The sequence below is a fragment of the Lycium barbarum genome, chromosome 5, assembly GCF_019175385.1.
Source record: "Lycium barbarum isolate Lr01 chromosome 5, ASM1917538v2, whole genome shotgun sequence".
In the NCBI taxonomy this organism is placed as follows: Eukaryota; Viridiplantae; Streptophyta; class Magnoliopsida; order Solanales; family Solanaceae; genus Lycium; species Lycium barbarum.
The window spans coordinates 6,197,410-6,269,498 of NC_083341.1; the positions used below are offsets into that span (position 1 = coordinate 6,197,410).

Sequence of the window (72,089 nt, forward strand, 5' to 3'; positions counted from 1 at the left end):
CCTTTGAACTAAAAAAATCCAAGTCTAAAACACATGTTTTGGGCAGAATCTCAATCAAACACAGAAATTTAAGAAATAAGCTGCCAAACTCACAACTTCAAAACAAACACCACCCAGATCTGGATGCAAAACTTCGAAGCAGCATTTTGGATTCCTCCCACTTCCAGATGGCCTAACTGTGCCACCAGGTAAAGTTTTTCAGCTTCTCTATCGTGGATTTAAGAATGGACCAAAAGGCGTTAAGATTAGAATAGTCTTATGAATTAGGGCTTTGGGCTAAAATAAACTTAAAAAAAAAATAAACGGCGTAGGCTCATTTGGCCGAATTGGTTGGTCTTTTCCCCTTCAAATTGATTTCCGATGAGCTTCTTTGTATTAATAAAATACTACACATCTGTAATAATAATAATAATAACTTTTTAGTAGTTAAGTATTAATAAGGTGTAATTTAATACAATAATCTTGTTATTAGTAGATAAAATATAAGTTAGGGATTCTAAATTATGGCTTTTGGCTTATTTTTGTTATTTTGGCTTAAAATAACTTTTTTCTTTTTTTATCTTACCCAAATAATACAAAAATGCGTAAAAACCTTTTTTCTTAAAAGCACCTAAAATAAGTCATTCCAAACAGACTCTTAGAGCCCGTTTGGATTGGCTTATAAGTTGCTGAAAATAATTTTTTTGAGTATTTGACTGGCCAGCTTATAAGTCATTTGGTGCTTAAAATAAGCCCCAAAAAATAATTGGGGACCTTTGGCATAGCTTATCTAAAGCAGCTTATAAGCTGAAAACAACTTATAAGCTGCTTTTTTAAGCCCATCCAAACAGGCTCTTAATCTATTAAGAAATATAAAAACTAGTCATGTGTTGGATGAACACAAAAAGAAAGAGAAATAATTAATGCAGGGGCGACTTAAAGGGGAGGCTACTAAAACCTTTATTTTAGGTTCGGAAAGACAAAATAGTCACTCAACTTATACTAATTGAAAAATCATGCTGCTTGTCTTTCTACTATATGAAAGTGTAGAAATATGTCTCATTTTAGAAAGGTCTAAATCTAGAGGTATGAAGTGTTTGTTGACGGAAGAAAAGAAAGCAGAGACCTATCCCAGCTATGCAATACTTCCTCCGTCTCAACTTAAGTGTCTTAGTTTGACTGCACACGGAGTTTAAGAAATAACGAGAGACTTTTAAAAATCTTATGGTCTTAAATTAAAGATGTGTGTAGTGCTTTAAATCTTATGGTCTTAAACTTGTTGTCACGACCCAAATTTCAAAGCCGTGAAGGCACCTACACCCGGCAGGGGAACCATCCACAACCGATTAAGTCAGTTTTAACAAGTACGTTATGCAGAAAGAAACAACTAAAGCGATTTAAGAGTCATAAACTAGGTCTGATATTCATAATTATGCGGAATAATTCTAACAACCAAAACCTGATTTCACAAGTATAAGAACTACTAGGATAACAATACTCTAGAATATCATCTGAATACACTGCCTGAATAAAAGATAAGACAAAATAATGTAAAAGAGAGCTAGAGAGAATCCGATGCCACGGATCAGCTAGCAGCTCACCCTAATCCTCCAAGATAGGTTCCTCAACGATCGACGAAGCCTCAAGCCCCATTAGTGACAGGATCAGACTTTGCACAACAAAAAAATGTGCAACAAGTGTTGAGTGAGTACGGGAAATCAACGTGTACTCAGCAGCATCGTCGACCGGGCCTAAACTAAAACGGAGACGAGGGTGTTGGTGTCACGACCCAGCCCCGTGGGCCGCAACTGGCACCCTACTTGGGTACCCAGACCAAATTACGTATTCATTGCCAAATCCAAACTTATTTCAGAATTTCATAAAAATCATATCAAACATAGTTTATATCAAAATATGTCTTAAGCGGTCGCACAAATCAAAATGTCATATCGGATCCAAACTGCGCGGCGGAATGGACATCGCCGGTCAAAAATGCAAACATAAGCATAAGGGCCATTCAGGGCCATCAAAACAAACGGACCGCTTTAAGACCAGAAAATAAAATCAAACGAACATATATAGGACCCTCGCCCCACATATATGACTACAGGCCTCTACGAACTCAAAACAAAGACATATGGCGAGACAGGGCCCCGCCGTACCCAAATAGTCAAATGTACAGAATATACATAGCAAAAGAGAGTCTGTACCAAAAGTGGACTCCGAGTCAAGGAGGAGTACTCCGAAGTAGCAAAGAGTGTAGCCTACAGTGGAGGATCACCAATATCTGCACCTGCGGGCATGAAACGCAGCCCCCGAAGAAAGGGGGTCAGTACGAAATATGTACTGAGTATGTAAAGCACGGAGTACAGAAATATGGATCAAAACTGAAAGCAAATCAGATAACAAAGTGGAGTACAAATCGGGACGTCAAAATCCGTATCAAAATCATATACGTATACATAATGCAAACGAAATCATGCAACGCTTAAGAACGTGGTCGCCACTCCGACGCTGGCGCCACACACAGCATAACACCAGAAGGTTTCAAATCTCCGTATCCCCGAACACAAACACAAACATAGGTGAGCGTATCGCATCACGAGCCATATCACAGCATAACTCCAAACGAAACCCGGCCCTATGGCGAAGCCTCGGGAACCGTAACACAGCATACGACCGAATTATCGTAAGTCGCACGAATCATAACCGGCCCGGGAACCGGTGAACGAAGTCATAATAAGGCACGAGCGGAGTCGTGAGCAAACAAATGCAAATCATACTTCAAAATAGTCTTTCAAAACATAATAGTTTTACAAATCGTTCCATAGCACAAAATAAGCGAATACTTAGTCGATACAAAGATCCGTTTCACAAAAGTTTCCAAAATGGTACGTATGGCTCAAAACGTAACTTAGCATATCATAATATTCCAAATATATCTCATAGGAGGGAGTTCCAAAATCGAAAGTATCATATCAAACTTTATTCACAAAGATAGCCCAATAAGACAAATAGGGCGTCTCGGGGTTAGCGGGCCCACCTCGAGTCAAATTGAGGTGGCGAACATAATTTACGAACATTTAGGGGCCAAAAGGTCATACATAATCATTTCTAAGTTACCTGACCACATTTCGATAGGTTTCGGACGATTGGTGGCATCCTAGCCAAAATAGAGCCCTTAGGCTTCAATTGAATTGAATGAATAGTAACTTTTCTGTGGATCGGGTTTCGAGGAGCAGAAATGCTCCGGAAGTTCCAATATTCGCCTATCACACTAAGACATGCCAAATGAAGAAGTGGGAAGCTTTACATACCTTACAGACGGCGTATGCTCTCCCAAAAGTCAAGTCTCGTTTCGTCTGAAATCTGCAAATGGTCAAAGTTACCAATTGAGATTCTTAGGCTTAAAAATGCCATTAACTTCATTTTTTTGTCTACCGAAATTTCGGCAGCATTTCCCCTATAAATCTAACACCCCCGAGACTTAGCTCGGCTCAAAATACATCAACAACAACAACCCAAACATCATCAAACAATATAAACCATATTCAAACTTCAAAAGTCTACCTTACTACGCAAGTTGGAAATCTTTCATTCAAACTTCAAAATTCCAAATCTATATCCATATTATTGTATTCATTTACTCATTCAAGATTATGCCATCACATTCCAAATACATTCCAAGCCATACACGAAATTGCCCAAAATCCATTACTTTCCATAATTCTTTCAAAACACCAAAAGTCACGACGAACATTCTAACTTGCGTCGTTTCATTCCGAATTCATTAACATCAACCATAAATCATATTTAAAGTCTTTAGCACCTTAGACATACAATGATATACACCACTATACCAAAGGTATACACTTTCCGATAACGTTCCGAAATCCTTTTCCAACACCAATTCAATTCATTAATCATTCATTTACGTCATAAAGGTCACAACGACGCAACTAACGAACTAACAAATCAATTCCACCTAGCCTTACACACTATATAGCTCACGGCTAGCATACCAAACACACACACACACGACTTTCTACACACACATCAAAGTTACGGGATTCTCGTCTATTCTCAATCCTCAACACATTCATATCAATTCCATAACATTAGAGGGGCAAAATTCATACCTTTTCTTGAATTTCCGACTTGTCGCAAACGCGCTCCTTTCACCAAACTAATTGTACCCCGTTGAAGAGCGTCTTGAGTACTCTACAAATATGGAAAAACCAAGATTTTTGGATCAAACACAAGGGCTAGAAATTTTCTTTCTCTCTTTCTCTAGTTCGGCCGAGAGGTGTTGTTGAGGTGCTTTCTTATTTTTTTTGCGTTTTGATTCAATCCTCTTGAAAGTTCTAAGGCAAATGGATATATATCTCAATTAAGGGTCATGTGATAATCACATGACCACTTAAAATGGGCTTGGACCTAGCCATATGGCCGGCCACCCCATAGACTTTGGGCCTAAATTTTTGTTCAAGTTTTTCTTGGCCCACTTCGTTAGAAATCCCGTTTTGTAATTCCCGAAACTAATTTCCGAAATTCCAAATTTACCCTCGGCCTTCCCCGATGTCTTAACATTAATGATTTCATAACCAACATAGTCATGTCAACTAGAATCAAAATATTTCCTCATAACACACAAGTCTTAATTATTTCTCGATTTCCAATTATATGAAAACACGGAACATAACATTCTCCCCCCCTTAAAAACATTCGTCCCCGAATGTTAAATTAATCTTATAAGGTCTTATGATCAAGACAGGAGTGTCCCTTTTTTAATAATGACATACATAATTCATTTTATCAATCAACACAACAAACTGAAAAAATTTAGATTACCTGTGGACGTCGGGAACAAGTGAGGGTATTTCCTTTTCATCTCGTCCTCCGCCTCCCAAGTCATCTCCTCCCGATTATTGTTGCGCCACAGGACTTTGACGGAGGGCACTTCTTTAGTGCGTAGTCTCCGCACCTGCCGATCCAGAATAGATACAGGATGCTCGTCATAAGATAACTGCTCCGTCACCTGAATGTCATCAACTGGGAATATCCTGGAAGGATCACCAATACATTTCCGCAACATAGACACATGAAACACCGGGTGTACGGCCTCCAAGTCGGATGGTAAGTCTAGCTCGTAGGTGACCTCGCCTATCTTTCGAACGATCTGATACGGCCCAATGTACCGGGGGCTCAACTTACCCTTTCTACCGAATCTCATGACACCCTTCATGGGCGACACCTTCAGGAACACCCAGTCGCCAATCTGGAACTCTAACGGTCGACGTCGTCTATCTGCATAAGCTTTCTGTCGAGGAGCATCCAATAATCGTTCTCGAATAAGCTTTACCTTATCTACAGCTTCCTGGATCACATCTGGCCCAATCAGCTTAGTCTCGCCCACGTCAAACCAACCAATAGGAGATCTGCATTTCCTGCCATACAGGGCTTCATACGGTGCCATCTGAATGCTGGAGTGATAACTATTATTATAGGCAAACTCAATAAGCGGCAAATGATCATCCCAGCTGCCCCTGAAATCAATAACGCAGGCCCGCAACATATCTTCGAGCGTCTGAATAGTGCGCTCGGCCTGCCCGTCGGACTGAGGGTGAAAAGCTGTACTAAGGCTCACATGAGTCCCTAATCCCTCCTGAAATGACCTCCAGAAATTAGCTGTAAACTGGGCACCTCGGTCAGTAATAATAGACATAGGGACTCCGTGAAGTCTGACTATCTCTCTAATATACAATCTGGCGTAGTCCTCAGCCGAATAAGTAGTCCGAACCGGAAGGAAATGGGCTGATTTCGTCAGCCTGTCAACGATAACCCAAATAGAGTCGTACCTGCGTGGAGTGCGCGGTAACCCAACAACGAAATCCATATTAATCATCTCCCATTTCCAGGCTGGAATTTCCATCTCCTGTAATAATCCACCGGGCTTCTGATGCTCGATCTTAACTTGCTGGCAGTTCGGGCACTGACTAACAAACTCAGCAATATCTTTCTTCATGCCGTCCCACCAATACAAACACCTGAGATCCCGATACATTTTAGTGGAACCAGGATGAACAGAATACCGTGCATTATGGGCCTCGCCCATAATCTTCCACCGTAAGCCCGCAACGTCCGGTACACAGAATCTGCCGCCATATAATAATACTCCTTCAGGCGAGATCTCAAACTGAGTCTTTGCTTTATTAAGGGCCACATCTCTGTACTGAATCAAAAGAGGATCCTCAAACTGGCGCTGCTTTACCTCCTGAATAATAGATGACTCAGCAACTGAACGAACAGAAATCCCAGAATCTCCAGAATCTATCAAACGAACTCCGAGGCTAGCCAGCTGATGAATATCACGAACCAAATCTCTCTTATCAAAGGGAACATCAGCCAGACTGCCCACGGACTTGCAGCTAAGCGCATCAGCTACCACATTGGCTTTCCCCGGATGGTACAGAATATCAACGTCGTAATCCTTTAGTAGCTCAAGCCATCTCCGCTGCCGCAGATTTAGTTCCTTCTGCCTAAAAATATACTGGAGACTCTTATGGTCCGTATAGATATCAACATGGACCCCATATAAATAATGCCGCCAAATCTTCAAAGCATGAATCACCGCGGCCAACTCAAGATCATGAGTGGGATAGTTCTTCTCGTGCGGTCTGAGCTGCCGGGAAGCATAGGCTATGACTCGACCGTGCTGCATTAATACACATCCTATCCCAATACCAGAGGCGTCACAATAAACAACATACCCGTCAGATCCCTCTGGAAGAGCCAAAACTGGTGCTGTAATCAATTTCTCTTTCAGCATCTGAAAGCTGCGCTTGCAGGCGTCTGTCCACTGGAATTTTGCTGCTTTCTGAGTAAGCCTCGTCAGTGGTGCTGCAATAGAAGAAAAATCCTCCACGAACCTGCGATAATACCCAGCCAATCCCAGAAAACTGCGCACCTCTGTCGGAGTAGTAGGCCTGGGCCAATTCTGCACAGCCTCAATCTTCTGCGTATCGACCCGAATACCGTCTGCGCCGACAATATGGCCCAAGAATGCCACAGAAGTTAACCAGAATTCACATTTAGAGAATTTAGCATATAACTTCTGCTGACGGAGAACGCCAAGTACCGTCCTCAAATGATCTGAATGCTCCTCGGCTGATCGCGAGTAAATCAAGATATCATCAATAAACACAATAACAAACATATCCAGAAAAGGCCGAAATACCCGATTCATCAGATCCATAAATACCGCTAGAGCATTAGTCAGCCCGAAAGACATAACTCTGAACTCATAGTGCCCGTACCGGGTCCTGAAAGCAGTCTTCGGGATATCTGACTCCCGCACTCGCACCTGATGATAACCTGAGCGCAGATCTACCTTCGAAAAATATTTAGCACCCTGCAGCTGATCAAACAAGTCATCAATCCGGGGGAGGGGATATTTATTCTTAACAGTCACCTTATTCAGCTGCCGGTAGTCGATACACATCCGCAATGACCCATCTTTCTTTCTAACAAACAATACCGGCGCTCCCCAGGGTGATGTGCTGGGTCTGATAAAGCCCTTATCCAACAAATCTTTCAGCTGCTCCTTCAACTCTTTCAACTCAGCCGGTGCCATCCTGTACGGAGGAATAGATATAGGCTGCGTATCCGGCATCAACTCTATAGTAAAATCAATCTCCCGCTCAGGCGGAAGGCCAGGAAGCTCGTCAGGAAATACATCTGGAAACTCATTGACGATCGGAACAGACTGAAGGGTAGGTATCTCCGCTGCAGCATCGTGCACACGAACCAAATGATAGATATAACCCTTCTGGATCATCTTCTTAGCCTTGAGGTATGAAATAAACTTACCCCTCGGCGATGCTGTGGATCCGAACCACTCTATAACTGGTTCCCCTGGAAACTGGAAACGGACTACCTTTTTCTGGCAGTCAACATTAGCATAACAAGAAGACAACCAGTCCATACCCATAATGACGTCAAACTCAAGCATGTCTAACTCTATCAAATCAGCCTTAGTGCTACGATCATAAATGGTCACAGAACAATCTCTATAGATCTGTCTCGCTATAACAAAATCCCCAACTGGCGTAGCTACCTCAAATGACTCTATAGGCTCAGACACTATCCTAATTTTACTAGCAACAAGCGGGGAGATATATGATAAAGTAGAGCCAGGGCCAATCAATTCATATACAGATCTGGAGAAAACCAGTAATGTACCTGTGACGACGTTTGGCGAAGCCTCCTGATCCTGGCGGCTGGCCAAAGCATATATGCGGTTCGAGGGACCGCTAGAACCTGAAGCGCCACCGCGGCCTCGACCGCGTCCTGCCGGTGCTGGCATACCTCGCCCTCCAGGGCGTGCAACAGATGGAGCAGAAGAAGAACCGGCGGCTGACCCTGTCGGCTGAGCCACACTACCAGAACCGCTGGCCAACGGACAATCTCTCATAAAATGGCCCTGACCACCGCACGAAAAACAAGCTCCAGTAGCTCGATAACACTCCCCAGGATGAGACTTCCCGCAATGAGCACAACGGGGCCTGGGTGGTCTGGCCTGGCTGGGGCCTCTGGATACTTGTGAACCTGCCGCTCTGGAGCTCTGACCGGCCCCAGACGGTCCCGCACTATCAAATCTCCGGCTGCCTGACTGAGTACTCCGGCCGGACGGAGGTAGCTGTCTGCCTGACTGCTGCTGCTAAGGCTGTCCGCCTCGAGAATCCCCGGAATAACCTGCGGACCTAGCCCTCTTGGGCGGTCTCCTGTCCCGATCTCTACCAGAATGATCAGACCTGTGACGATCCTCCATACCCATCGCATAGGCCTGAAGTCGGGCAATGTCCATATCTGTCTGCAATGACACTGCCATGCAGCCGTCGATCAAATACCGATCCAATCCCATGACATATCTGTGCATCCGATCGGACATGTCTGCTACCACGGCCGGTGCATATCGGGCCAGAGAATCAAACTCAAGATTATACTCGCGCACACTCCGACCCCTTTGCTGCAAATGTAAGAATCGGTCGGCCCGTGCCCGCCGCAACTCTGGGGGTAGAAAGTGGCGGGTGAAAGCAGTCACAAACTGGTCCCACGTAGCTAGGGGAGCACCCTCACCCCTGGATAACTCCCAAGTCTCATACCAGTGAGCGGCAACATCTCGAAGCCTGTGCGAAGCCAGCTCGACCGACTCGGTCTCTGAAGCCCTGACCAAGTCCAGTGAGCGCCGCATCCCCCGAATAAAGTCGTGGGGGTCCTCGTCGGGCTTAGACCCGAAAAACTCTGGAGGGCCACATAATAAGAACTCCCGAACTCTCAGGCTGTCCCGCCTGTCATCATCATCATCGTCCCTCCGCCCGCGTCTGCGAGCCTGTCCTGCTACCAGTGTAGTCAGCAACTGTACCGCCTCTCTCAGGGTCCTGTCCTCCGCCCCTGGCTGAGGAGCTGGAGTGTCAGGAGCGGGTACTCGGGCCTCTGGAGCTGCTGAAGGTCCTGCTCCAGGCTGTACTAGTGGGGGTGTAGCGGACCCCTCAGAACGAGGCACAACCTCAGGCAAATCATAGACACGAGCTCGGGTAGATCGTTGTGCCTGACTAGTCTCTCCCATCCTCGCTTTGCCCTTCTGGGCCGCCGTTGCCTTCTTCGGAGGCATCACTGCAAACACAATAGCGAGTCAGATCAAAATCACCCTAACAGCACAGCTCTATCGCACGATCTAAGATTCCAAAGAAAGTAACATCCTAAATGCCCTGTAGCTTCCTGTTTATAGAGGTGGTGCACAACACATCGATAAACAAGACTCTACGAGACACGGCCTGTAGACATTCCGAGGACAAACTGCTCTGATACCACTTTTGTCACGACCCAGCCCCGTGGGCCGCGACTGGCACCCTACTTGGGTACCCAGACCAAATTACGTATTCATTGCCAAATCCAAACTTATTTCAGAATTTCATAAAAATCATATCAAACATAGTTTATATCAAAATATGTCTTAAGCGGTCGCACAAATCAAAATGTCATATCGGATCCAAACTGCGCGGCGGAATGGACATCGCCGGTCAAAAATGCAAACATAAGCATAAGGGCCATTCAGGGCCATCAAAACAAACGGACCGCTTTAAGACCAGAAAACAAAATCAAACGAACATATATAGGACCCTCGCCCCACATATATGACTACAGGCCTCTACGAACTCAAAACAAAGACATATGGCGAGCCAGGGCCCCGCCGTACCCAAATAGTCAAATGTACAGAATATACATAGCAAAAGAGAGTCTGTACCAAAAGTGGACTCCGAGTCAAGGAGGAGTACTCCGAAGTAGCAAAGAGTGTAGCCTACAGTGGAGGATCACCAATATCTGCACCTGCGGGCATGAAACGCAGCCCCCGAAGAAAGGGGGTCAGTACGAAATATGTACTGAGTATGTAAAGCACGGAGTACAGAAATATGGATCAAAACTGAAAGCAAATCAGATAACAAAGTGGAGTACAAATCGGGATGTCAAAATCCGTATCAAAATCATATACGTATACATAATGCAAACGAAATCATGCAACGCTTAAGAACGTGGTCGCCACTCCGACGCTGGCGCCACACACAGCATAACACCAGAAGGTTTCAAATCTCCGTATCCCCGAACACAAACACAAACATAGGTGAGCGTATCGCATCACGAGCCATATCACAGCATAACTCCAAACGGAACCCGGCCCTATGGCGAAGCCTCGGGAACCGTAACACAGCATACGGCCGAATTATCGTAAGGCGCACGAATCATAACCGGCCCGGGAACCGGTGAACGAAGTCATAATAAGGCACGAGCGGAGTCGTGAGCAAACAAATGCAAATCATACTTCAAAATAGTCTTTCAAAACATAATAGTTTTACAAATCATTACATAGCACAAAATAAGCGAATACTTAGTCGATACAAAGATCCGTTTCACAAAAGTTTCCAAAATGGTACGTATGGCTCAAAACGTAACTTAGCATATCATAATATTCCAAATATATCTCATAGGAGGGAGTTCCAAAATCGAAAGTATCATATCAAACTTTATTCACAAAGATAGCCCAATAAGACAAATAGGGCGTCTCGGGGTTAGCGGGCCCACCTCGAGTCAAATTGAGGTGGCGAACATAATTTACGAACATTTAGGGGCCAAAAGGTCATACATAATCATTTCTAAGTTACCTGACCACATTTCGATAGGTTTCGGACGATTGGTGGCATCCTAGCCAAAATAGAGCCCTTAGGCTTCAATTGAATTGAATGAATAGTAACTTTTCTGTGGATCGGGTTTCGAGGAGCAGAAATGCTTCGGAAGTTCCAATATTCGCCTATCACACTAAGACATGCCAAATGAAGAAGTGGGAAGCTTTACATACCTTACAGACGGCGTATGCTCTCCCAAAAGTCAAGTCCCGTTTCGTCTGAAATCTGCAAATGGTCAAAGTTACCAATTGAGATTCTTAGGCTTAAAAATGCCATTAACTTCATTTTTTTGTCTACCGAAATTTCGGCAGCATTTCCCCTATAAATCTAACACCCCCGAGACTTAGCTCGGCTCAAAATACATCAACAACAACAACCCAAACATCATCAAACAATATAAACCATATTCAAACTTCAAAAGTCTACCTTACTACGCAAGTTGGAAATCTTTCATTCAAACTTCAAAATTCCAAATCTATATCCATATTATTGTATTCATTTACTCATTCAAGATTATGCCATCAAATTCCAAATACATTCCAAGCTATACACGAAATTGCCCAAAATCCATTACTTTCCATAATTCTTTCAAAACACCAAAAGTCACGACGAACATTCTAACTTGCGTCGTTTCATTCCGAATTCATTAACATCAACCATAAATCATATTTAAAGTCTTTAGCACCTTAGACATACAATGATATACACCACTATACCAAAGGTATACACTTTCCGATAACGTTCCGAAATCCTTTTCCAACACCAATTCAATTCATTAATCATTCATTTACGTCATAAAGGTCACAACGACGCAACTAACGAACTAACAAATCAATTCCACCTAGCCTTACACACTATATAGCTCACGGCTTGCATACCAAACACACACACACATGACTTTCTACACACACATCAAAGTTACGAGATTCTCGTCTATTCTCAATCCTCAACACATTCATATCAATTCGATAACATTAGAGGGGCAAAATTCATACCTTTTCTTGAATTTCCGACTTGTCGCAAACGCGCTCCTTTCACCAAACTAATTGTACCCCGTTGAAGAGCGTCTTGAGTACTCTACAAATATGGAAAAACCAAGATTTTTGGATCAAACACAAGGGCTAGAAAAATTTCTTTCTCTCTTTCTCTAGTTCGGCCGAGAGGTGTTGTTGAGGTGCTTTCTTATTTTTTTTTGAGTTTTGATTCAATCCTCTTGAAAGTTCTAAGGCAAATGGATATATATCTCAATTAAGGGTCATGTGATAATCACATGACCACTTAAAATGGGCTTGGACCTAGCCATATGGCCGGCCACCCCATAGACTTTGGGCCTAAATTTTTGTTCAAGTTTTTCTTGGCCCACTTCGTTAGAAATCCCGTGTTGTAATTTCCGAAACTAATTTCCGAAATTCCAAATTTACCCTCGGCCTTCCCCGATGTCTTAACATTAATGATTTCATAACCAACATAGTCATGTCAACTAGAATCAAAATATTTCCTCATAACACACAAGTCTTAATTATTTCTCGATTTCCAATTATACGAAAACACGGGACATAACAGTTGGTCTTCGAATACTACTTCCACACTTAACCGTTGTTAGTCCATCATCATAATAATCACAATAATCACCGGTTACAAGCCTAGGTAAGAAGCCTCTAAATCCTCAAGTGCGTCTAAGTAGCCAAATAATCAAGTGAATACAATTCAATCAACAGTTTAAGCAAGTCATTCAAACAAGGAACTAGTGAGATGATTTGATACGCAAATGCTATGCAATGCAAGGTCTTTCCATTACCGATACACGCTTGTTCAAACATTAATGAATCGTGACCCATGGGAGACTCGCGAGGTCTATATACCAACCCAGAATTCTTAGTCTTTCAGATGACATCGGGTCTAAGTCATTTTAGGCTTCCAATCACAATACTTAGCCTCGTAGGCTCCAAATCACAATAGTCATCCCTTAAGCTCATATTACTTTTCATCTAGCCAATTTGGCTCAAAATACTATCATCACTCCGTTCGGAATCATTTCCCCTCGGACCTTTTACGAGTATCCCCAAATGCACATGAGATACCATAATAAGCATGAATATGACATGCAACACAATAAGCAATCAAGCTAAGCAATAAAGACTCAATCTTTAGCTCTTATCCACTTTTAAACGAGTATTAAGAAGCGATGAGAACATATAATCACAAACAAGATAGATAATAAGCATACAAGTAATAAATAAGGGACCTCATATCCCAATCACAGACACAAACAATCTATGTTATTAGCTACTGCCCAAAGCATTCATACCGGACTATACAATTGAAATTACGCAAATACCATATCACGGCACCAGTACCCGAGACAAGTGCTCGTCACCTCACAAGTATCTGGACCCTCCTTTAGCTACCCCATTATCCCCTCTTATTAGTCAAATTAAACCAACCACGACGCTTTAATTAAGGTCAAAAGTCTCAACTTGCCTGATTTGAAGTCTGAAGCTCAAGTGAACACCACACGACCTTTCCCTTCTTCAAAGCCTCCAAACGATCCCAAACCGTTCAAATATGTAATCTACGTAAGTATACGAGTCCGTAGACACCCATATTGCTATGATAAAAATTCGGGTCCAAAACGTCACCTAAAAAGCCATTACCGAGGTCTAAACTGTAATTTTGTTGCAAAATCCGGTTTAATATAGTCAAAATAGTATTCTACAACTTTAAATGAGTCCAATGGTACCCATATTGGAATACTTTAATTCGAACCCCAAAACCGAACCCAAAAAGGTAACCCCGATTCCCCAAGGGCAAAACTGAAATTTTATCTGAAAATCGGTTTAATCATAACTTATATAGTCTAGATCCAGAAAATCACCTAATTCCATCCATGAATCGATCCTCATATCGAGACAAAAACGATAAAAACACCAACTTCTACAACCCAAATACGGATAAAAACGATAATCAATGGAAATAATAATGGGAAAACACCAAAATAAAGGTCAGATACTTACCCCCTCGTTGAGACGAGAACAACGCCGCAAAAATCACTTCAAACGGAGCACTAAAACTCAAAATATGCTCAAAATACTAAATATTTCGGATCTAACCAATTTATACTATGTTCAGGCTAAAAAAAAACCCAGAAACTAGCTACAACAATATTTATTAAATTGAACATATCTCCCTCATACGGTGACGAAATGTGACGATTATTGTTGCTATAGTTCCGAAATCTCGATACGGATCTAACGGTTCAATCGAAACACAAATCAAAGCTCATTTGCTCAATATGGTACCCTTTATGCTCAAAACCACGTCTAAGCCAAAAACAAACACCATACAACCAAAACTCATCCGAAACTCATCGGAATCTAAACAACATTTGTGGACAAGTCCAAAATCATCATACGAACCTTCACGAACTCTCAAAACATCCAAATGGGGCCAACTTGACCCGATGTTGACCATGGTCAACTCCAAATCATCCCAAAAGCTAGTTTCTCAACCAACCACCTAAATCACACCCGAACCTCTCGGGAACCGAACCAGCGACTCGACTAAGTCATAAATCACATTCCGAACATAATGGAATCAACGAAACTTCAAAAAAGACTCATTTACCCCTGGTGTTGACTTTGGTCAAACTTCTTTATTTCTTAACTTAAGGATTTCCAAAATATCCTTTTCCTTACCCAAAACTCATCCGAAAGTCTCGGGAATCGTGCCACCCATCCCCGCAGTCATCAACATCAATATAAAGCTGATGGAACCAACAAATTTTGAATCCGGATCTTATTTCTTCCGGTGACACACATTCACTCTCGAACTTGTAGGTAAGAGGGTTCAATATCCTTACAGATATAGGCTCCTTGTAATCAGTCACTAGCAGTATTGGCTGTTAGGCTTTCTTTCCTAGAGATAGAGAGAAATACATTACATTAACAAAGAGGCTAATACAAGCTTTAGCATACTAAGGCCTTGTGTTGACCAGAATCAAGGTGAAGCGACCAACAAACACCATAACCCCAAATAGACCTACTTTTGGATCGTAAGCAAAAACCAACTTTTACCATAAAAGATTCTTAAATGCGTTGATCCCAAACCATCAGGCTGTTAGGAGCTATGTTGCTCGGACCCTTCACTTTTGCTGCCGTACCCGTGTCCGACACGACACGACACTGACACCGGATTTGTGTCGGATCTGGTCAAACGACATTGGATACTTTGACCAAATCCATGGACCAATCTGAGAAAATATTTGAGGCTAAATTGAAAGAAACGGAGAGCTCTTGAAGAGTGGACACTTATTGTATCTAGAAGTGTTTCAAGTTAATTAAAAATTAAAATTTAATTATAAATGAAACATAACTATAAATTTTTTTTTTTTTAATTTATTTCTAGGCATAGATTTAGTTATTTTTCTTATAATTTTGAATTATTTTAGCCGAATCCCCGCACCCGTATCCGCACCTAGATCCGTACCCCCGAATCTTAAAATTTAGATTATGCCGAATCCGACCTCTAGATCCGTACCCGTATCCGACACTCGACACCGAGTCCGAGCAACATAGGTTAGGAGTTAGCAACCGAATAAGGTTTCTTCCCGTAACCAAACTATCAGAAGAAACTTCGATGACCAAACTATCACGAGACCAAATTTGAGCATAAGGGAAAGTCTCTTCAAAACTGACAAGCGCACTACGGATGTGGTCAGATGCACGGGAAAAGGGCCATGGAACATGACACGGAAGTGAAACAAAATACTGATTTAGAAGAAAAAAAAAAGAATGTCAGCTCATAAAATTACTGAGAATCTAGATTGAATTTTTATTTGACATCTTCCAAGCTCTTTCCTGCACCTCCTCTTTCTTCTCCTTTCTATAACTTAAGGATGAAAAAATCACTTTGCCAGACAGGGGAGGAAGGAAAGAAGGAAGTACCAAAGTAAACTCAATTCTACTGCAATTAGAAACAAACAAGAAAATCACTGAAGGGAAACTCATTCAATCACTATACAAGCATCTATGACCATCAGTCCACTAAGCATCATCCCATAAAAACCAGATCAATCATCAAAGGTGGTATACACTTCAAATCATTGGACCAATTGTTAAATTTTCATTAGTATGATAAAGTGTGATATCCCACCAGATGATATGAAAGAGTACGAGTTGGTCCTCTACATCAATTGATGGACCTAAAAAGGAACACTATAACGATTAGTACTACGACTGCATTCCCTGGAAACCAACCAAGCATCTTGACCAGAATCAATGTTAAACGCGGGGCATGTATTTCGTGATTCAGAAGCTTCCATCTCGAGTCACCTTGTTACAGAAATACTTGAATAGTAGAACAAAGAGTTAAAAGTGCTGTCTCGTTTCTCGGGAGATCAGTTAAATCAATTTACTATTTTGAGATAATCTCTTTGTCCCTTGACCTTGCCACCCAAGTCGTTCCAAGAATTCCTCTATTAACCTAAAAATGAACAATTAAAGGGCATCGGATTTCAGAGTAAGGACACTATTAAAATAGAAAAAGGCTACTAATTATACATACAAGCTGCAAATAGCCTTGTATGAGGAAGCTAGCTCTCGATCTGGAAAGCGCTCCTCCAAGCGATAACTCAACCAAACATACAGATCCAAAACCTTCCATTCACAAAACAAAAATACCAAATGAGGGTATATTCTATTTAAAATGTCATCCAGTGAACACCTAAACAAAATTCATAAGCAAATAACATGAACACATTTAGCAACCATCTTGACATGCCAAAAGTACACGATACGCTTATGCTTCTTTCTAAAGAGCAAAGAGCAAGGAACCAGAAACCAGCTACAACAATTTTTAGTAAATTGGCCATATCTCCCTCATACGATGACAAAATGCGACGATTCTTGTTGCTATAGTTCCGAAATCACGATACGGATTCCTCGGTTCAATCGAAACACAAATCAAAGCTCAGTTACTTAATATGGTACCCTTTGTGCTCAAAACCACATCAAAACCAAAAACAAACACCATACAACCCAAACTCATCCGAAGCTCATCGGAATCTAAACAACATCTGTGGACAAGTCTAAAATCATCATACGAACCTGCTCGAACTCTCAAAACATCCAAACAGGGCCGACTTGACCCGATGTTGACCCTGGTCAACTCCAAATCATCTCAAAAGCTAGTTTCTCTACCAACCACCTAAATAACACCCGAAACTCTCGGGAACCGAACGAACGACTCGACTAAGTCATAAATCACACTCCGAACCTAATGGAATCTATAAAACTTTGAAAAAGACTCATTTACTCCCGCTGTTGACTTTGGTCAAACTTCTTCATTTCTTAACTTAAGGATTTCCAAAATATCCTTTTCCTTACCCAAAACGCATCCAAAAGCCTCGGGAATCGTGCCCACCCATTCCCGCAAGTAATCAACATTAATACGAAGCTGATGGAACCAACAAATTTCGAATCTGTCTTATTTCTTCCCGTGACACATATTTTCACCCTACATAGGCATATCAAATACTAAAACCAACTTAATCGTCAAAAACAAACCAAACGAACTCTAAAATTAGTTCTGTCAATTTCTGCAGGTCATAAATAATATTTCAAATCTAACGAAATCTTCAGATCGCCAATCAGAGCACGTTTTCCCAAAATAAACATTTTATCCAAATAATTGAATTCCAGAATTTCCAAATAATGGACTTTAAATTTGGCAAGCAAGTCAAAATAAGTACTATGGAGCTTCTGCAATAGGCGAGACGCAAACTAGAGCATCGGTTCTCAAAACAACTGACCGGATCGTTACACTTGTCAAGTAGAATTTTGCAATTAGAAAACTTACTAAATATTTTGCACTTGACTGGGTGGACAGTTGACCGGAAGATAAAGGAGACACTCATTTTGGGATAGACTAAAAAGGAAAGTAAGACACTTACATTAGAACGGAGGAAGTATATATTTATATTATCTGTGAGTACGTAGAAATATTCAACACTGGGATGGAGGGAGTATATATTTATATTCAACATGAGTGTTTCCTGTTCAGAAATTCGAAGTTCGTTTAGTAATAACCCTGGTTTTGTACTACTAGATATGTATTCTAGCTTTATGATTAAGTAAATTATCTTCTAAGCTAATACTGTCTCATTACTATAATACTTTCATATATAGTATTCTACATTTTTTTGTGTTGTTTAGTGTTCTCGTCTATCTACGCGTTATGTAAAAACTATTTTCCCAGGAAGAAAAAGAACGGGTGTTTAGGGTCTACATTTTCACTTTCTGGTTTCCAAGAAAAAAGATCATTTTTGTGGTCTTCATCTGTAATCTGTACATATGCATAATGCTTTTGTCACGCCCCGAACCATGGCCTGGACGTAACACGGCACTCGGTGCCTGACTGCATGTGACCGAGCGAACCACATGGCTTGCTGAACTATCATGAGGCATACATGAGCGGAAATATAACGTGAATGCATGATGAGCCTTTATAAAACATGATAAGTCATAATACTTAATAAAATACTTGTTTAAACATGAGTGAGCCAAAATGGCTATACGACTCCAAATGTCTGACATGACATAACTGACTTGTCTAGTCTATGAAACCTCTATCATGAGTCTGACTGGAAAACATACTTACTGGGACAAGGCCCCCAGCATACCTTTAGCTGCATAATTAATATTAAAACAAAAGTTGACTAAACCCCGAATGAGATGGGGCTCACCAATTAGCTGATACGAATGTTGTCCTACTGAGCAGATGTGTCGTCCTGTATATCAGTACCTGCATCGTGAAATGCAGGTCCCCGGGCAATAAAAAGGGGACGTCAGCACATTGAATGTACTGTTATGTAAAACAACTGAATGAAATAACATGGGACATGAAATAACATGTTAAGAACTGAAACTGAAAACCTGGACATGAACATGAGCATGAGCATGAGTACATAAACATGAAATTGAAACTGAAACTGAGTATTGGAGCTGAACATAAACATGAGTACTGTAAGCATGAGATAATCTGTAATACTGACATGATCCACCACGGGGAGAAACGTGGAGTCTGATCTCTGCCCGATCAGCTAAGCTATCTCTTACCTTGCCGGGGCACGAGACATGAATCTGACATAAATGGATCCAAATCCCTCAATGGGGAAAATATGAAGGAATCGTCCTATCTGGGCGGAGCGATCCTTATCCTACGTTGGCATACGTAGTTTCAGGCTATCTGAGCCTTCTCGGTATTAATACAACTCCCGAACATGAAAATAATATAGTTGGCTAAGAAGCCCATGACTTTCGTGAATTAACTTGTACTTGTCTTGAAATCATGATTTCACGAAATAACTTGTAAACATGGTTTCATGAAATAGCTTGTAAACATGTTCTTGATTTATGAGTAATACAATAGTTCATAATCATATATTTGTAATGGACTTGAAAACATGCTTATAACTTGCAAAATAAAATCATACTGTTTCATATGATCATAATGAGAACGCATGAGGAAGAATTCATGATTCATGGATTAAGCTAGGATTCCTAATGTCCGTAATGGAATATTAGGAATACAATAACGAACATAGATACGAAATTCATGTACATACATACATAATTACGGGCTACCAATATGTTGGGTTTAATGCCCTAGGATTTGAACTTTATAGATTTTATGAAACGGATCATGGGGAAGAACGTAGAGATTCCCACATGTGGATGGAAGTTCTACATACCTTAACTTTCCGCTTTTGAGCGTATCACATGTCCTTCAATCCCTTCAACTTCAATCTATAGCAATACAAGTCATAGGGGTTCTATATTAGCAACAATATCCATGTTTTGTTCATCTAAGCATTTTATCAAACACTTGGTGGGCATGAAGCTCTATAACCCTCATTAATGGTGTTTTCTTCACCCAATACTCATTCTATTACTTCTAGTTATTTCTACAATCTCAATTAGATGCAATTAACATCATTCTTCATCACCCATATGAATACAACAATCTCAAGTCAACAATCCAACAATTCTAGCATAGTTCATATAATCCTCTTCAACAAACCCAATTATTATTCTCCCAAGAATTCATAAATTCACAACCATAAATGATTAGGGAATAGAAACATTACCTTTTTGGGTAGTCACCATGAAATCAACACCCCCAAGTCCGATCTTTAGCTTAAAATGACGGCAACAACTTGTACTACACTTTATCCTTCACGAGCTTCGGGATTCGGGGCCTTAAACTTGGTTGATTCTCTACTTTCTCTCTCTAGCTCTCCTCTCTCTCTCTAGCTCTCCTCTCTCTCACTTTCTCTCTCTAAAAATCTGAAATTTGTGGGAAATGGAGGCTGCTAGGGTTTTCATTTCCCTTAAATACTAAGGGGAATGGGTTTGACCCAACTTGAAAACGGGTTAGACTTTTCTGTCTTAAAATGTCCATATCTCCCTATCCCGATGTCACCTGTGAACTCACAACCTATGGTTGGAATGGTATTTCAATTATCTACAACTTTCATTCTTTGAGTTTTCCCAAATTCTCAAGTTACGATAGGGTTATGGCCTCCCGAAGTCAGGTGACCCGAAACGTAATTGCGGACCAAGATACGCCCATGTTACGGTCCCGTAACACAAAGGACGGACCGTAACTTGGTGTCGTACCTTGGTGAAAATTTCCAGTAAGTTTCTGGAAATTTTCCCTGTGTTACGGTCCACTGTTACGGTCCGTAACACGAAGTACGGCCCGTAACACGAAGGACGGACCGTATCTTGGAGGAAATTTCCAGTGAGGTTCTGGAAATCTTCTCTGTGTTACGGTTCACTGTTACGGCCCGTAACACGAGTTACGGTCCGTAACGTAACCGTAACGCAGACGAATTTTCCAGCGAACAGGCTTCAGTCAAATGAGCATAACTCTTTGCACAGATGTCCGTTTAATCCCCATAATATACCGTTGGAAAGATATTTAATAGGGATACAACTTTTATCAAGGAAGTTCTTCCAGATTCGCAACGGATCAAGGAGTTATCGCTGCCCAAAATAGGCCTATCAACCATTTTCGCAAACGCTCAAACCTTCAGTGTTTCCACTAGAACTCTAATGATATGAGCTTAAACTCAGTTCCAAGATGCGGGGTGTTACAACTTTTATTTTCACCATCTAGGCGTGTATTTCTACCCACAATAGTTGGCTAGTTACTCTCTGTTTTTCAAGAGAAAGTCTCTTGTCATTGGGTTTTTTCTTCCTGTTCTAAAGTTGAAACAAAATCTGTAAGTAGACAAGAAACCTCCTAACATACGCTCGCTCAAAAATCTGTAAGTAGACAAGAAACCTCCTAACATACGCTTGCTCAAGGTGACATAAGTTGAATATTCTTCTAATTATCTGACTCCTTTCTTTTCTTCCTTCTTCTCCTTAGCAGCAGGTACTGAAGTCACTATTCTCTGCCAACAACAATCAGCTCGGTGATATCTTTTCCTACTCTCTACAGTAATGGGTGGTATGGAAGATGAATTAAAAGATCTTCAGAATTTACGAGACACTTTAAATCTGTCACAACCAGCAAAGGGATTTATAGAATGGAATGTAGCATTAAGAGAAGGCAATTTGGTTGGCAGCCTCAATCTAACCGAATGGGGCCGAGTGCACGAACCTATCTCAGAAATGCATGACGTGCCTGGCACCGAATTAGAAGAATGTCGAGTCAAATCAGTAGCAAGACTTGTAATACGGTAAGTATGACTTCAATTGTTCTTAATAATTAATTTGCTTAAATATATTACAAAAAAAATATCTTCTTTAGTTCTCCATAGAATGTTAGAGATATGTTGGTTGAACAACACCCAATGTTTTTCATTTTCCCAATTGATGAGCACGGGATTAGTTAATGTGTTAGAGTTTCAAAGTCCATCTTCGGTATTTGTGAAACAATGAGTTTTTATTAAACAACTAGAGTGATTAATATTTCGTCTATTTTAAAACACGAATGGTTAAACTGAGATTTTGCTAAATTTTATGGCCTCTTGAAAAATATTATATGGATTAAAGTACAACCTACGGTAGTAGTATCCATGTATAAAGAGGAACTAAACAAGTATGGAACTGAATAATTTCAGGATGGTACATTACATAAAAGTGTTAAATACTGTTTTGTTCTTTCAAATCCTTTCACGGTACATGTTTTAGTCAATTTCTGTAATTTTCTTAAAAAATATTCTTGGCTCGACTTTATTATGGTAAGACTAATAGTATGTTGAATCATTGTAGCGGTGTTATCCAGTATTACTTCGACATGTTGGATCGTGATAAAGGTCCGAAAGAGGATATAAAGTCAGAAGACATAAACATCACGGTTGACATGAAGATTTGGGTGGCTAATGTAGTGCTGGTCCCGTTGTCGGACGGTTTGCGGTCTTCAACGTTATCCAATCTGGGAAAAATTGTTGGAGACTTTGTTGGAGAACCTACACCCAAGGATATCAAACATCTATTAAAGTGTATCTGCGAAGCTGAAAAAACCAAGTAAGTATAAAAAACCTACTGAAAACTGCTATTCTCTGTGGCAAATTTTGTAAGCCTAACTGGTAAGTTGAGCTCTGAAATTTCACACTGGTTTGAAATGATGAGGTAACGGAAACGATAGTGACTTTTTAGATCAGTTCGGTAACTTACAGCAATACTACGTGATACTTTCTCTGTTGAATTTATCCATGATTATACTTCTTTTGTCCAACTTGCTGTGTTTTCAAGTCAAATCTTCCATGTATTCTACCAAAAGAGAAGTTCAAAGCAGTGTGTATTATAAGCCTAATTAAAACAAATGGTACATTTTAGTTATAATTATTTTCTATAGCAATGACTTCTTTACATAACTTGCGACACATCTGCATAATACCTCTGGTGCACAAATCTCTTCATACTTGCAAGCGATTAGCATTGAGCTAATGCCAACTAACTAAAGTTCCCTCCTGGGAACCGTCTTCACCAAGAGGAAACGGTCCAGTCTGTTAAATGCAAGGTAAAAGCTTTCAGGCATTAGCTCAAACTTCCTATGAACTTCTATTAACCAATCCACAAGAATGGCTCTCATCTTATGATTCAGCTCTGGTTGAGTCATTTGCTCGACTCTCGTCCTGAATTAGACAATAAATGAGATTCTAAAAGTGAAACACAAACAAAACAGAACAAGAAAAAGAGAGTCACCAAATATATACCTCAGTGAGCTTGTAGAAGTTGTAGATATCCTCAACATACTCCACAGCAGCCAAATGATTATCAGCACCCACAACATCAGTATCGTCGATCTCAATCTAGGGTCTATCGGAAAGTCCACAAGCAGCCTGAGAGAGAACACATTTTTCAGAATCTTGATATCGCTTAGAACTAATATTCATCTAAAGAGGGAAAATTTAAATGTATATAACAACCTTGCTTCTTGCAATGAGGGTAGAAGTGAGAGTCTTTCCACATTTCTTTGTTTTTCTTCTGCTCCCTAGGGGTCTGCTGTCCTCAATAGTCTTCACTTCTGTATCAGGGCTTATGACAATAACAGTTTCATGTGCAGGCTTATCATCAACCTTCTTTTGGGCTGGTACCTTTGTGGGACCACCTTTATTGACAACTTCTGCAAGTGGTTTCTACAAAAAAAAAAAAAAAAAAAACAACAACAACAAATTATATACACCAATTCAAGAACCCTGAAAGTTTCATAAAAATAATATTTTTCATTGTTCAGAAAATTTTTCACCTTGTTCTTCTCTGCTTGTGCATTAGCTAGTAACTGTGCACAAAAGCTCCTAGTAGCAGGACTAGTAATCTGCGGTTTAGGCTTTCCTTCGGTTGCTAATGTCCCCGAGCACACGCCTATTTTTTCCAACGGCTTGTCCTATTTTCTGTTTCCCTCCCATTTTTCCTATAGAGAATCGTAGAAATAGATACTCATCAGCCATAATCATTCATAGTCTTTCTATTAAAAATGAAGATAGATGAAAAAAGATCGTACCAGTTAAATTTAAGTTGAATCATGTTCTTCCCTGAATGGTGATGTAATTTAAAGTGATATATTGGATTTTTGCGCTTGCACCTTATGCCAATTGATCTATCAATTTCCACGATTTATATACCAGGCTTTTAGATGGAATTCCATATGATAATTGATTTCTACCATGATACGTGAAATCTCTTTGACTCATTGGTATATTTGAATAAGTGTTTATTTTTGGGCCATGTAAGTATATGAAAATATATAGTGGAAACTCTGGAGGGTTATATATCAAGTTTCATAAATCATTGCTTCTGTATTTTCTCTAACAACTGAATGACCAATTTTATTTTTCTTTTGTAGTTACATGAAAGATGTCTTACTTATACATCCAAGTCTATACTCAAGTTGTACATTGAGTGCATATGTAGAGTATCTTTATTACTACCATGATATCCTCTTTAAACACAAGAACAAATTAAATGAGTTCCTGAGTATAGTTAAAAATATAGAAGATGGTAAGGAGTGGGAGAAAAATATTAGGTCTAAAGCACGGAATAGTCCATCCTGGATCGATTGCCTCGATAGGACCATTGGCAAGGTTAGAAATTATTATGGTAAAGACTATTTTGGTGGAGAGGTCGGGCTATTGATTTTTATGAGGTCTGTTGTTCGACACTACAACCAAAAAATGAATATGGAAGATATGGAGAATGAGCTCTATGTTATGTTTCCAGAATTCGTGTCAGACTTCGTCAAAAACTTGGTCAAGAGTGGCAAGTTTAAAGGTAAGACAGTATTAATATTTGTGCTATTATTAATTTAAAATTTAATGGTCCTTTTTAATATATTTTAAAATATTTTCATGCAGACCTTTGGTTATGGCAATAGATACTTGGGAAGGCACTTTACAATTACATATGTGCACTTAACGGTAGAACTTGGATACTATGAGATGATACTATTTGTGATGTTTTTCTCCTAGTATTTGATGCACAATTTATACATTGTAAGGTTACTAGTAGACATGCTGAAGTGGATTGTATCATGATAGTTGTGTATGCTTTCAAACTATGGAGCAGAGGAAGATCAGTGGCAACAATTACTGATAGTAGCACAACATAGTTCTAAAGCTTAACTACTTTGGGGTAATTTCAATGTTGTACTGTATTTTCAAGATAGAATATATGGTGCACCTATTGACCATATATGCTGAAGTGGATTGTATCATGATAGTTGTGTATGCTTTCAATCTACGTGACCTTAAGGATGATAAGGAATTCAAGTTATACCCAAATTGTTTCTAACCTATGCATTGCTCATTTGACGACCCACTGTTTTTAGCTAAATGTGACCATATTTCTGTTGCCATACATGATAAGTTTAAGAAATTCTCCAAAGCTTCTGGGCTGCAAAACAATTTAGCAAAAAGTTGTCTATTTTGGAGGGGCAGACCGTGATAAGAAGCAGATAATTATACAATAACCGGAAATTGTTCAAAGGACCTACTTTTTAAATATATGGGGATACCCTTAGACACAGAAATTAAGTAAGATGTAGTGACAACCTCTAATTGAGAAAGTTGTATCGAAGATTTTCTCACGGACTGCCAAAAAACTATCCTATGCAAACAGAGATCATTGGGTTAAAACTGTTATATTTGGTTTGCAATCTTATTGATGTTTGCATTACCTGCCAAAATGATTAAAGCAACTGAAGCCTACTATAAAAGTTTCATTTGGTCAGCGGTGAATACAATCACTAAAATAGCATGAGCGCATTGATTCTTGGGAAAAACTTTGCTTGTCTAAGTCAGCTGAGGGATTGAACTTATCCAATTTGAAGATATGGAATGAAGCTGCAATAGCAAAGAATTGTTTAGACTGAGCAAATAAGCAAGACAATTGTGAATTAAATGGATACACCTATTACATAAGAGGCCAACAGCTGGACCAAATGAAGATACCTTAACATGCTCGTTGGATGGTCAGAAAATAATTGGGGTATATCATATAGTCATAATAAAGAAAAAGAAATTATTAGGTGCTTTAACAAATTATTAAAAAAAAAAAAAAACAACTAAAACTTAATAGGAATTGTCTAAGTTGGGTTATGACCCATTTTAAAACATGTCGAAATTCAACGCAACCCGCTTATTTGACACCGCTAGCCATATTTATTAAGAGAATATTTACTATATCTCCAAATTGCCTCGCACCAGCTAAGATTACATCGCAGTAATAAGCATAGAGTATATGTCCTATTACTTCTTTGGGTTGTTTCCTGAAGTTGCATATGATATTCTCTCCCTTTATTTGCAAAATTAGATGTGATATATCTTGTTATGTTCCTGGACAGTTTGCTTTGTCTTTTCATCGAGAAAATGATCAAAATGGTCCTTAATGTATGAGGGTTGGATTGTTTTGGTCCTTGATATATTCACTTGATTGAAATAGTCCTTGATGTTTCGAGAAAATGATCAAAATGGTCCTTAATGTATGAAGGTTGGATTGTTTTGGTCCTTGATATATTCACTTGATTGAAATAGTCCTTGATGTATGCAAAATGTGGATGGTTTTGGTCCTAAATCCTAAATATAATGCCGTAACATTATTCAAATGTTTGACACAAAAAATCCATCAAATGTAAGTGAAAAAAAAATAACATGCAATGTGAAAGCAAATAACTTAAAATTGAAAATATAACCTAAATTCAAAATCCAAAAGAAAAAATTCAACATAATACTCATATGTCAAATTCTAACATTACATAAGTAAGTTTCAACGTAACTTAAGTAAATAATTCAAAAGAAAGGAAAAATATAAGTTTATAACCCATTCACAATGAAATTTTACTTTAATAACGTCACCCGTTATATGTCAAGTTTGTTAATAACTCATTCTTTTCAATATTAAGAGGTATAGTTTTAAATATTAGAATAATAACACGGTTATGCTAAATGAATAAAATAAAAAAATACGAGCAATTACATGGAATCACAAGAAGTAAAAGTTGGGAATGAAAAGAAAGAAAATGAAAAATAAATAATATAAAAAGAATAATACATTTTAAAAATAAAAATAATAAAAAAGTAAAAATAAAAAAAATAAAATTTTTTCACTTACATTTGATGGATTTTTTGTGTCAAACATTTGAATAATGTTACGGCATTATATTTAGGATTTAGGACCAAAACCATCCACATTTTGCATACATCAAGGACTATTTCAATCAAGTGAATATATCAAGGACCAAAACAATCCAACCCTCATACATTAAGGACCATTTTGATCATTTTCTCGAAACATCAAGGACTATTTCAATCAAGTGAATATATCAAGGACCAAAACAATCCAACCCTCATACATTAAGGACCATTTTGATCATTTTCTCTCTTTTCATCTATCAAACAAGATACAAGATCAATTTCAAAGAAAAATTAACAAATTCCATCCCTTTGCACCGTTTCTCAGTTGCCAATTCATTTGCAGCATCAAATTTCATTACTACATCTAGGAGCTTTTGCAGCATATGGCAACTAAGAGTATTAAGTTTTGTCAAGCAGAACTCACAAACCAGACACCTATCTCCATAACAACCTCTTAATTTTGAGCTGGTCCAACATGCTCCGATGCTCACGCTTATCTCCACCAAAATCGTTGAGGCCCCAGGAAGACAGCTCCAACAAGTCACAGTGCTTGGGGTTGGGGGAGGGGGGGGGGGGGGGTGTAGACAGCATTTTCAGCCAAGGAAGGATGTGAAGTATTTGTTGAAATAGAAGAATAGCATTCATGCTTTTTCAAGAAACTCAGGGATGTCAAAATGTTTTCTTCCAAATAAGTTAATAACCTTAATGATGCCAAAAGACCATTGAAATTATCATTTGGCAGTATAAAAGATGAGGAGCTATTGGTATTTGTACAATCGGATTATTTTCCATAAAGCTTCACACTATGATACAGTAGTATTATACGGTCATCGCAGAAAAGCCTACTGCATTTCTACAACACCAAAAGCTTAGCGGGCATCTCCATGCTGTCCCACTCTACAGAAAGCTCAAAGACCGAAAAACCACTGGCTACTGCATTTATACACTTCAGTTTTCGATCCATGTTAAGGTTCCCACAATTAGGTATTTGCTCGGAAGTTCCCAGCACATGGTGCAAGGTATGTTATCTTTTTCCTGAAAATGGAGATGATCAAAGATAAGATCATACTGGCATTAAGAATTGGAAACATAATTGTCTAATAAGAGGAGAATTCGAGTTCAAACCTGTTCATGCCTACATCGGTTACATAGATGAATCCAGCAACATTACTGACATTGGAACAAAAGAAGTATATGATAAAGACAAAATGTTATGATATGACAGTTGTTAAAAGAGCCATAAAAGAATAAAGAGAAAATATGCCAAATTTCCAGGCTACATCACTAATGCAACGCCATACTCTTGATTACACAAGAGTTCAATGGCCAGACTCTTGATTTCATACAATTTCACCCCGACACAGGAAGTTCAATGAGATTTGTGTTAAGAGTTCCACATGGTCTACTTATATGGACTTGGGCAATCCTCCCTTCATGAGCTAGCTTTTGGGTTGAGTAAGGCCCAAGATCCATTCTTGACATGGTATCGGAGTTGGCCCACCCAATTCAGTGTTTCCAATGTTGGGCCCTCAAATTAAAAGTTGCCCACACAGCAGATGTCCAACCCTAGGCGTGAGATTGGGTGTTAAGAGTTCCACATCGGTGGGTTAAGGGGTACATGGTATACTTATATGGACTTAGGCAATCCTATCCTCATGAGCTAGCTTTTGCGGACACATTTCCCGAACAGTAGAAACTAATTTCCTCTGGGAAACAACTTATGGCTAGATTCAGAAATAACAATCACTGGTATTAGGCTATTCCGAAAAGGTAACTATTTATTTACAACACAACTACGCCTCAGTTGTTGGGTTGTAAATAAATAGTACCTTTTTTCAGAATAGCGTAATACGAGTCTGATTATTTAGTTATTAGTTTTAATATTAGTCATGTATCACTACTATTGTTGTTTTAATAAAGTTAAGACAGTCATGTATCACATGCTGACTTATTTATCTTGTAATTTTAATTTTAACCATGGGTTTCTTTTACAGCTAGGACTCACAAATTGAGAATAGTAAATTAAAAATGAATTGTACCGAGGATATGGCAACATCATAGCTGGTTCTGTTAGTGAGACTGTGCCAAATCGGACGGACTTAAGCAAACGGTGAAAATCGAAAATACATGCACCCTCGCAAGGCTATTTATCTCTCATGCCTATTTGTGATGATAGCATTATTGAATATCTCACCATATAATTAATCACATACACTGGTTGTCGGAGTGGGAACAAAACAAACGGGTGATTAGTAAGTTGGTCATAGATGGTTGATAAATAGTTATGTTACATCAGGACTCTCATGTTCACAACCACAACCACCCCCTCAAATTTTCCAGTCAGCCACCCTCTTCCACGGGCTACTCTAGTGTCATTCCTTAAGACATCCCTCCTCCTCATTTTCCTCTCTCTCTATAAACATCATCTAAGAAAAGAACCGGCATGTAAAAGAGGAGAGTGGCCAGAAGATGCATGTGGAAGTTTGAAAAAAGGACAAGGAGAACGGCAATGGGTAATGCCGCACAAGTATAAGGGGAGCAGTAGAGATTTTTTGCTAATAGACAGGCAGGGCAAGCTTAGGGTTGAAGAATGCAGCTGAAATGTACAATTTTAAGTTTTGGCGGAATTTGTAACTTTTTTGTTGCATTACATATATATTTTTATTTTTTTCTTGATTGCACTTTCTTTTTTTTCACTAAAGTCCACCTTTAACTAAGCTGTGCTTAAAGCTCTAATAGACCTGGAGCACTTTTTAAAGCTTTTCGGCTTTGCCAATACTGGTTTAAGCCATTGCAGGGGTTATAATCCAGGACCACCCAAGTATTTGCTGCTACTCTCAATGCGTTAACAAGTTCTGCCTTTCGTTCCCTCCAAAATTGACCACGTTAATGTGTGTGGAACATTGATTATAAGAATTCTCTCCAATTTGTTATGAGAAATGAGAATGGGGAGTAAGCACATACCCAGGAATAAATGTAACTTTCCATTAATGCACTGTGACTGAGAAGTTTAACCATATTTCCATATGCACTGCTCTACAAAGTGAGTACATCATTATTCATTGACTTAAAGATTACCCAAAATTGTGGCTCTTAATTCCTGTTTAAGATGTGGCTTCCATGTGCAAGAGTGCAAGGAAAAATCTTCGCTCAATGTGTGAGACCAGATATATTAGTATTGAGCTTCATAATTGAGTTTCATTGATCCTTGAAACCCTAGCTACGTAAGCACCCAATCTGGTGGCATCCACTAAGGAGAAACATTTTTTATAGAAGAACCTACAATCCACCGAACATTAAGATGGGGATAGGAAAAGGAAGTCAGCCTTACCTGGAAATTATTTCATCTTGTTCTTTGGCATATGAGACGGCAAGAACCAAATGGAGCAAGTCGTGGATGACATTAACAGGAACCAATCTTGTAGGATCTGCTGCAGGCACTGCACCGATAGGTAAAGCTGAGCGTGGAGCCTGTGGTCCACCTCCAATTCGGTAAATGAACAAGTCACTGAAGCTCACCACATTAGAATGTGGTGAGAGGTCATTCGAAGGGCCATAAAAATACTCCTGGGGAAGAAGCAAAGACAAAAGAAAATATTTAGTTTTGCATAACAAGGGTAAGGTGAAAAGTAAGAGTACCGCACTCCCCAAGAGCAAGTGTTCATGTCCCAGTGCATGAACTGTGACCAACTCTCTTTTTTATTGATCTATACAAGAAATCTGTACCCGTATTCTGTAGCCCCTTGCTTTCTGCCGTACTTTTGCATTCCTTGATACAACACCACCGGATTTTTGAAGTTTCACCCCATCCACGTTAGGACGATTCTTCAATACATCTTTTAGAATGCTACAAAATTTTTCCTGCCCAGAGGACAACCACATAATAGAAATATGATCCAACTCTTGCAGTGTATAAAACAGCTCTACAAACAAGCAATATCTGGATACTAGTGCTCGAGGTCAATTATTTATCTGTTTCTATTTTCCTTTTTTTGTTCATTTTCTTTTGGCCCGTGGGTGGTGGGGTGGGGTAATGGCATTACCATCTGAATCTAATTATGACCAGGGAGAAAAATCCTACTGATAGGCAGGGGCGGAGCAAGGAAGGCAAGGGGGTCTAACCGAGCCCCCTTCGGCGAAAAATTACATTGCATATATAAGGTTAAAATTATTTGTTATGTATATATAGTAGATGTTGCATTTCCTTAGCTTCTTCGTGTGTTTACTTCTTCATATTTTGAACCTCCTTATTGGAAATCCTGACTCCGCCACCGCTGATAGGTAGAAGAATCAGAAGCCAAACAACACAAATAGAAGTGTGAAATTATCAAGATAGAATGTTTTATCAACTGCAAAGCTTCTTGTTCAAGTTTAGCACCCTTCATTTCTGTGACAGTTTCTATATGTTAGGGAGATTCTAAACTTGCAGAGGCTTGATTTAATCAAGTACTGATTGTCACAGAGAGGGTACATCACTTACTCCTAGTAACGACATTGATGCATGGTTAAAGATCAGAAGATAGATGAGATAAACGAAGGTCCAAAGTATGTGTATTTTTCGTCTTAAAAAAAAAATCCCCAATTCCAAATCCAGTTTCTTGGCACTATAAATCATTTTTTGTTAACCTTCTAAATGACTAAGAGATTCATTCTAGGAGAATGGAGATTAGTTGAAGTAACAAGACTCCAAGGTGAAGTACTTCACAGACAACTGCCCACTGGAGAGTAGAAATTTCAACCAATAAAGAGACCTTCAGGTGTTGACATCGCTCAATACTACAAATAATGGCAAACAGATATCAGCTCAAGGTAAGTTAGTGCTCTCTTCCACAGACTTTCCTGAATATTAGCTTCTGATCTGTTTATTTCCTTGCCTAGTTAGTAACTCTTTCTTCTTTTATGAAAAGTGAACAAGTGTCTTAGATAATTTTAATCCCCTGGTTCGCAGGACTTGGGTTTCCCTTGATATTAATCACACATCATACAAATCAAGTGTCTCCATTAGTCGTTTATCCCAAACACTTAAAAACTCCTCATTGACATTCTCCCTCTGTTGTCATTCAAGAACGTAGTATTGGACAAATCAATAGTACTGGGCGAGAATCACATGGACTTTATTATCTTATCCTCCCTAAATGACTCACAACTTGTCCTCCCTATATAGCTTGTCCTGTTATTGATTCACTTGATCTATTACATGGACGGTTAGGACATCCTACCCTATTTATCAAAGCTTCAAAAATGGGTACTTGGCTTGTCTCACTTGTCTACTTTAGAGTGCGAGTCGTGTCAACTCGGTAAGCATACTCGTTACCATTTTTTTTTTGGATAAAGTAATCAAATGCCATTAGTAAAGCATCAGCATACTCCTTACCTTTTCCCCCGACGTTATGATAATTGGGAAGACTCTGCTTTCACTTTGGTTCATTTAGATGTTTGGGCTCCTATTTAGGTCAATTCTACCTAGGGATTTCACTACTTTGTCAGTTTCGTTGATGATTATTCGAGATGCACTTGGATATTCTTGATGAAGAATCGATCTGAGTTCTCTATTTTTCATATTTTCGATGCAAAAATCCAAAATGAGTTTGGGGTTTCTATCCACAGATTTCGTCGTGATACTGCACCAGAAAATTTATCTTCGATTCTTCACCATTTTCGCGGTTCATGAACTCTCATGGGGTCATTCATTACATCTTGTCCTTATATATGTCAACAAAATGGCGTAGTTGAGAGGAAGAATACGCATCTCATTGAGACTACTCGTCACTGCGTATACAATCTCATGTTTTGTGTGTTTTTCGCAGATGTCATTCTCACATCAAGTATCTTATTAATGTATGTATTCCTTAGCTATCCAGAATCAAGTCCCACACTGTCTTGTTCCCCCACTCACCTTTGTTCTCCCCTCCACCTCGTTCATTTCTTCAGGAGCATATGTTTTGTCCATAATCTTACTTTGGGAACAGATAAGTTAACACCTCGTGATCTAAGTTGTGTACTTTACTCGAGGGTAGATATTGGTGCTACTCCATACTCTCCTTACCTCCAACGGCGCCTCACATCTGTTGACGTTACCTTCTTTGAAACTCAACCATATTTCACATGTCCAACCGACCACCAAGACATTTCATGGGCGGTCTCAGTTCCATCTTTTGAGAATTATGTCATTATCTCTCGTTTATCTTCTCCCACAACTGCAACATCTATAGCTCCACCACCAACAACTCCACATTTTATAGGGTCACTACTTTTTTTTTTTTGGTGAAGTAATTAAAATGTATTAGAATGGCATCAAGAACACTACAAAAAAAACGGGTTTTAGCGACGGACGAATTCCGTCGGTAAATAGCATATATCTGTTGCTAAACCAATATAGCTACAGAATAACTACAGAATTTAATCCGTCGGTAAAATCCTCGTAGCTAGCAATTTGCCGACAAAAAAAATGAATCCGTCGCTGGCGTAATGACGGATTGGCGACAGATTATATTTGTTGCCAATATGAGCGACGAATGAAATCCGTCACGATGTTAATAATTTCCGTTGCTAATTGTATGAGTTATTTCGTCGTTTCTTCTGATTGGTGACCAATAATTTCTGTCGCTAATTCCGTAGCCAATTCTTTTAATACACATTTCTGCATTCCTTTTGGCGACGAAAAATAATTTGTCGGAACATTTTAAATCCGTCGCAAATCTTTTTTTATTTTTTATTTTATATAATATTTTAAATACACCTGCCCAAGCATATATTAGATACTCATGTAATAACTTAATTAATAGAAACTAATATTCTACAAGGTCCAAAATACATAGCAAAATGCAAAATAAGTTTGGAGCATCCACAACGATAATATCCAAACCGAAAAATCCAAAATCATATGCAACATCCATAAAGTCCAAACAACAAAACTAACAACCATAAAGTCCAAACCAAAAAACTAACTAATGAGAGACTGGAGAGCCACGATCATCATCAGAAACCGATGCATGAACTTGATCAATGTTGGCAGTAGCTGGAGCTGAAACTATAGGTGCCATAGATGATGGATGGTCATTAGGAGTGTCCATCTGAGATGAGACTGAAGGATTCAATCCACGTACCCGCTCAACAATAATAGGAAGCAAGCGATCAGTCAGTGCAGGAATTATGCTATCAGTCAGTGCAGGAATTATGCTATCAGTCAATGCAGGAATTAATCGCGTCACTAACTCATCCAAAGTTCCCGTCGCTTCTGGTTGAGCATTCGGAGGTGGTACTGAGGACGTAGCATCAGATACAGAAGAAGGACGAAGATTCGGCCCATAATATAAATGTGCTTGAGATCCAAGACCATATATTCTTCTTTTCTTTACCCCTCCTACGTCTTCGTAATAGGCTTGACATTGATCAACTTCAGATTGAGTTTGTGACTGATTTTGCAATATTTCTTGATATTTTTCCTGTAAAAGAGTCTGATAATTAGTTAAACTCATTTCACTAACAGTAAGCACATGTAAGAGAACCATTAAATACAGCAAGAATAATGCCCTGAAAGCTTGAATATAATTCAAGATATCTCTGTCTCACTGAAGGAAGCAAACAGAGCTTCTTTTTTATTTTTTTATTTTAAAGTTTTGATAAGTTCAGACAACAATTCAAAAGCTTAACATCAACAATATAACCAGATTGGTGCTTTCTAAACTAACCACCCTGAATTAAACAAAACAGTTATTAAACTATTATAGTGAAAATACCTAAATGAAACATCAACAGTATTCACAAAACATACATCAATTAACTTATCTATAAAATAAATAATCTGGTCCTAGAAAAAACAATAAATGATGTTTCATCATAACACACACCCACACAATAAACTGGCATGTGCATCTGGCACAAGAAACTGGCTTTCAAAATTTCCATCTGTAGCTGTTGTACTACTAATCACTATGAGGAGACTAGTTACCATCTGTTTAGTTGTGGTTATATTGCTAATCAAGTTTGGACTTTCTTCTGCAATTCATGTGGAATTAATCTGATCCATGGACAGGTTAAGACAAAAAGCTATGAAGTGGCGGTTGGCAAAGCCTAAAAATGAGGTTCATAAAATCATTTTACAATGCTTACCAACTGTCATATGCTGGCAAATATGGAAAAGCAAGTGCATTGCCAGGTTTGATAACAAAACTGTCTCACTGGTTCATTATCCAGCAAGTGACCAAGATGATCACTATGATCATTCATTTACAAGCACTATGATCACTATAATCATTCATCTACAGCTCCTTGACCTGCAACTACTAAATTGCAAAGCAAGCTCGCGAGCTAGTAAAAAGAAAATCACTTTCTAAATAATAAGATATAAGTGTTCTCCAAGCAAGTCGTCTAGTTGCACCAGCAGCAAGCCTTGCTGGCCAAACGAGCTTGAAATCACCATTCCTAACACCAGTACTAAGAAACACCATTCCTAGTTGAAATTACAATATTTCCACTATCAAAAGAATTAGTACCTCCTAATAAATCATTAAGCTTAATCTTGTTAATAAGTTTTTGAAACAATGTAAACTGAACAATCTTAAAAGCTCTCAACTTTTCAACCCAATCACTAGCATTATTACTACTACCTTTACCATCACCAAGCTCTCTATCTTCCTAGTTTGGCTGAACCAAAAACCATCTCCAAATCCCAAATCCAAGAATTAAAGATCCTAAAGCACCAACACCACCAACAGCTATAATAATAAGGCTCTTATTACTCAAATTACTACATTTATTTCCAAGTGGGTTCCCACAAAGTCCATTATTCTCTTCAACAACTAACTATGCTCTCTAAAAGATGCAAATAAATCTGAGCAGAGATCAATGAAAGAATATGTGCAGAACTTAGTAATCACTAGTTACTACCAAACAAAAATTTCACACAAGCGGATGTGAAGAGTAGATGGTAAAGACTGGACCCAAGTCCCGAGTAGGAGAAGCTGCATTTTTTGGTGTACCAGAACTTCATATAGATAACAGGTGCATAGATAAAAACCCAACTCTTTATTCAACATTAAGGAGCCAAAGAATTACAGCGGCTTACACAAAAAAGTACTTAGTTCAAATAAATCAATTATAGATCTGTTAAGAAAACAAATTATCTCGAATCAACTAGCTTACATAGATGAAGATGAGTGAGCTTACATCATAGACCATTGCAAGCATTGATATAAAAAACCAACTTATGTACACTTAAGTTCTACAGCCAGAAGAAGATACTTAAAGTAATGAAACTAAAGTCAGCATACCAATAGGTGATTTACTTGCAGAAGTATACAAAATTGACCACAAGCATAAATTTACTACATTAACATGAAGGTGCCCAATTCCCAACTCAATGATAATAAAATCCAACAGTTCTCGGTTGGTATGATATACTAGGATAAAAGCATCCAAAAACACAGGCATTACTTAACTCACTAGAAGGACATGGATTTTAAGATAAATATTAAAAGTTTCCCAACTTACATTTGACACACCAGAAAGAACTTTATTTGACACACCAAACCGTTTCAACCGGTCCAACCTGCCAATCTCAAATGGTATTGATCCAGTAATTTTGTTGTCATTTAGCAAAAAGGTGTTCAAGAATTTGCAGTTAATAAACTCAGGTGGTACAGAACCAATAAAAGAGTTACCAGAAAGATCAAGATTAACTAAATAAGGTAACCAAGAACAAATTTGAATAGGTAGTGAACCTGAAAGTGACTTCCTAGAAAGATCAAGTGATTGAAGTGAACTACAAAACTAAAGATCAGGTGGTAGTGAACTAGATAAAGACATAAAAGTAAGTTGAAGTGAAATAAGCCTACTTTGAAAAAACAAAATCAGAATTATTGATTTACTCTGCTAAAGGAATATGAGTGTTCAGAAAACATATTTGTTAACATAAAAAAACTGAACTGAAATCAGACAGTACATGTCTGTAAATCTGCCACTTTATATAATGGTAGTGCTAATCTTGTATTAGATAGCTTTGCAAATGGTTGTGTAGTTGAGTTGATATTTAACCATTCCCTTTCCATCTAGTATGTTAAAAACTTACTCGTACCCAATGTTTAACAAAGCCCTATCAAGACTTGTTTGGTGTTTAAATTAAACTAGCGAATGCAGACGGGGGTTTTTTTTACACACTTTTGTTGTGATTAAGTATTTTACCCATCTAGTACTATGTCTTAATTTCTGGTACGCTCATTTGAACATGCACTGAAAGTTCTTGTAACAAAAGTAAATGTCTATGACAATCTCTTCAAGCTTTTCTTCACAACTAATCATGGACCCATATATATTAGCAACAGATCACACAAACTGCAAATCAGATTAAACTGCTTATAGACTCTCCAAATATAACAGAGCAACCTAACAATAGCTTGTCCAGGTATCAGGGAGCTAATGATTTGTGAAAGATTTTAGCACTTAACTACTGTTTATTGACAACCAGGATTTTGACTGGTATTGACTGGTGAGCAACCTAACCCATCTAGTACGCTTTTTTCTTGAATGTGATGGGACTAAACAAAGAAACTTCCTATAGAAGATTATAGAATGTTGGACTCACATGCACGATTCGGGCTCGCTCACCAACAAAAGATTTTCCATCATGACCGTGTGTATGGACGTGCAAATGTACCTCACTTGGTGTTGGATCTCGACCCTTTTTAATAGCCTATACAAGAAAAAAATATACATAGTTCAGTAACTTCCAAAACCAACAAAAACAGCGACCAATGTCACAGTAGAGAATATATTTTGACATATTCCTTTTATATATGCAGAGTCCATATTAGAATATGTTCATGAAAATTTAAAAACTAATTGAAGGCAGGAAATCAGTAAAAAGTTATGGTGAAAATGAGAGAAGATTTTTAAAAACTAATAATATTAATTAGTTTGTGGCGGTCCATGAACCCATACAGTCAATGGATAACCGATCCTGATCATTATCTTCAGAATTTGTTTGCAAATAGGCTATATCGCAAGTCCGAAATAATGAGTAAATCCTCAAATGTGCAATCAGTCCACAACTAGTAAACATAACAAATATAATTACGCCAAAATCCATTTATTACTGTTATAAGCTGCAAAATCCATAATGCTAGTTTAAAAAACCTATGGACTATTAAAGATAAGAAGCATCATAAGAACATGATTAAGCACTTTAGTCAACGAATCCTGACAGCATTTCTCACCTCAGATGATAAACTCCCCTGGATGTAATATATACAAAATAGTGGGCAGACAGTAGAAGGGTGGTACTGACCCCATCTTATGAAACAAGCACTTCAACTAAGTCTGTTCTTGATAGTACAATAGTTATACAAGGAAATTAATTTGCATTCCTTTAATTATCAGAAAAAGTTATGGAGCCACCATCAGTACTGCAAAGAAAGAGAGAACAAAAGCTGGCCTCAACTCAGATGAGTAAACCAATAATGCAGCAGGTGCCGTAAATGCATTTTGGTGCTACATTTAACATGGTTCCCTCATTAGCTTTTTGGGGTAATATACATATCCAACTTTAGTAATTCTGTCAAATGCAGAAATATTAATTTTGTGAGCATAGCAGGGTGGGTAGCGAGAACCAACATGCATGATGGTTCACTATACCCGAAATAATGAGTAAATAACTCAATTAATGAGTGAAAATATGCTATTTTTATTGCTCAGCAAATTTTTTTAGTGAGAAAATTAGAGATAAAGGCCAATTCTTTTATATAATTATATAGATTTTCAGCATTTTCAACCTGCAACTGATGAAGCAGTCTAAATTTTCGAAAATAACAAATAACATACAAGTCCAAACTTGCCAACATAAACATATATACTGCAGCAACTAATGAGGCATTCACCTTCATGATGGCAATTTAGTTAGGCAAACGCCAAAGCCACAAAATTAACTTACAAGTCTCTTGTGATGCTCTCCGATAGAAATAGAGCCACCCGTGTGAGTCCCACTAGCAGCTGCATCCTCACCGCCACGACGATTCTTTGAAGCTATTTTTGATTTTTCAATAACCTTAGGATCTGCCCAATATTTCTTCCAACTTTCCCATGTTTCTTTCGGAACATAAACTGGCCGAATTCCCTCACCTTTTATTGAGCTAACGAAATCACAGTACCTTCTCGCTGCCTTTCTACGCCATTGCTTCCTCACTTCACTATCAATCGAAGAATCCCAATAGAATGCCTTCTGAGATAATTTTACAGAGTAAAGTATAACAATAAACTCATCATCTTAGCAGGAAAAATTATAAGACATGAGTTATAAGAAAAGCACCATCAGTCACCCAATAAACTGGAAAGTAAAAGAACTGCAGCTTTCTCTAACAGGTGAAAAGAATGAGATTTTGCCCGTGTTGCAAGGAATTGAGACAGGGATTATTAGACATGTTCTTGGTTACTTACTATGACAGCTACGATTAAGAATACAGCTCTACATCTCATAGTCAAAGTTAAATAAAAAAATCTATTTTTCGTTCTGAACACTAACAGTAATTAGTGACAAACATTTCAGTTATTATACCTCGAATTCTCCGAGATAAAAATCTTTTGTCTCTTGTGAGACACTTTTCCAGTTAACTCCATTAGGCTCAATTTCATTCTTGAAAATCTCAGTTATCGTCTCAGAGCATAATCTTGATGGTTCCAACCTGGACAAATTTGAAAACATTATATGAAGTCTATTATAAAGCAATTACAGTATAAAAATAATAATGGTGCAAGCAGAAACTAACCCTGAAGGAGAAAGAAAAATAAGTGTCCGCTGCACGTTACTGTTGCTCTCACCTTCACCTACTGCATCACTCTGAGCAGATGAACCTTCAGCTATTGCGTTTCTCTGAGTAGATGCACCCTCGCCTATTACGTTGCTCTCATTAGGTATTATAGGAGATGATTCAGAAATGGATGGGGTGCTGCCATGACCTGATGTTTGAATGGGTGGCGTAGTAGTAGGACATGTTTGAACTTGGTCCTGCCCACCTGAGGAATTGGTGCCACCTTGTTGAGAACTAATTGTGGGAACAGGAACAGAAGGCATATTACCTCGACCAGCGCTACCTCGACCTCTAGTTGAGGTCTTGATTACGCGGCCTATGCTACCTCGACCTCTGCCACGAGCCATATCTACAAGAAAAAAAAAAGAAAAAGGAATCATATTTTAGATAATCAGCATGAGAGTAAGCAATTGAAACCACTGATTACACACAAAAAATGGGCAGTAAATTATTGGTTTTGCACAATAATTATGCTTTTATTATTGAAATTCGACCAACTTCCTGTGACCAAATTCTGCAATTCATGTTAGGTTTATGGATCCTCACTTTCCTGATGAAATTTTTATAAGGAAAGTTAAAGGATGAATGTCAAGCTGTATATAAAAGGTGATCAGTTAAAATGAAAGAAGTCAAAACTCCACAAAAGGTCCATTTGCAGTAGTAAACTCAGGTTAATACCTTCAATGTTAAGAAATGAAATCACAGTGGACGCAACTAACAGAAATGAAAGAGATCATCACAAGCAAACTATTTTCGTTAAAGATTACACACAAAAAATGGACAGTAAATTAAATTGTGCAAAACCATAGAATTATTGCTAGATTTTCAGCATAGTAAGCAATGAATATATTAAGAAAAAGTCTTTGGATTGTGCATGCATTATGAAAATGACTAAGAAGCTTAGACATCCAAGACAACCAACAATTGTAGACATATCACATACTTATAACATCCAAAACATATTACTACAAACAAAAGTTAATAAAGATACAGTAGCACATTTCTATCAACACACTAGTCAGTATCTATTTCTTCTTCGAACTCCTCCTCATCATCCTCCTCAGTTTCAGTTTCATATTCATCTTCTGTAGATTCTTCTTCAGAGTCTTGATGCTCTTCTTCGGATTCATGATGCTCTGGAAACAGTCCATCATCAATTGGTTCATCCATTTCAATTGCTTCCCCATTTGGATCATGCAGGAGTATAACTTCATCAACGGTCATATTCATATCTATCTTATGGACTTCAACTTCTTCAACTTGGAATGGAAGATTTAGTTCCACTTCCGGAGTTGTGATCACTTCCTCATCAGGTAATTCAATAACATTTCGAGGTTTGACTTTCAATACAGCTAACCAATCATCCTTGTCCTTTTTTGTGCTAGGATAAGACATATAACACACTTGAGTTGCTTGCATCGCAAGAATAAAAGGTTCGTATTTGTTAAACCGACGACGATGGTTAACGTCGACCAATTTGTACTGATTATGCTCCTTAACACCAACATTAATAGTTGGATCAAACCATTCACACTTGAATAATGTAGTTTGCTTTAAAGGTGTTTCACGGTATTCCACTTGTATAATCTCTTGTATCCGTCCATAGTAATCGCCAACATTTGGATCCGATATACAAACTCCACTGTTCATTGTTGATCTAGCACTACCGCGACGTAATGTGTGAAATTTGTATCCATTAACAAAACACATTGGATAAGCATATGCTCTTATTAATGGTCCATGAGCAAGACTACACAAGTATTTGTTCTCAATATGATTGGATCGAACCTATTTTAAGAAAATTATAAGACTTAGTCAAATTTCACAAGCCATTTTAAGCAGTCATAGTTTAAAAGATAATGATTGATGGAGGCTTACATATTCCTTGAACCATATAGAAAAATATGTTTCAAGACTCTCATTTATTTGATCTTGAGATAGATTCGGGAACTCTTCTTGCAAACGTTGCACATACATGCTTCATTGCAACAAAGTAAGTTAAATAGAAACTCATAATATATGGATATATTCTTTATTTTAAATAAGTATAACTTTATAATGTTACCTCACAAATGGCTCAACCTCTTTAGTATTTAGTAAAATATAAGTTTGGGCTGCCTTGATTTCTTCAAGGGACAAATCTCTTTTTTTTTCTTCTCCCGATAGTTTGCATGGATGAGTGAATATTGAAACATTTCCTTCAATATCTTCTACAACACCACCATCATTTTTACGGGCCACATTTTGATGACGTGAGATAACATGAGGTTCAAAATAATGAGAAAACAATTGTGTTGACTCCGCCATCAAGTATGCTTCACAAATGGAACCCTCAACACTAGCTTTGTTCCCAATCATGTTTTTAAGAGTTCGAAGGTACCTATAAATGTAAACCAATAAATTTTTGGATACTTGTCACCATTAAAGAATATATAATTTATATTTACCTCTCAAAAGGGTACATCCATCTGTATTGTACAGGTCCAGCAATCCGTGCTTCATATGGCAGGTGCACGGGTAAATGTTCCATTGAGTTAAAGAAACCCGGGGGGTATATGCGTTCTAACTTACACAAGATCTGTGGGATGTGTACCTCTAATCTCTCCAAGTCCACCACTCGAAGAACAGTTGAAGTAAGATCTTTAAAAAACAAACTCAACTCTGTAAGGGCCTGCCACACATTACTAGGAAGTATCTCACGAAAGGCAATTGGCAATAGTCGTTGCATGAACACATGACAATCATGACTTTTCATGCCAAATAACTTAAATTTGTCCGTGTCCAAGCATCGACTCATGTTCGAAGCATACCCATCTGGAAACTTCACACCTTCCAACCAATCGAACAAGACAACTTTTTCATTCTTTTCTATTGTATATGCAACTTTGGGATAGCTTCCATCAGGATTCCTTGCTAACTGCGGTCGATCGCAATATTTTGCAATATCTAGACGTGCTTTCGGATTGTCTTTGGTTTTGCCAACAACATTAAGAACAGTGTTAAACACATTATCAAAGACATTCTTCTCAATATGCATGACATCAAGATTATGTTGTATCAAGTTAGAACTCCAATAAGGCAAATCCCAAAAGATGCTTCGTTTTTTCCATCCGCATGAATTACATATCCTCTTATTAACTTCTTGTGCATCTAACTCAGTTACTTTTCTTATCCCCAACTCACAAATTTGATTCAAAATTTCTTCTCCTGTTCTAACAGTAGGTGGTGGCCTTGTAACAGTATGACCTTTAAGAAAGTTTTTACGATCTCTCCTAAATGGATGATTTTGATCAAGAAACATTCTATGACTGTCAAACCAAGTTGTTTTCCCACCATGTTTTAATCTGAATGATTGTGTTTCCTCCATACAATAAGGACATGATAAGTTGCCACCTGTACTCCATCCTGATAACATAGAATATGCTGGAAAGTCATTGATTGTCCACATCAAAGCTGCCCTTAATTGAAAGTTTTGCTTTTTTGAGATGTCAAATGCTTCTACACCTGTCTCCCACAACAAAGTCAATTCCTTTATTAGAGGTTGCAGATAAACATCAATTTTTAGTTTAGGATTGTGTGGCCCCGGTACAATGACAGTTAAGAATATGTATGCCTCCTTCATACACATCCCTGGAGGAAAATTATATGGAGTGACAATTACAGGCCACGAAGAGTATTTTCTCCCCGTCTGAGCAAATGGTTGGAAACCATCCGTACATAACCCCAACCTCACATTCCTTGGTTCAGCAGCAAAAAAGGAATGAGTTTCATTGAAGTGCTTCCAAGCCTCAGAGTCTGATGGATGACGCATTACCCCCTCCTCTTGTATATGCTCGTGATGCCATCTCATGTAGGCAGCTGTAGCATGAGACGCATATAATCTCCGCAATCTAGGAATCAAAGGGAAATAATACATTTTCTTGTAAGGGACCAATTTCCTCTTACGAGAACCAACACGACGTTTATACCTCTCATAGCCACAAAACTTACAAGAAGTTAGGTCCTCATCATCACCCCAATACAACATACATCCTGAATTACAACAATCAATCTTTTCAACAGGCAAACCCAAGCTACGCACTAGCTTCTTGGTCTGATAATAACTATCAAGCACTATGTTATCTTCAGGTAAAGCCTCTTTCAATAGTTGCATAATTTGATTATAACCCCTCTGTGACAAAGTATTCTCACTTTTAATAATTAACATCCTAGAAACTACTGCGAGTTGAGAGAGGGAATAACCAGGATACAATTTTGCATCAACGGCTTGTAGCAAATCATAAAACCTCTGGGACTCAAGATTAGGCTCCTCCTCCATTGAAGGATTAGATTCCTCCTCCACTAAAGGTTCACAGTGATGAGATGACTCAGGTTCAGTATTACTCGAACCCTGGCCAAAGTTCGGTCCAGCTGCATCTAAAACCATTTGGCGATATGGATTATCATATCCCAATTCAGGTTGGGTACCACCATGTAAATCACTATACATCTCACCGGTTACTTCTTTTTCCCCTTGATACTTCCAAACAAAATAGTTCTCAACAAATCCAAACGATTGAAGGTGCAATTTAACGGTTTCAACATCCATGAATTTAATATTGTGACATTTTTTACACGGACATTTGACATCTTCACCACTCATGCGGTTTCTTTGAGAACATGAGAACTCAAGAAACTTATTAACACCAGTTATGAAACTAGAATTAATACCCCCTCGACCATCCAACCTGTCGTACATCCAACCACGCTCTAGATTATCCATAATCCTATTTAATGTTAAAATAAACAAGAAACTTAGAGTTACTTTTTGTAAATAAGTAAGACAATCAGAATGCCATCCAAAGGAAAACAAGTTGAGTTTAAGACCAATTTTTTTTAACTGCAAAAAATAAGTGTGTTGGCTATGAAGTTTAAGGAGGTAATAATAAACTTTCTTAATCAACAAAGGAAAAAAATTAGTAACGACAAGAAAGATTACCAACATTAAAACAAGCAGGTATAGATACTATAATCCTACTCAACCAGACAACTTCACTAAAATGCGCCATCAACAACAAATAATTTTAGCAAGGGTAATCAAACAAATAATGACACAGAGAATAGCCCTAACTTTATGAGCCAAAGCTAAAGGTAATTAAACAACCTACTATTTTTTCTCTTAGTTTTCTGGTTGTTAAAGAAAGAAGAAACTCAAGAAATCAATTAAGCAAAACGAGGCAAATCTATTCTTTACAGAATTTCTCAAGATCGTAAGGAATACAAAAAATTTCACCAATTCAAACATTAGGTGAGGTAAAAGAAATCACAAGTCACATTAGGACTTCCCAAAGTGGCTATAAACTTAGTTATGTTCATTTTAGAGAGGTTAAACCTGCTAACTTTAGGCAAAAAAGGGCAGAACCGAGAAGTGCTTTGAAATACTTTCCTTAATCAATGAATCTAACATTTACCATTTGGAATTACTAGCCTTGTCACGGGAGGATCATATTTACAAAATTTGAAGACTCAAAGTATCACAACATTATTAAATAATTCATGTATTTAGTAAATGAAGTTTAAACATGCCTCAAACTCAAAGTTCTTCGCTTAATGTTAAGCTCATTTTAGGACTTTAAAACTTCTCCATTTCTGGACAAACAGTGAGAGCAAATAGCAATAATCCTAACAAACCTTTCGAGAGCTTTTTGAAGAATTTGATGAAGTACAACTCTTTCCTAAACCCTGCAACTCTTTCCTAAACCCTGCAAGAATGAATATAAATCAAATCCTTCAGTATTAGTGAAACAGAGATTTAGTCAGGAAACCAAAAATTTACGTTCTTTAACAACATAAACATCGTTAAATGTCATAAAAAAGGAAAATAGCATTGAACAAAATAGCAAAAGAAAAGAAGAAATAGATACCCAAGCCGTCACTTTTTTTATCTATACGTTTCCAGATAGCTATACATATATCTACTAGTTGATTATTAGTTTATTACATTCTAACTTAGATTAATGTGCACATAACAAGTAAATTGAGATAAATGCGGTCAACTGAGAATAGTTCTTGCTTGCAGTTCCAATACTAATAAAAACCCACTATTTTCACACTAACTTCCCAATTAAATTCCAGATAATTTCAAGAATGCATAAGAGCACAACTCTTATAACTTATTTTCATAAAGGAGTTGATTAAAAAGAGTACACCTTGGGGGTATTCGGATTCCTAACTTGGGTTTTCATATGGAATTTGAAGAGAAAACTGCAGTTGCTGAAGTTGCACCATATTTTCTTGGAAAACTAATTTTTGATGCTAAACAGAGAAACTAAACTATATTTAAGAAACCCAAAATAAAACAATTGCAAAATTTCTCCTCCTTCCAACACACTGACACATACAAGGTGGCAACAAAACCAAAATTTTTGTTCTTTAACAGCATAAACATTGTTAAATGTCATATACAAAATTCAAGCTAAGCAATAAGTTCCCCAAATCACAAAGTCAACAAAAACAGGAAAATAAACAAGTCCCACAATTTATTCAACTATAATTCGTACAAGAAAAACAAAGTACACACAGAAATTAACTAAATTTCAACTCAAACAGAAAGAAGGATGATTTTCAACAAAAAAAAAAAAATAGACCCACAATTTATTCAGAGAAAGAAACAGGTTTTTAGGGTTTTATGATTATTATTGATAATACCCAGTGCTACTGCTACTGCTATTGCCTCTCTCTCTAGTGCATGTATGTGTCACCTTTCATAATACCCAAACCCTCAATTTTTTATCTATACGTTTCTAACCTTTAAGGGAAAATGTTTATATCATTTACCCACTAGAAAAGGTGGCCAACTGAGCTGAGCATGACCAAAAATACAAAGAAAAAATGGAAGATTGATGATATTTACTTTTTTAACTGATATAGAAAAGCAAGAAAGAGAGAGAGAAATAAACAAAGTAAATCACCATGGTAAATGAGAAATAAACAGAGTGAGAGTATGAGAATGGCGTCGAATTTTCCGGTGGGTTTGAAAAGCACCTCCGGTGGGTTTCAAGAGAAAGTGAAGATGGTGGGTTTGAACTGAAGAGAAAGAGGTGTTAGTGCATTTAAGATGGTGGGTTTATTTTATTTCGTTTATAAAAATAAAACTAAATTTTATTTACCGACGGATATATTTTGTCACTAACAATTAACTTGAAATTTTACCCTTTTAAAAGATAACGACGGAAATAATCCGTCGCTACATACATCGCTAATCTATAATAAATTTTGCCGCCCATGGTTTGTCGTAATTTTAGTAGCTAAAATAAAGGCGCGCAATTTTCGAGCCAAAATATAGCGACAGATTTATACATCCGTCGCTATTTCGTCGTTAATTTAGATATCATTTCTTTTTTCATTTTTTTGGCGACAAAACTCTAATTCTGTAGGTAATCCGTCGTTAGCTAGAGATGGAATTAATTGTGTCGCTAAAATCTGTCGCTAAAACCCGTTTTTTTTTGTAGTGGAAGATGCAGAGGTTACAACTAAGCATAGAGCTGCTTCAAACAAGAATTAACATGAAGCTAGCTGAGCAAAAATCTGTAAACCAGTCAAAAGATCCAAAAAGACATCCCCTAAGACCCTACTATGCTAGAGTTAGAGAGCTAACAAAATCCAAAAAATTATCCACACTGTCTACAGGGGAGAAAAAGTGCCAACTGAAAAGAGTAACTAAACATCTAGCCTTAATGAAACTTATGGAAGTTGATATTCCATCAAAACATCTGCAGTTTCTCTCTTTCCAAATACTCCAAAAGATTGATGCTGGGATTATCCTCCAGATCCTTTTGATGGTCTTGTCAACTCTCCAGCATATCCAGCTAACATAAGCATCTTTGATGGAAAAGGGCATCACCCATTGGAGGCCAAACAAAGAGAAGAAGAAATGCCATATGTTAGCTGTTATGGGGCAATGCAAAAAAAGATGATTGACACTCTCATTGTCTTGTTTGCAGAAAAAACATCTATTGATGAGAATGATGCCCCTTTTCCTGAGATTGTCTTGAGTAAGGCAAGCCTTATGAAGGGCTGTCCAGGTAAAACAGGAGACCCTAAGAGGTTGTCTTGTCCTCCAAATATGTTTCCAGGGAAAGTCTTCAAGGATGCCATTCTAGGCACACCCAAACTTGTAACTTTCTTTCACAGTGTAGACCCCTTGCTTGGTGCTGCCCCAAAGTAATCTATCTGAGATTTGTGTATCTAAGTTGCATTCTTCAAGTGTCTGTAGTAGAAGAAGAAGTTCATTAATTTCCCAATCATTCAGGTTCCTTCTGAAGATTGGGCTCCAAGCATTGTCAACTCTGTATTGTGCAACTGTTGCTTCCTTGTTGGTAGCTATCTGGAACAGCCTAGGAAAGGATTCCTTCATAGTAGTGTCCCTAATCCATTTGTCTAACCAGAATCTTATCTTGATTCCATTACCAGCTTTGAAAAAGACTTTCTGGAAAAAATCATCCTGAAAACTGCTAATGTGTTTCCAAACTCCTACACCATGAGGGTCTGTACTCTTCTTTGGGCTCCAATGGTCATGAGATCCATTCTTTGCTTTAATGATGTCCCTCCAATACCCTGCCTCATTCTGCCCATATCTCCAAAGCCACTTCATAAACAAACTTTTGCTATGCAGCTTTAGGTCTCTAATTCCCAACCCCCCTTGAGCCTTGGGTAGAATAACTTTCTGCCATTTCACCAGAGAGAACTTATGAGTTTGGCTGTTACCTTCGCACAAGAATTTTCTCCTTAACCTGTCTATCTGCTTCAGGGCTGAACCCGACAAAGGAAATAAAGACATAAAATATGTGGGAATACTATCCAATACACTATCAATTAGAGTGAGTCTGCCCCCCCATAGATATGTACTGTAGTTGCCATGTAGCTAGTCGCTTCTCCATCTTTTCAATTACTCCATTCCAAATCACAGTGGATTTGAAGTTAGCACCTAATGGTAGGCCCAGATAAGTGGTGGGGAAGGAGCCTACGTTGCAACTTAGAATATCAGCTAGTTCCTCTAGATTGGGAACCTCATTAACAGGATAAATAATGCTCTTGAGCATGTTGATGTGTAGACCAGAAATGGATTCAAAGACCATAAGAGTAATGTTGAGATTGTGAATTTGTTGACTGTCTGCTCCACAAAAAATCAAGGTGTCATCTGCATAAAGTAGATGAGAAACATTGACTGTGGTAGTAGGGTCTCTACCCACCTGAAATCCTTGAATCCACTGTAGCTCTTTGGCCTTTGCTAGCATTTGAGAGAGTCCCTCCATGGCCAAAATAAAGAGGAAAGGGGAGAGTGGGTCTCCCTGCCTTAGCCCTTTTTTAGAAGAGAAAAATCCAACAGGGCTCCTGTTTACTAATACTGAGAATTTCATTGTTGATATGCAAAAAACGATCCACCTGATCCACCTATCTCCAAACCCCATTTGTTTCAAAATGTCGATCAAGTAAGCCCAATTTAGTTGATCAAAAGCCTTTTCTATGTCCAGTTTACATAGGATCCCAGATTCTCCACTTTTGAATTTCCAGTCTAATACTTCATTTGCAATCATGGAAGCATCAGTGATTTGCCTGTTCTTTATAAATGCACTCTGTTGGCCAGAGATTAGAGAGCACACCACCTTTTTAATCCTCTCAGCTAGGGTCTTTGCCAGTATCTTGTATACACTACCTATAAGACTTATAGGTCTGAAATCTCTTAGCTCCAAAGCTCCTGTCTTCTTTGGGATAAGGGCAATGAAAGAAGCATTGCAAGACCTCACCATTTGACAGTTCTGATGAAAGAAATTGAGTGCTCCCATTATGTCATATTTCATGAAGCTCCATGAACTCTGAAAAAATGCCATGGTGAAGCCATCTGGTCCTGGAGCTTTGTCTGGAGCACATGACTTTAGGGCCTCTAAAACTTCCTGTTCATTGAAGGGTAATTCAAGCACCTCTTTTTCTTCAACACTGATAGTGGAGAGTCCCTTGAAGACAGCTGAGGGTCTCCATGATTCATTCTCCTGGTACAGCTTCTAATAATAATCAAGAATACCCGCCTTTATCAGCCCCTTGTCTTCAATTAAAACATCCCCTATCTTCAATCTGTCAATGCAATTACCCCTTCTATGTGAGTTGGCCATTCTTTGGAAGAACTTAGTATTCTTATCTCCTTCTCTTAGCCATAAACATCTGGACTTTTGCCTCCATGAGATCTCTTCAGCAATGGTAATCTGTTGAATCTCATTTTTCAGATTAACTGACTTCAAATTCTCCTCTGTAGTATGGGGTCTTTGTTCAGCAATTTGGTCTAGCCTTCCCAATTCCATGAGTGCTTTGTGTCTTTAAGAATCAATTTTACCAAAAACCTCTTTGTTCCATTTAGTGATGTTCCTCTTTAGATGTCTAAGCTTCTGGATCAGGAAATAGTCAGGATTGCCCAAAACAATGTACGAATTCCACCAATCTCTTACCATGTCTAGGAATCCATCTGATTGAAGCCACATGTTCTCGAATTTGAAGTAAGAGGGTGAAGCATCCCAGTCCCCACTTTCCAATACAATAGGCTTGTGGTCAGAGAACACTCTAGGCAATGGAAACTGTTTAATAGCATTGAACATTTCACTCCATTCAGGTGAAATTAAAAACCTGTCAATTCTTGAGGCTTGGATAGGTTCCTCCCCTCTTGACCAGGTGAATTGGGCTCCTTGGAGAGGAGGATCAATCAATTATAAGTCTTGATTGGTGTCAGAGAAGCCCAACATAGCTCTTGATCTTCTGGTGCAATTCATTCTTTCCTCCTCAAACCTACATACATTAAAATCACCTTCAATTACCCACAAATCAGACCACAAACCTCTAATAGCTGCTAGTTCAATCCAAAGTTCATCTCTTTCTGGGTTTGTGTGAGGCCCATAAACCCCTGAAAGAACCCATTTAAAATCTTCAGTAAGACTCTCAAATCTGCAAGAAAGGGAAAAGATACCAGCTTCAGAGTCAACACAATTCCATAATCTTTTGTCCCACATTATCAGGATTCCCCCTTTGGTACCAATTGCCTTAAGTTCAGCCCAAGCTATACACTTATTTCCCCAAATTTGTCTAATTAAAGTAGTGTTCCATTCATCTATTTTGGTTTCCTGTAAACAGATGATGTCTGCCCCCTATTTATGGATAAGAGATTTGAAGGTGCTTCTCTTATTTTTATTGTTAAGCCCCTACACATTCCAGATGATTGTTTTGACTTTCATCTAGAAAGAACCTTGTGAGACCTGCCCCTTTCCTTCTTTCCACTGCCCTCTTGAAGACCCCAAACCAATTTTTTTAGTTCAGCATCTGCTTTGTTCTTCCCTTTCCTAGAATCCCCATTTTTCAACTTTTGCTCTTGCATTTATAGTTTTCTCCTTTCCTCCATTCTAAGAATAATGTCAAATATTTCATGCTTGAAACCTATTACATTCACCCCCAAAGCCTTGCAAGCTTTCATCATTGTCAATTTCGACCATTTAGAAGTTTCCACCACCACAGGTGTATCAACAATTGGCAACTGCTCACCACCCCAATGCCAAGGAAGTGGTAAGAAACTATTGAAAGAGTGAGCAGTGATACCTGTTACACCCCATTTTAACCGGGTTGAAAATAGAGTACAACATATTGGAGATTCCTAAATTGCTTTGTTTTAAGGAGTCGCCACCTAATTGATTTTAAGGTGAATTAGGGCACCTAATTATTAACTAAGGTGAAGCTAACTAAACCTCCGTTAATAGTCTGCTTAATCAGTGTGATTCTAGGTAAGGGTTCTATATTATCCTAAAGGGAAGGGGTTAGGCATCCTCTAGAATCCGTTAACTACGGTTATCCGGCCAAACTTAGGTTAATTAATTAATGCTAAATAAGATGCCTGAAATTTAAGAAAAGGGGCTAAGAAATGTTGCTAAGGTTTTTTTAAGAAAAAATATAAGAATGTTGCTTAAGATAGGATTTAGAGAAAATATAATAATCTACATAAAAAGAAAATTGCAAATGTCGTTTAAAATAAAACTTATAAAAGTTGCTAAGACTTTAAATATATAAAAAAAAAATGCTATTTTGGAATGAGATTTGTAGAAAAGTATAATAATTTGCATAAAAGGAGACTTCAAATGCCATTTAAAATAGACTTATAAATATTGCAAAGATTTTAGATAATAATGCTATCAAAATAAGGGGGTAGGGGCATAAAATATATAAGTAAAAGGAAATGTGGATTCATGCAATGTTAAATAAATATTTGAAATGACTGAAATGCCGGGATAATGATTGACTTTAGGAGAACAAAAATACGAAAATGGCCAATGGAAAACTCTTTATCCTTTTCATTACTTCTTATTAACTGTGCTTCGCTAAAATTTTATGATCGATTCAAACTTGGAGAGCTATTCATAAAATATATTTGAATTTATATTTATATATTAGTGACATTCTGGAATTTCTAGGATAGTAAGAATAAAATATGATTCTCTTGACTCGAGATATACAGCCATGCTGTTTTGCAAATCAATTATTCCAAATAAAATAATATTAGACATTATAGTAGTTTAAACATAAAAAGAAGAGAATAAACTTATGGAATTGATTGTTAGTCTTCTTTAATCTCACTACCCATTACTAAACTATCCGTACTAATTTCTGAGAATTCATCTAAGCTAAGGAAAACAAAAATAAGAAAAAAGTGTTAGTCGAATAATATACAAGTTAAAAGCATAGAATAAAGCAGAGGCATAAATAAAGTTAAATGGGCTCAGCCCATTTTTTAGGACTGCTGCTGTGGGAATGGGCTCAGTCCATTTTAAGGCTGTTCGCGCTATTGGGCTTGGCCCAGAACCCTTTTTGGCTGTGGACAGAACCGACAGGGGGCTGACTCGAGGAGATCGCGTTGGGCTTTTAGCCCAATAACGAAGGCAGGAGATGAACGAGTCCCTCGGACTCGTGTGCGATGGTCATGCATAAAGGAAAGGAAGAATATAATCAAACGAATAAGATCAAACACATAAGATATACACTCAAAGCAAATTATGTACATGCCATGTATAATTAATGTATATCTCATACATACATATGCATAACCAACCGAACATGCTTGTAATATAGTAATCACAACAACATACCCAAACATACCCCATAGGAAATATTAGAATGTCAACAGTTTATCCAGATTTGAACAAGTGTATGTATGAAGTGGTATACTTAGCTGATTCATATGATTGTATGAAGTTTATTAAATGCAATTCGTGTGCGCATGAATTTGAGCAAGCACAGATGCAAAACTAACATCAAGATTTAACAGCGGTAGTGCATAGACAGAGATTTGGACACTCCTATTCGACCAGATGGGCATCATATTTTAACCACACACTATTAACAAAAGGATCAATCAAATATCGGCCTACAACTCTTTAAATCGTGACCACAGTCTCCACTGAATAAACAAATTATGCCATTTCGAATGTGATCTTTGCACTAATTGCAACACTTAAACAGAACAAACTCAATAACTAGGCATGGCTTTATACCCAACTGTAATGCTAAGCAAACAGATTCAAATGTAAATACAGTTTCTTGCCAGCTGCCACAGTAAGCAAACAAACTAAAACAACTGAACACAGTTTCTTGCCATCAGCGACACCAAGCAAACAAACTAAGTGACTAAACACATATCAACTACTCATGTTTGCATAGGAATCGAGACTGAAGCAAGCAGGGGAAGGAGAGAAAAAAAAATAACAGTAGTTAAGAATACATCATAGTTAACCATATATAAAGTAACATGATTGATGAACTATTTAACATATGCTGTCATCTGAAAACACTTTATACATAATCATTCCTTTACGATAAAGTTCAATAACATGACACCTATATGCTGCAGGCATTTTGGCACAATATAGAGCAAGAACAGGCATGAGGGGGGTACTGATTTCGCAAAGGGGCAAACTACAAGCTAGCACTGATAGCATATAGGCATATAAGACCACTGTTTAATTTAGACGAGGACAAGTACTCAAATCACAGGAATTGGTAAACACAAAAGGATACCAGTGATGTCATTAAATGTGGACTTATTTGATATGTTTAGAATTAAACCAACACCGCACTTAAGATGAAACAGAAATTCAGAGCCAAAGTGCTCATGTAAAACATCTCAAACATATGACAGCATCTCATATATCAGTAAAAATGAGTAGACATTCTTAGACATCACACACAGGTTAATCATCAAGAAAACAGGTGGACATGACTGCATTTGGACAACAATGACATACAAGGCCAATTCTAATTCAGATCATCACTTAATGAGGACACCAGACATATAAGGACAGATCAAACAGTTACACAGATCCCTTGTAGGTGACCTAGACCAGCACTAATGCATTCATGAATCACATAGGGACATCAGACTGAAACAACATTCGATATTATACTAAACTACTAAGATATCTAAATAAGCATGCATGCTTGTATCAAACAGGATTTCTACTAAATTTGTATGGGGAATAATCATAAACCTAACTAACATATGATATCATATAAAGATATAGTCAAGCAAAACCACAGGTTAACTGAAGACTAAATAATCAACATAGACCCAACTAGCATATGATTAACCCGAATTGATACAGAGCATAGAGCTAATCGACTACAATACTAGAAGCAGGATTAACTTAAGCTTAACCGTGCATAATGCCACTAAAACAACACAAACAGAAACTAGATCGTGACTGATTAAACGAATCACATAAGTAGTTTAAGCACTCAAAACATTTGCTAAAATTTAACTAATGGAAGGTGTATTACCTTCTTCGGGTGCAGCGAAGTGGGTACGGGGTCTCAAATCTACACTCGAACACTTCGAATCTACTTCGAAACAAACCCGAATCTCTAATTTGTATATTCTCGAATCCAAACAGATACCAAGGGCAAAATAAAATGAAACAGTGATTCAGATTTTGACTCGATATCAAGCACTGATGCAACTGCTGAACGTTAATTTTAGGGAATTTAGGCTACTAAATTGTATTTTTGTAGAGGGGATTCTCGCGATTCAAAATAAAAGTCTCAGTGCTTGGGGAGTTTCATCAATAAAAAAACCTTTGTAACAGATTTTTGTGATTCCTAAAGCTTGATTCTTCCGGAAATTTTCAATCTCCAAACCCCCCCCCCCCCCCCCCTGACTTGGAAAAAAATATTATTTATAGGGCAATTTGGGGTTTTCGTTTAAGAAGAGAGAGAGGAGCGTGGGGAACAGGATGAGGTGGGGGTGACAGTGGCGTGGGGAACAGGGGAAGGTGGAGGTGGCAGTGGCAACGTGGGAGAGAGGAAGGGCGTAGAAGAGAAGGAGAGAGGACAGGGGTGTGCGCGGCGGAAGGAAAAATCAAAGGGAAACCCTTTTAGGGTGCGCAACCCATGCAACATATGAAAGGCGGTGCTCAGCCTTATGCAGAAATTTTCAAAGGGCGGTGCGCAGCCCATGCAACATATGAAAGGCGGTGCTCAGCCTTATGCAAAAATTTCAAAGGGCGGTGCGCAGCCCATGCAACATATGAAAGGCGGTGCTCAGCCTTATGCAAAAAATTCAAGGGGGCGGTGCGCAGCCCATGCAACATATGAAAGGCGGTGCTAAGCCTTATGCAGAAATTTTCAAAGGGCGGTGCGCAGCCCATGCAACATATGAAAGGCAGTGCTCAGCCTTATGCAGAAATTTCAAAGGGCGGTGCGCAGCCCATGCAACATATGAAAAGCGGTGCTCAGCCTTATGCAGAAATTTCAAAGGGCGGTGCTCAGCCTTATGCAAAAATTTCAAAGGGCGGTGCACAGCCCATGCAACATATGAAAGGCGGTGCTCAGCCTTATGCAGAAAATTCAAAGGGGCGGTGCGCAGCCCATGCAACATATGAAAGGCGGTGCTCAGCCTTATGCAGAAAATTTCAAAGGGCGGTGCACAGCCCATGCAACATATGAAAGGCGGTGCTCAGCCTTATGCAGAAATTTCAAAGGGCGGTGCGCAGCCCATGCAACATATGAAAGGCGGTGCTCAGCCTTATGCAGAAAATTTCAAAGGGCGGTGCGCAGCCCATGCAACATATGAAAGGCGGTGCTCAGCCTTATGCAGAAAATTTCAAAGGGCGGTGAACAGCCCATGCAACATATGAAAGGCGGTGCTCAGCCTAAAATGTCCAATTAAAGGCGGACAAACCTAAATGGTGTGCTTTTGCGAACAATGATGTTGTGCCTTTGCAGGGCATTTGAAAGTGATAATGTAATGCAGGTGCGGTGCAATGCGGCTGCGAGCATACGCAGGGGCATTTGAAAATAACAAAACAATGCAGGTGCGGTGCAATGCAGCTGCGAACATACGCAGGGGCATTTGAAAATAATAAAGGTGCGGTGCAATGCATCTGCGAGCATACGCAGAGCTTTTGAAAATGATAAAGCAATGCGGGTGCGGTGCAATGCATCTGCGGGAATACGCAGAGCATTTGAAAATAATAAAGAAATGCTGGTGCAGTGCAATGCATCTGCGAGCATACGCAGAGCATTTGAAAATAATAAAGCAATGCATTCGAAAGCAATAGAAAATATTTGTGCGTTGATATATTTTAAAAAATCATTTGAAAGATTAGTTTATTGTGACTGTCGAAAGTTATTGATACTTGAAGGCATAATTGATAGAAGAATGCTCAAACCGTTCGACGCGCCATCCTTACAAGGTTGTACATGTTTTAGCTTCTGCAACTTGGAAATCTGCATCCAAAGAAAATTTGTAAGTTTTGGGAGGGGGTTGATTCGTGTTGACTTTGAAGATCTGGCTCTTGGCGCTTCATGCCTCCAACTTTGTCTGGACTTGTAACCTCCGCTCATTCTTAAGTCTTGACCAACTAATAAAACTATCTGGTTGAAAATCATATTATTTCAAAAAATAAAATATGCATAGTAAAATATGTTTATAGTGATAAATAATTCCTGCTGAACTTGGAACTGTGACACATTGTGAAACAAAGCGAATGCCCCTTCTCCGAAGTTTCCTCTATCTGCTGACCACAACTCTTTGCATCTCTCGATGTCGCTTGCGATGGTGCCCTTAAAAATTTGTCCCAGTTTCTGGCATCGGATGATGTGGGACTTTAAAAATGACGAGACTGAGCCTATATAGGCCGCCTACGTATCCCGCTAAGGGAATCAGGTCAGGCGTAGTTCATGTTACAAGCAAAATAAAATTGGGGTTTTCTAACAATGTGACCGAGGCCTATGTGGGCCGCCTACGTATCCCACCATGGGAATCAGGTCAGGCGTAGTTCATATTACAAACAGAAATGATATTGAGGGTTTAAAATGATGTGACCGAGGCCTATGCGGGCCGCCTACGTATCCCCCACGGGAATCAGGCCAGGCGTAGTTCATATTACAAACAGAATTCTGGAAATCCTATCTTAAAAGACCCAACCCGATATAGTTTTGTTACGCATCCCGCCACGGGAGAGTAGTGCCATTACATGGAAAAGTATTGCATAATATTACATACAAATAAAAGAAAGCTCCTAAATATAATATCTCTTGACGGCATCTGCGTTGATAGCTTTCGGCCAAATTTCGCCATCCATTTCTGCTAGGACTAACACTCCTCCAGTCAATACTCGATGAACCATATATGATCCTTGCCAGTTAGGTGCAAATTTTCCTTTAGCTTCATCCTGGCATGGGAATATGCATTTTAGTACTAATTGCCCCGGTTTGAATTGCCTCGGTCTTAACTTCTTGTTGAAAGCTTTGGCCATTCTGTTCTGATAAAGCTGCCCATGACAAACTGCATTCATTCTCTTTCCATCAATGAGCATCAACTGTTCGTATCGATTCTGTATCCACTTAGCGTCACTTAGCTCAACTTCTTGGATAATTCTCAAAGATGGTATCTCTACCTCAGCAGGTAACACCGCCTCTGTCCCATAGACCAAAAGATAAGGTGTTTCCCCAGTTGAAGTCCTCACAGTAGTGCGATAACCGAGAAGAGCTAACGACAGTTTTTCGTGCCAATGCCTGTAATTATCGATCATCTTCCTCAATATTCTCTTGATATTTTTGTTGGCTGCTTCAACTGCTCCATTCATCTGAGGGCGATAAGGAGTGGAATTGCGATGAGTGATCTTAAATGTCTCGCAAATCTCCCGCATTAGGTCACTGTTAAGATTAGCTCCATTATCTGTTATAATTGATTCCGGGATTTCGAATCGACCAATAACGTTGTTACGAACAAAATCTACCACCACTTTCTTTGTTACCGACTTGTACGAAGATGCTTCCACCCACTTTGTGAAATAATCAATGGCTACCAAAATGAACCTGTGTCCATTCGACGCGGCTGGCTCGATAGGACCAATGACATCCATGCCCCAAGCTGCGAAAGGCCACGGAGAACTCGTCACATTTAATTCATTTGGCGGGACTCGAATCAAATCGCCATGAATCTGACATCGGTGACATTTTTGCACAAAACGGATACAATCTGATTCCATAGACATCTAGAAATAGCCTGCGCGAAGGATTTTCTTGGCCAGAGTAAAACCATTCATATGAGGCCCACATGTACCGCCATGCACTTCTTCAATCAACCGGGCCGCTTCTTTAGCATCAACACACCTTAATAGCCCTAAATCTGGAGTCCTCCTATACAGGATTTCTCCACTTAGGAAAAAATGGTTTGCTAATCTCCGGAGTGTTTTCTTTTGAACACTGGTTATGCCTTCTGGATAGTCTCTTGTCTTAAGATATTTCTTAATGTCGTAGTACCAAGTTTCTCCATCAGGCTCTTCATCCACATAGAAACAATAAGCATGTTGATCGTGCACATTCACCTTGATAGGATCTATGCGATTCTTGTCCGGGTGCTGAATCATAGAAGACAAAGTGGCCAAAACATCAGCGAACTCGTTCTGTGTCCTTGGAACGTGTTTGAATTCCACCTTGATGAATATCTTACATAGATCTTTCACGCAATGCAGGTATGGAAGTATCTTCACGTTCTTAGTGGTCCATTCACCTCGCACTTGATGAACCAGTAAGTCTGAATCGCCTATAACCAGAGGTTCTTGTATATTCATATCAACGGCCATTCTGAGGCCAAGAATACAAGCCTCATATTCTGCCATATTGTTGGTGCATGGAAACTTGAGCTTTGCTGAAACGGGATAATGCTGGCCTGACTCTGAAATCAAAACTGCTCCAACGCCGACTCCTCTGGAGTTGGCTGCCCCATCGAAGAACATTCTCCACCCTGGATTCTCTTCTGCGATATCTTCCCCGATAAACAACACTTCCTCATCAGGGAAATAAGTTTTAAGGGGCGTGTATTCCTAACCCACAGGGTTTTCTGCAAGATGATCGGCTATCGCCTGCCCCTTGACAGCTTTTTGAGTAACGTACACAATGTCAAACTCACTCAGCAACATTTGCCACTTAGCTAGCTTCCCAGTAGGCATAGGATTCTGGAAGATATACTTGAGTGGGTCCATCCTTGAGATGAGATAAGTAGTATATGCAGACAAATAATGTCTCAACTTCTGTGCAGCCCAAGTCAAGGCACAACAGGTGCGTTCCAATAACGTATATCGTGCCTCGTAAGGCGTGAACTTTTTGCTCAAATAATATATTGCTCGCTCTTTCCTTCCTTTTTTGTCATGTTGTCCTAACACACATCCAAACACGTTCTCCGATACGGACAAATACAATAGCAAAGGTCTTCCAGCTTCTGGAGGCACCAAAACAGGCGGGCTAGACAAATACTCTTTGATTCTGTCAAAAGCTCTTTGGCAATCTTCAGTCCATTTGGTAGGAGCATCCTTCCTCAATAACCTGATTATTGGTTCGCATATCACCGTCGATTGTGCTATGAACCGACTGATGTAGTTGAGACGACCGAGGAAACTCATCACGTCTTTCCGACTCTTTGGGGAAGGCAATTCCTGAATGGCCTTTATCTTCGAGGGGTCCAACTCTATGCCCCTCCTGCTCACGATAAAACCCAACAACTTACCTGCAGGAACACCAAATGCACATTTTGCGGGGTTCAACTTCAGATTGTATCGTCTCAACCTGTCGAAGAACTTTCTCAAATCCGTCAGATGATCTGAGCTCTTTCGTGACTTGATGATGATATCATCCACATAGACTTCAATCTCTTTATGGATCATATCATAAAAAATGGTGGTCATGGCTCTCATGTAGGTAGCACCTGCGTTTTTTAGCCCAAAAGGCATCACCCGATAATAGTACACTCCCCAAGGTGTGATGAATGCTGTCTTGTCAGCATCTTCCTCGTCCATTAGGATTTGGTGATATCCCGCGTAGCAGTCAACGAAGGACTGCAACTCATGCTTCGCACAATTATCAATGAGCATATGGATATTCGGGAGGGGAAAGTCATCTTTCGGACTGGCCTTGTTGAGATCCCGATAATCCACGCATACTCTAACTTTGCCATCCTTCTTTGGCACGGGTACGATATTGGCTAGCCAAGTGGGGTACATCGTAGCTCGAATGACCTTTGCATCAAACTGTTTGGAGATCTCTTCCTTGATTTTTAAGCTCAAATCCGATTTAATGTTTCTCCTCTTCTGCCTTACCGGAGGACATGATGGATTGAGAGACAACTTATGCGAAACAATGTCAGTGCTTAATCCGGGCATATCATCGTAAGACCAAGCGAACACATCTATATATTCTTTCAAAAGGTTGATCAATTCTTCCCTCTGCGACGGGGTCAAGTGGACACTGATTCTCACTTCCATCAGGATTTTTGAATTACCCAAATTTATAATTTCCGTTTCATCCAAATTTGGTTTTGGCTTATTTTCAAAATATTCAAAATCCTTAGTTAATCCTTCAGGTTGCATATCCCCTTCATATTCTTCAAAGTCTTGCTCGGCATTTCCTACGGGCTCGCTCGTTTCATTATGTGTCACATTCACAGTATCGGCAGATTTATTAATTTGATTGCTGAAAAAATAAAATAAAAATTAATTAAACAAAGACGGAAAATATAAATAAAAGCATGGCTTGAAATTTGCATTTGAGCTTTCAAAAGTTTGGAGGCAGAATAACAAAAGCATAGGCACGATTCAGGCCTCAATTTCGAATCGTGTTTGTTTCATTAAATACTGAATACAATTTGTCTACCAAGACTCCCGGAGAAACGGGGGCGGGGTACAAGTCCAATTGTTCAAACGACATCCAGGCTCTGCATCCCAGATAGTCGGGTCTTCAGAACACCCATCCGAAACCATGTTGCATTCAGCTTCCTCCTCGGTGATGAATAAGTTCTTAAAACTTTCCAGGAGGCTGTCTTCAAGTATTTTCTCTGATGCTTGGGCAGCGGATGCTTTGAGAAATGACTGATTCAGGAGAGGAACAGGCTTTGGAAAGGGAACGTCACTTCTTCTTTTGAGACTAGCCAATGCAATCTCTTCGGGGGTGGGCTCATATCCGAGACCGAAAGTATATTTGTGCCCGGGCAGTTGAATTGGTTCCACAATTCCATTCGAGTTCAAACCGAGGCCTTGACCGGGTCGGAAGCCATTCTTCAGCATCTCTCACGCCACCATCATAAGTACCTGTGGCAATTTCACCTTTTCCGCTTGAGCAGTGCACACATTCTCCTTGATATGGAAAACAGATCCGTCTAGCCTTTCTACACTTTCAATAGGAGGAACTGAGCTTTCCGGGTAGAGGGGATTGTTGCCTTCTCCATGGATCACTACTTCTTGATGATTCCAAACAAACTTTAGACTCTGATGCAAGGTGGAGGGAACCGCGCCAGCCATGTGGATCCATGGTCTCCCTATCAGGAGGTTGTAACTAGTAGATATATCCATTACCTGGAACTCCACCACGAACTCTACAGGCCCAACTTCCAAAGCTAAATTGATCTCCCCAACGACACCTCTTTGGGCTCCGTCAAAACCTTTGACTCTCACCTGACTGCCGCGAAGTTTCCCGACATCAATCCTTAAGGCTTGTAGAGTAGTGACAGGACATATATTCACAGCTGAACCTCCGTCAATCAATACTTTAGAGATGAACTTATCCCTGCATCTGATGGTGATGTTCAATGCTTTGTTATGCTCCAGACCTTCAGGTGGCATCTCGTCATCATGAAAAGAAACTCGGTGGGTTTCAAGGATTTCCCCCACCATAGCTGACAGTTTCTCGTTGGAAGTCTCGGGCGGAACATAGGCTTCGTTCAGTATTTTCGCTAGAGCACTCCTATGAGCCTCAGAATTCATCAACAATGCAAATAAGGAAATCTGAGCAGGCGTTTTCTTCAATTGTTCTACAACAGAGTATTCCTTGGTTGGCATTTTTCTCCAGAATTCTTCGACTTCAGCCTCGGTAACAGTCTTCTTTGGGCCATTTTCCTTGCTTGGTGCCCCTCGTGCTACCTCTTCGGGAGCATAGCACCGCCCAGACCTAGTCATTCCGGCCGCAACGGTTTCCACCACCACTCTTCCTTTCTCTTTGCCCCTTTCATCGGACTGATAATTCCAAGGGACCGCTTTGGTGTTGCGAGAAGGTGCTGGAGCAACTAAGGTTGTGATCCTAGGCCTTGGAGTGAGCACTTCAAATGGGGCCCTCGTTTGAACCGTGATTATTGGAGCAACACAAGCTGACGATTCAATCTTCTCTCTTTTCTTAACTGGCACGATAGTCCCCTCCAAATTGCAATCTTCGTCAATGGTGATCATGTGCACATTTGCATTGCCGTGATTCGGCAGCGGATTGTTGTTTATATTCGGGGGAGCTTCCTTAAGCTGTATGACCCCTTCCTTGATCAATGCTTCAACTCTGTCCTTGAGAGCAAAGCAATTTCCGGTATCATGCCCAGCAACTCCCGAATGATACGCATAATGTTTGGTCCCGTTATACCATCCAGGGAGGGGGTTAGGAATCCTTCCCTGAATCGGTTGGAGTATCCCTGCCGTTTTCAACCTCTCGTACAGTTGGGCTAAGGGTTCAGCTAACGGTGTGTAAGTCTTGGTCGGTTTTCTTTCGACATTTGGGCGCGGTCTGGGTGTGTTTTGTGGATGGTTTGGTGAATGGTACTGGGGTTGTGGTGAGTAGGTTGGCCGGTATTGTGATGGGTTTTGATAGGAAGGGGTTCGAGGTGAGTAGTATGCAGGTTGAGTATGGTAAACAGGAAGGGGAGTAGGTGGAGGTTGGTAATAAGGCTGAGGTGTTTGGGTGTATTGGCTGTAGTGTGAAGGTTGGGGTGAAGGATATTGGTGGGTTAATTTTTGGGTTGGTCTTCGATCTTGGATGGCCATGACCGGGGACACTCCGTCTCTCTTCTTCTTAGAAGGATCTGCCTGAATAGCCTTACTTGTAGCCTGCAAAGCCACAAGATTTGTAACTCTCCCTGTTTTAATTCCTTCTTCAATGAAATCCCCCATCCTGATGACTTCAGAAAACTTCTGTCCGATGACGCTTAACATTCTCTCATAGTATGTGGGATCTTTTAGAGATTATACAAAAAGCATTGTCATTTCACTTTCTGCCATCGGGGGCTGGACTTTTGCGGCTTCTGCTCTCCAGCGCATAGCGTATTCCCGGAAAGTTTCTATTGATTTTCTCTCCAGCTTTATCAAATAAAACCGGTCCGGGATAGTCTCGGTGTTGAACCTGAACCTGTCCATGAATTCCTAGGCCATCTCTCCCCAACTGGGCCATCTCTCCCCAACTGTGCCATCTCTGCGGGTCTTGGTATGTGTACCAATCGAGTGCCTCTCCCGTTAAACTTCTTATAAATAGTTTCATTCTGATAGCTTGATCTTTACCCACTCCGACAAGCTTATCGCAATATGATCTCAAATGAGCCCGAGGGTTTCCCTTCCCGTCGAACATGTCAAACTTCGGTACTTAATATCCAGCAGGTAACTCGATGTCAGGATGAATGCACAGATCCTCATACTCAAGTCCTTCACATCCCCTGTTGGTTTGGATATTTCTGACTGCTTCCCTCAGACTGCGAAGCTCTTTTGCCACATCCTCGTCCGCTCTTGCCCTGGCCTCCCTTTCCAACTCTTCATAAGGATCAACCTCTAGGTGCTGCAAGGCCTATATCTGGGTAGTGAAAGGCTGAGCTTCTGGCACATACTGCGTGTTATGCCTAGCAATGTGCGCCAGTGGTGTATGTTGAGCTGCTTGGTAGTTTTGGGCATGTGGGTTAATTTGGGTGGCTGCAGGTTGAGGAATATAAGGAGTAGTGAAAGGTTGCGAATTGGTTTGTTGGAAGTTAATTTGCTAGAGATTGGCTTGTTGCGGGTCATTTGGTTGTGAGGTAGTTTGTTGTATGTTGGCTTGTTGCGGGATGGTTTGCTGCTGGACAGTTTGTTGCGGGATGGTTGGTTGTGAGTGGATCTGGGGTGGAATGGTTTGTTGTGGATTCGATTGTTGTTGGTTAGTTTGTTGGGGGTTGGTAGTATTTGGATGGACTGTGTAAAGCGGAGGGTTTGAGGGAGAGGGTTGTGGAGCGGGTGAATCGACAGGCGAAAAGGATGGTGGAATTGTCGTGTTTGTTCTTTGTTCAGGGTGAGGAGCGTTCAGGGGGATGGACAGGTTGGTGAGATTTCGCAGTCGCTCAATTTCGGTTTGCATATTAGCCATTTGCTGCAACAATTGGGCAATGAGTTCATCATTTCCCCCTCCTGAAGCCTCAGGTTCGTCTCTTGGAAGGGTGACAAATCCCAAGCCAGTTTGTTCAGATGCCCCTGAATCATTCATATCGTTGGATGCTCGTGTTTTTGATCTTGTAAAGTATGGATGATCTGCCAGCTTGCGGTCAACGCGAATCAACCGTTGGGGGAATAATGAAAAGTAAAATAAAACCTTCAAAAAATGAAGAAAACTGCGTTAGTATAGTGCGAATGACTGTTGCTTAAAATAATGTGAACATTGAGCAAACAACGTTGAAAGAAACACATATTGCATAGCAAACAAACACATATCGCATAGCAAGCAAATCCCATAATAAAAGAAAATACAGCGCAACCTATTATGCAAAGGACCTCTTTTGTGCCAGAGGTAGGCCTAACGCGGATTTGATGGATAAAACATGCAATTATATGTCATCCCTATGTGCTATTAATTGAAGGCCCCATACAATGTTTAAAATTTTAAAATCCCAATGTAAAAGAAATTATTACAATGACTACTTGACTTTCACAAGCTAATTAAAATGAGGAAGGCCCTTCGTTGCTCTTGAGCCACTCCAGATACTTATCCTCGCATCCAGCTTGGTATCTATTTGGCTCAATTGAATCTGCTTTCATAGTTTCCCTCGATTTCCACATGTTGATAACTTCTTTTGCAAAAGGAATTCTTCCTTCCTTGTAGTCAGCTCGATAATGATCCATGTCTGCCACTAAAGGTATGTTTTGTTTTCTTGCAGATTGCCTTAAAGTTCTCAATGGGGCGTAAGGTTGCAAGCCCCGAAGTCCCATCAAAACTAAAAATGGCACGATCTTCGTACGAAACACCAAACCCTCGGATGGAAACCAACTGAACATCCATTGAATTGAATCATCGTTCAAATGGCTGAGAAGTCCTACCCACCCTTCTACACAATTTGGCTTTTCGAATGTTCTATTAGTCAAAATTGCGCCTGGAACATGTCCCAGAATGTGATTTTCACCCGTCGGCTTCCGAAGCGCTAGAATTCTGTCAACCTTTTGAAGATGTTCCATCAACCAAATCTGTAAAAGCAAGTTGCATCCCTCAAAATGCTTGTAGCCGCGCTTGCAACGTCCTAACGCTCGGTAGATATCTGCCACGACCATAGGGACCACTGTGTAGTATTTCCCGTCAGCGCCACTAAATAGAGCTTCAGTTATAGTAATGAGTCGGGTGTGAATATCTCTTGTTGTTCCTTTAGGGAATACCATAGTGCCTAAAAAACATACTGCGAAGGCAAAGCATCATTTTTGCTCCCAAGAGTCATGCGAGAAGAATTCATCATGATGACGGGTGAAACTTCGTTGATAGCCAAATCTATGATACAGGTAATCAAACGGTATCGTAGACCCTTGTAAGCATTCTACGCCTTTACCCTTCCTAAATCCGAAACTGTCAACAAATTCTTTTGGTGAAGGCTCTTTTGGAATAATCATGCCACAATTTTGCCATTTTTTCTTCTTACGTAACAAAGCAGCATTTTCTACATAGCCCTCTATCTCTTCTAACAATGGAGTCATTTCATTATTGCCAAACCTAAACACGACCCTTTTCTCGTCCCAAAACACAGTTGCTGCCTCGATGATGTCTCTACACGGTTGGATATCCATCAAAGACGGTAAATGCCCCAACCCTCCACGTACTACCCGCAGTCCGTAGTCACCCAATTCGACCCACCATGCTTTTCGTTGAGGAGGAACGCTCAAAACCATGCTAAACCTCGGGTAAATGTTGTGTTGACTCATGGCTACCTGCGTTCACAAATGGTTAGTTCTACCTAAATAGCACACGGTCCATATAACATACATGTTTATCCTTCAAATCAATGCACATAACGTGATGACCGTCGCTTGGGGTCATAGACCCACTCGGACATTTGGACAAGGATGACTAATGGACTTAATACACCTTGGGTATTAAGCCTCTTAGGTTCGTGCATGTCTTTAAAAAGGGTTTTGGTTTAGCTCTATCTTAAGCTGGCTAGGAGTTGGCTTCCTATGACGCAAGGTTCCCCCAAGCGGACAGCTTGGGGTGGAAAGTCCGTGGCCGTCGACTGCACCGCCGATCGACTAAATCCACAAGATCGATCCAACTAAAGGGTAATTTAGTAGTGCACGGCCGCGAACCGCGAAACCGCTTTAAGTGTGTGAATATGTGTGAGTTTTCCAAAAGTGGAGGAAGTATGAACGGAATGCCAGTTAAAGAAAGCAGTAACATATTATTACATAGAAGATTTCACATAACAAAACAATCACTTAAAAAAACATAAGAGAAACAAATAAAGCAACAATAAAGAAAAACAACCAAACATCCAACAAATTAATTATTAACCTAAGTTATTATGGTTAAGAACCTAAAGATCCCCAGTGGAGTCGCCAAGCTGTTACACCCCATTTTAACCCGGTTGAAAATAGAGTACAACATATTGGAGATTCCTAAATTTCTTTGTTTTAAGGAGTCGCCACCTAATTGATTTTAAGGTGAATTAGGGCACCTAATTATTAACTAAGGTGAAGCTAACTAAACCTCCGTTAATAGTCTGCTTAATCAGTGTGATTCTAGGTAAGGGTTCTATATTATCCTAAAGGGAAGGGGTTAGGCATCCTCTAGAATCCGTTAACTACGGTTATCCGTCCAAACTTAGGTTAATTAATTAATGCTAAATAAGATGCCTGAAATTTAAGAAAAGGGGCTAAGAAATGTTGCTAAGGTTTTTTTAAGAAAAAATATAAGAATGTTGCTTAAGATAGGATTTAGAGAAAATATAATAATCTACATAAAAAGAAAATTGCAAATGTCGTTTAAAATAAAACTTATAAAAGTTGCTAAGGCTTTAAATATAAAAAAAAATGCTATTTTGGAATGAGATTTGTAGAAAAGTATAATAATTTGCATAAAAGGAGACTTCAAATGCCATTTAAAATAGACTTATAAATATTGCAAAGATTTTAGATAATAATGCTATCAAAATAAGGGGGTAGGGGCATAAAATATATAAGTAAAAGGAAATGTGGATTCATGCAATGTTAAATAAATATTTGAAATGACTGAAATGCCGGGATAATGATTGACTTTAGGAGAACAAAAATACGAAAATGGCCAATGGAAAACTCTTTATCCTTTTCATTACTTCTTATTAACTGTGCTTCGCTAAAATTTTATGATCGATTCAAACTTGGAGAGCTATTCATAAAATATATTTGAATTTATATTTATATATTAGTGACATTCTGGAATTTCTAGGATAGTAAGAATAAAATATGATTCTCTTGACTCGAGATATACAGCCATGCTGTTTTGCAAATCAATTATTCCAAATAAAATAATATTAGACATTATAGTAGTTTAAACATAAAAAGAAGAGAATAAACTTATGGAATTGATTGTTAGTCTTCTTTAATCTCACTACCCATTACTAAACTATCCGTACTAATTTCTGAGAATTCATCTAAGCTAAGGAAAACAAAAATAAGAAAAAAGTGTTAGTCGAATAATATACAAGTTAAAAGCATAGAATAAAGCAGAGGCATAAATAAAGTTAAATGGGCTCAGCCCATTTTTTAGGACTGCTGCTGTGGGAATGGGCTCAGTCCATTTTAAGGCTGTTCGCGCTATTGGGCTTGGCCCAGAACCCTTTTTGGCTGTGGACAGAACCGACAGGGGGCTGACTCGAGGAGATCGCGTTGGGCTTTTAGCCCAATAACGAAGGCAGGAGAGGAACGAGTCCCTCGGACTCGTGTGCGATGGTCATGCATAAAGGAAAGGAGAAGGATTAGAATATAATCAAAAGAATAAGATCAAACACATAAGATATACACTCAAAGCAAATTATGTACATGCCATGTATAATTAATGTATATCTCATACATACATATGCATAACCAACCGAACATGCTTGCAATATAGTAATCACAACAACATACCCAAACATACCCCATAGGAAATATTAGAATGTCAACAGTTTATCCAGATTTGAACAAGTGTATGTATGAAGTGGTATACTTAGCTGATTCATATGATTGTATGAAGTTTATTAAATGCAATTCGTGTGCGCATGAATTTGAGCAAGCACAGATGCAAAACTAACATCAAGATTTAACAGCGGTAGTGCATAGACAGAGATTTGGACACTCCTATTCGACCAGATGGGCATCATATTTTAACCACACACTATTAACAAAAGGATCAATCAAATATCGGCCCACAGCTCTTTAAATCGTGACCACAGTCTCCACTGAATAAACAAATTATGCCATTTCGAATGTGATCTTTGCACTAATTGCAACACTTAAACAGAACAAACTCAATAACTAGGCATGGCTTCATACCCAACTGTAATGCTAAGCAAACAGATTCAAATGTAAATACAGTTTCTTGCCAGCTGCCACAGTAAGCAAACAAACTAAAACAACTGAACACAGTTTCTTGCCATCAGCGACACCAAGCAAACAAACTAAGTGACTAAACACATATCAACTACTCATGTTTGCATAGGAATCGAGACTGAAGCAAGCAGGGGAAGGAGAGAAAAAAAAAATAACAGTAGTTAAGAATACATCATAGTTAACCATATATAAAGTAACATGATTGATGAACTATTTAACATATGCTGTCATCTGAAAACTTTATACATAATCATTCCTTTACGATAAAGTTCAATAACATGACACCTATATGCTGCAGGCATTTTGGCACAATATAGAGCAAGAACAGGCATGAAGGGGGTACTGATTTCGCAAAGGGGCAAACTACAAGCTAGCACTGATAGCATATAGGCATATAAGACCACTGTTTAATTTAGACGAGGACAAGTACTCAAATCACAGGAATTGGTAAACACAAAAGGATACCAGTGATGTCATTAAATGTGGACTTATTTGATATGTTTAGAATTAAACCAACACCGCACTTAAGATGAAACAGAAATTCAGAGCCAAAGTGCTCACGTAAAACATCTCAAACATATGACAGCATCTCATATATCAGTAAAAATGAGTAGACATTCTTAGACATCACACACAGGTTAATCATCAAGAAAACAGGTGGACATGACTGCATTTGGACAACAATGACATACAAGGCCAGTTCTAATTCAGATCATCACTTAATGAGGACACCAGACATATAAGGACAGATCAAACAGTTACACAGATCCCTTGTAGGTGACCTAGACCAGCACTAATGCATTCATGAATCACATAAGGACATCAGAATGAAACAATATTCGATATTATACTAAACTACTAAGATATCTAAATAAGCATGCATGCTTGTATCAAACAGGATTTCTACTAAATTTGTATGGGGAATAATCATAAACCTAACTAACATATGATATCATATAAAGATATAGTCAAGCAAAACCACAGGTTAACTGAAGACTAAATAATCAACATAGACCCAACTAGCACATGATTAACTCGAATTGATGCAGAGCATAGAGCTAATCGACTACAATACTAGAAGCAGGATTAACTTAAGCTTAACCGTGCATAATGCCACTAAACCAACACAAACAGGAACTAGATCGTGACTGATTAAACGAATCACATAAGTAGTTTAAGCACTCAAAACATTTGCTAAAATTTAACTAATGAAAGGTGTATTACCTTCTTCGGGTGCAGCGAAGTGGGTGCAGGGTCTCAAATCTACACTCGAACACTTCGAATCTACTTCGAAACAAACCCGAATCTCTAATTTGTATATTCTCGAATCCAAACAGATACCAAGGGCAAAATAAAATGAAAAAGTGATTCAGATTTTGACTCGATATCAAGCACTGATGCAACTGCTGAACGTTAATTTTAGGGAATTTAGGCTACTAAACTTGTATTTTTGTAGAGGGGATTCTCGCGATTAAAAAAAAAGTCTCAGTGCTTGGGGAGTTTCATCAATAAAAAAACCTTTGTAACAGATTTTTGTGATTCATAAATCTTGATTCTTCCGGAAATTTTCAATCTCCAAACCCCCCCCCCCCCCTGACTTGGAAAAAATGATTATTTATAGGGCGATTTAGGGTTTTCGTTTAAGAAGAGAGAGAGGAGCGTGGGGAACAGGATGAGGTGGGGGTGACAGTGGCGTGGGGAACAGGGGAAGGTGGAGGTGGCAGTGGCAACGTGGGAGAGAGGAAGGGCGTAGAAGAGAAGGAGAGAGGACAGGGGTGTGCGCGGCGGAAGGAAAAATCAAAGGGAAACCCTTTTAGGGTTTCCCCTTATTTGAAATGGATGGGCCGGATCAAGGCATAATGGACTGGGCTATTCAAATAAACGATGGGCTGATCTGAAAAATATTAGGCTGCTGATTGTAAATGGACTGGATTAATTTGGGCTGGTTTGAAAATAATTGTCTGGGCTTGGACTTGGACTAAATAATTTGGCTGATGAAAGAACCAATCTGGGTTTCTAATTGCAAATAAAAAGCCCTGTTTTAATTAATCATATACTAAGTGCGCTAAAATATTACCTAATATAAAAAACTATGTAACTATTAATACTTAGATAAGAAATAAAATTATACAACGTTGTAAATAGCAGTGCAATAAAACTTTGAAACTCACAGTAAATAAATGCTATTATTAGAATACACGAAAGTAAATGCGATGCGTGTGCATAAACCGATAAAAATGTTGAAATGATAGAAATGTGAATTATAATAATACTGGTAACAAAAAATAATGATGATGATAATAATGATGATGATAATAATAATAATAATAATAATAATAATAATAATAATAATAATAATAATAATAATAATAATAATAAATGGTAGTAGTGACGGTAGTAAAAGATAATGACAGGATAATGAAATGCCGGTATTAATAAAAGCTAATTATAGTAAAAAATGCAAATAATTATTTTTTAAAGTTGCCAAAATATTAGAAGCGAAAAATAGGTATTTTGGAGAAAAGGTGGGACAAAATTGGGTGTCAACAATACCCGAATTTGACTCCTCATGAGGGGAATCTGAATGAAGGATGGATTCGGTTTTGCATGGTGTGTCGGGCATACTGTACATGTCTGCTTCGTCGTCTGCCTCTAATTGTGAGATTGCTCCATCAGAAGGCTCCCAATCTCTAAGTTTGGATGCTTGAATTTCCAATTCGAAGGGATCAAAAGAGGCTGCTGCCTGAGAAGAAAAGGGGGGTCTGAGCATGCAAGGATCAAT

The 72,089-nt window shown here is 39.0% G+C and overlaps 3 protein-coding genes and 1 pseudogene across 6 annotated transcripts; 1 reads left to right on the plus strand and 3 right to left on the minus strand.

The window, feature by feature from the left end:
- Window positions 1-21,659: 21,659 nt before the first annotated feature.
- Window positions 21,660-25,495, plus strand: LOC132642236 (uncharacterized). Its single transcript, XM_060359490.1, has 4 exons — window positions 21,660-21,966; window positions 22,502-22,756; window positions 24,579-25,003; window positions 25,087-25,495. Exons 1-4 carry the CDS (start codon window positions 21,728-21,730, stop codon window positions 25,104-25,106), a joined length of 939 nt encoding a protein of 312 aa, XP_060215473.1. The 5' UTR covers window positions 21,660-21,727; the 3' UTR covers window positions 25,107-25,495.
- On the minus strand, window positions 22,772-24,300 carry LOC132642092 (G2/mitotic-specific cyclin-2-like; annotated as a pseudogene).
- Window positions 25,496-27,641: 2,146 nt separating the features above from the next.
- On the minus strand, window positions 27,642-33,313 carry LOC132639132 (protein CLP1 homolog). The gene is made up of 6 exons (XM_060355618.1): window positions 33,260-33,313; window positions 32,349-32,413; window positions 32,064-32,139; window positions 31,090-31,224; window positions 30,695-30,930; window positions 27,642-28,533 (listed from the first exon to the last, which is right to left on the minus strand). Exons 1-6 carry the CDS (start codon window positions 33,311-33,313, stop codon window positions 28,461-28,463), a joined length of 639 nt encoding a protein of 212 aa, XP_060211601.1. The 3' UTR covers window positions 27,642-28,460.
- Window positions 33,314-34,130: 817 nt separating this feature from the next.
- Window positions 34,131-47,244, minus strand: LOC132640267 (uncharacterized). 4 transcript variants are annotated; one of them, XM_060356790.1, is made up of 8 exons: window positions 47,114-47,244; window positions 45,834-45,904; window positions 40,432-40,512; window positions 40,122-40,368; window positions 39,911-40,037; window positions 39,290-39,577; window positions 37,946-38,053; window positions 34,131-34,808 (listed from the first exon to the last, which is right to left on the minus strand). In XM_060356790.1, exons 3-8 carry the CDS (start codon window positions 40,508-40,510, stop codon window positions 34,311-34,313), a joined length of 1,347 nt encoding a protein of 448 aa, XP_060212773.1. In that variant the 5' UTR covers window positions 40,511-40,512; window positions 45,834-45,904; window positions 47,114-47,244; the 3' UTR covers window positions 34,131-34,310. The 4 variants fall into 4 exon arrangements, with proteins under 4 accessions (XP_060212773.1, XP_060212772.1, XP_060212771.1 ...); XM_060356789.1 differs by having other exon boundaries at window positions 39,290-39,574; window positions 40,122-40,512; XM_060356788.1 differs by having other exon boundaries at window positions 40,122-40,512.
- Between the last annotated feature and the right edge of the window lie 24,845 nt (window positions 47,245-72,089).

What these genes read in the sequence shown, in the direction of transcription:
- LOC132642236 (XM_060359490.1), top strand. Translation starts at nt 21,728, where the DNA reads ATGGGTGGTATGGAAGATGAATTAAAAGATCTTCAGAATTTACGAGAC. An exon ending in GTAGCAAGACTTGTAATACG is followed by an intron (nt 21,967 to 22,501) that starts GTAAGTATGACT and finishes GAATCATTGTAG; the next exon opens with CGGTGTTATCCAGTATTACT. An exon ending in CAAGAGTGGCAAGTTTAAAG is followed by an intron (nt 25,004 to 25,086) that starts GTAAGACAGTAT and finishes ATTTTCATGCAG; the next exon opens with ACCTTTGGTTATGGCAATAG.
- LOC132640267 (XM_060356787.1), bottom strand. Translation starts at nt 44,925, where the DNA reads ATGGATAATCTAGAGCGTGGTTGGATGTACGACAGGTTGGATGGTCGA. An exon ending in GAGGTTGAGCCATTTGTGAG is followed by an intron (nt 42,142 to 42,228) that starts GTAACATTATAA and finishes GTTGCAATGAAG; the next exon opens with CATGTATGTGCAACGTTTGC. An exon ending in CTATATGGTTCAAGGAATAT is followed by an intron (nt 41,952 to 42,041) that starts GTAAGCCTCCAT and finishes TTCTTAAAATAG; the next exon opens with GTTCGATCCAATCATATTGA.
- LOC132639132 (XM_060355618.1), bottom strand. Translation starts at nt 33,313, where the DNA reads ATGGACAAAACATATGCTCCTGAAGAAATGAACGAGGTGGAGGGGAGA. An exon ending in CTAATGGAGACACTTGATTT is followed by an intron (nt 32,140 to 32,348) that starts GTATGATGTGTG and finishes CATTATTTGTAG; the next exon opens with TATTGAGCGATGTCAACACC. An exon ending in CAAGATGAAATAATTTCCAG is followed by an intron (nt 28,534 to 30,694) that starts GTAAGGCTGACT and finishes TTCCAATGTCAG; the next exon opens with TAATGTTGCTGGATTCATCT.